At 40.5% G+C, this 72,089-nt stretch overlaps 2 protein-coding genes and 1 long non-coding RNA gene across 4 annotated transcripts; 2 read left to right on the forward strand and 1 right to left on the reverse strand.

The window, feature by feature from the left end:
* The first annotated feature begins 8,336 nt into the window (after positions 1-8,336).
* On the forward strand, positions 8,337-14,794 carry LOC133912071 (phytyl ester synthase 1, chloroplastic-like). Of its 2 annotated transcripts, XM_062354640.1 has the most exons (14): positions 8,337-8,475; positions 8,589-8,977; positions 9,235-9,286; positions 10,389-10,444; positions 10,810-10,968; positions 11,068-11,172; positions 11,824-11,930; positions 12,348-12,469; positions 12,557-12,665; positions 12,755-12,888; positions 12,981-13,350; positions 13,673-13,786; positions 14,002-14,087; positions 14,208-14,794. In XM_062354640.1, the coding sequence occupies exons 2-14, from the start codon at positions 8,596-8,598 to the stop codon at positions 14,506-14,508; spliced, it is 2,097 nt and encodes a 698-aa protein (XP_062210624.1). In that variant the 5' UTR covers positions 8,337-8,475; positions 8,589-8,595; the 3' UTR covers positions 14,509-14,794. The 2 variants fall into 2 exon arrangements, with proteins under 2 accessions (XP_062210624.1, XP_062210616.1); XM_062354632.1 differs by having other exon boundaries at positions 8,377-8,977.
* Positions 14,795-38,647: 23,853 nt separating this feature from the next.
* Positions 38,648-42,549, forward strand: LOC133883247 (phytyl ester synthase 1, chloroplastic-like). The gene is made up of 13 exons (XM_062322510.1): positions 38,648-38,957; positions 39,047-39,098; positions 39,389-39,444; positions 39,631-39,789; positions 39,874-39,978; positions 40,291-40,394; positions 40,558-40,679; positions 40,818-40,926; positions 41,038-41,168; positions 41,265-41,634; positions 41,752-41,865; positions 42,103-42,185; positions 42,267-42,549. The coding sequence occupies exons 1-13, from the start codon at positions 38,648-38,650 to the stop codon at positions 42,547-42,549; spliced, it is 1,998 nt and encodes a 665-aa protein (XP_062178494.1).
* A 3,020-nt stretch (positions 42,550-45,569) lies between these two features.
* On the reverse strand, positions 45,570-46,099 carry LOC133888192 (uncharacterized). Its single transcript, XR_009903742.1, has 3 exons — positions 45,970-46,099; positions 45,788-45,869; positions 45,570-45,685 (listed from the first exon to the last, which is right to left on the reverse strand). It is a non-coding gene; the product is annotated as an uncharacterized LOC133888192 (long non-coding RNA).
* Positions 46,100-72,089: the final 25,990 nt, after the last annotated feature.

Below are 72,089 nucleotides of genomic sequence, written 5' to 3' on the forward strand. Positions count from 1 at the left end.
ACAAGTGGGTGTGAGAACCTCACTATATGTGTCACAATTTTACTTTAAAAAAAATGTGATGTAGACCTGAATTGGATAGTTCTGTGGATTTAGTGTATATGATGACTTCACATTTTATGACAGAAATATGTCGATATGTCTGCCCCAATGGCGTTGCTTAGACATACCTATGGGAAAGATGGTCGGCCGCAGATAAGGCATATTCGCAATGATATGGATGAAGCTAAAGTTGGCTGACATGTGAGAAGGTGCAGTAAGTGTGACGAGTTTGGTCACGAGGCTAAGGATTGCCCATAGTCTAACTACGGTGATACTGGAGCAAGGCCATCCACCAGTACTCGACGTGAGAGAGGTGTCCGTGGAGGGCAAACAATGCATGGGACGTGGAGGACAAGCAGTACATGGGATTAGAGCAGACCATGAAGGATATGCTATATAAGAAGTATGTGTTTTTATAGTTATTTGTGTATGATTATGTTCCTGATGTAAGAACTATGTGGTATTATTTGTGTTCCTTCTATCATATTAAGTTTTTTGTGTGTATTATTTATGTTTCTAATGTAAGAACTATGTGGTCATCTATTTATAAGAACTATTTGTTATATGTTGTTCCTATTAATTTTTGTATTACGTGTATACCATCTGTGCTACCTCTTTTGCAGGGATGGAGCCGTTGTACAAGCTTATGGATCGTTCGTTGGATGAGCGTCACTATGGCTTCTTACAGGCCACGCGTGGTCCTACGACCATTCCTATGTTGTAGATTCGTGCGCCACAAACGTCTTGGTGATTTTATTCCTAGTGGTTCAGCAGGTTGTAAACATGGTTCAAATATGCTCACAGTAACATTTAATTTTGTATCTTAACTTGTATGCCAAGGTAGGGGTCAGACGTAGTCTATTTTACTTGTACGCTTAGTTGATGTATTTTGTTTAAGTTCCAGATGCTAGAACACGTGATTCATCACATCCATAGCACTGGCCGCTACATCCGACCTACACCTATAGCTTGTCACTCTACGCAGTAAAATGATAAGGAAACACTCGTATGTGACCTTATCCCTTCTGCTATAGTAACGCACGATGAAAAGGAACCAGTCCGTGTTACAAATCATAGGTGGCCTTGTCAAACCAGATGCTCGAGCGTGCAAATCCTGGCTTTAGTGGCATGTCCTCAGTCCATGCACCAGCCCCTAGTCACCATAAATAATCCACCCTGAACCATAAATAGACCACTCCTTCCTTAGCTCTTTTAAATGCAATGTATTCCTTAGCTCCACCAAGCCCACCCAAGAAACACTAAGGGACTTCCATCCCTCAGGGGGTCAAACCACTTATGTGGTTATGTTACGACCCTTGTAGTCTTCGCAAGTCTTAGGACATCTTCTACTCCTATGGCAGAGCTTTTTCATATGTGCCAACTACCAATACGATTTGCCTCGACATGGATTGTATGAGTACCCACTGGTATAGCGATATAGATCACTCTTATGGAACTTTGCATACGATTGCATGCACTATCTTACTAATCTTCCCTCTTATTTCATTTATCCAGTCTCCTCTACCTCTCTATGACTTCATGGTATGGCTAGATATGGAGCAAAATAAGTACCAAAAGCGTGAGTCGATATGAACATGTAGTGGAGGAGGGAAGCTTACGAATGCCACGAACATGAGCAACAATAGGAGGAACTATGGATCAAGTGACAAGAGGAAGAGTGTATGAGAAAGGCTATGGAGGAGCGTGTCGCGTCTCAAGCACGCGAAACAGAGAGGGGAAAGAGTAGGAGAGGGCTCATCGTGCTAAGGCCAGGGGCCCCAATGCCCTGAGGAAGGGCAAATATCTTAGGTGCGCTCAGTATAGAGTATCTATTATAACCCGAGCTATTTTCATTCCCTAAGAAAAGTTAGGTTTAGCATCGGTACGCTATTGGGCTAGTCTTTAAGCGTACTATACATGCCAACATTTATCGTCATCACTCTATATGGTTAGGGTCCATTTGCACTACAACCCTATATCCCATATAATATTTATCATCGTATGTAACATCTATGCTGAGTTTTATAATAATTATGCTTTACAACTACTATTGTTTAAAAAGTTATATTTTGCACCCTCCCAAGGTTACTTCACTTAAAAATTACTCACACAATTTTACATCAAATAAAAAAGAAAATGTCGGCAATCGAACCAGTACCTACACAAAATTACATCGAACTAAAAATTAAGGAAAAAATGTTCTCGGCAATCACACAAGTACCTGGACAATTTTACATCGAACCAAAATAATAAGGAATTTTTTGCATGCATAAAATAAAATCTAAATTAATTTTTGCATTTAGAAGATATTTTCACTGAATGGAAAAGCGATGCAATATTTTTTGCGGAACTAGATCATAGATACCTATTTGCGCACTACCTTCAGTGAAGATTTGATTTTTCCATTTTCGGGATCGCGAAAATATTTTCGTTGTTCCGTTGCATGAAAACTTCTTTTCACTTAACAATCACATAACTTGTATTATTTTCACTTTACCATTGTGCGAAAATTTATTTTCACTCAATGGTCGCTCGACAGGGTAATATTTTTAAAAATTTGTGATTTTCGATACTATTTCTGAAGTTGCCGTAAAAAAACTAATATTAAAAAAAATACCCGTCGATAAGCATCCGCGGCACAGACGGTTCACATTGTTTTCTAGAACCTAGGACCGACCTCACCGATATCGACACACCTAGGCTCTAGGCTATCTATAGAAGTGAACGCTGAAACCCACCCGAAAGATCAATTGTGCCACGCTACTGGCCCGCACTGCATTAGCCGATCCTAGGTTGGCAATTGGACTTGTGGGTTCTAAGTTCGATGGGTCTGGATCAGATCCTAATTTTTGTCCATAGGTTTGACAGGTCCGTACCTAAAATGAGTCAGATCGGATTCAAGTTTTCAATTTCACCAGCGGGTGCCCACGTGTCAAAAAACAATTCTCATCAAGAGGGCCAACCTAGCCCAAGGTCACACCACCCATGGCCCACAACATCCGCATGAGTCACACATTCATAAGCCTGTTAATGGTTTGGGCCTAAATGGTTTTAAAGGTTTGGGTTTTGTTTTGGGTCAGCTTTGGTTTGGGTGAGAATGGGCTGAGGCTGCAAATGGATTGGTTCAGTTTGAATTTCCAATGAAAATAGATTAGGTGGTTTGGTGTGGGCTCAAACTTTTTGGTTTGAAACGGTTTCAGCCCATGGTTTCAGACTGGTGATCACTGATTAGCGACAGCGACTCATTGAGCTGCTCAGCCCGCTCGACTCCGTGGCTCCGTCACACGCCCACGCCCGCGGCCCGCCATGAGAGTGAGCGTAGATTCCTCCCGAGGCGATGAGTGACTTCCGGTTCCGGAGACCAAACCCTCGACTCCACTACGCCCGTCGCCGCTTGCCGGTCCTGAATCGTCGGCACCTCTGCTCATCATCGTCCTCTCCTTCCCCTCCGGATGAGGGGTGTAGCTGTTGTTGGTAATTTAAACAATAGCATCTTCTTGGTTAAGCCCCTAGTTCGAGAGGGATCACCACTTCACCGGACATCTTTGACATGCATGACTTCATCTTTTTTAATATGTATTCAGCAACAAAAATATTTGTTATCGCACTATTTTTAATATGTATTTGATTCGTATTTATGATCAATACTATTCATAAAGTATTCGTGTCAGATAGTATCTATATCGGACTCCGTGTGAAAAAAAATATAAAATAGTAATGGATAGACTGATCTCCGTATGATTCGGAGCCGATTTTACCCGTATGGACAGCACGCTTGCGGGAAAGGTCTGCAAAACAGCAAGCAAGCTCCTGCACTAATTCTTCTTCGATTTGCTCTGTTTTGGTTTCTTGAAGGAATAAGTGAAACGAGCTTGGGCTGCAGTAACAAGGTTGCCGCCTCCCCTTCTTTCCTTATCCCCGTTCTAACTGGTTCGCACTTTACTATAACCATCACAATCTTTCTGAAATGGGAGGAGGGAATTCACGCTGCAACTAACTTCTGAAAACGCTGATTAGCACTAAGAAGCAACCCTAGTTTAAGATTTGTTTTTTTAGCTTACCGATCGCAGATTATGATTATAATCTATAAGTGAAATAAATATGATAGAGTGTAAAAGTTGAATTGTATAATCAGTAGAAATTGGTAAAAATCATATTGCTAGATTGTTATAATCTAAAGACTAGATATCTATATTTTACACTCTAACTTTCACAATTTAACTTTTTATCATTTATAACCTATAAATTATTGTTCACAATCCATAATCAAAATAAACAGATTATGTATTACCGTCCCACCCCAGTTCGCTCAAGAGGCCCAGTGTTCGACCACTTCGGATTTTTCGTCTTTAGAGAAAAAATCGTGTCCGCCACGTAAGAAAAAGGCTGTGCGTTATTGTACTAACGTGCGGCAAGCATGGAAGATTTATAGATCGACCATCTGAAATGCTTCAATTCTCTTTGGTATAAAACAAATCAATTCTAAGAAAGTTCTTCTAGCTCTATTCATCCACTCACAAAAGAAGCAGCTCTAATGGTTATGGAGAGTGACTACTTTTTATTACTATGATATATAGAGAGAAAAAGTGAGTGGGTAGAAATAAAACAGAAGGAAATTTTGCTGACGTGAAGGTGAATTTTATAGAGCTAGTTTTTAAAAGAGAGAAAATAAAAATTAACTCTAAATATTATAAGATATGAAAATTTTAAAACAGAATTTTTTTAAAAATATACTTAAAAAAATAAGAGATATCAGCTATATGTGATAGATGTCGTGGTTACATGGCACATGGTGCTGCCAGCCCTCTTTTACGTTTCACTTTATTTTAAAAAGGAATTCTGCGTGATCTCGACCTGCAGTAGCTGTCGAATTGATTTGGCACCAGCAACAGCAACTCGCACACGTTTGTCAGCTTGCGCGGGCGCCACATGCACACATGTGCCCTGCACTTGCTGGAAAGAGCACTGCCTGTTTGTTGACGACTGCTCCTCCACAGTAGCACGTTTGCTTGGAACGTCGTGTCTACTGTTTGAATACATGGGCGAGCCATGGTATTTGAGATTTATTCCTAATAAACTGAAATGACTTGTTATGCCAAGGGAAAGAAATGTTCTTTTAAGTTCTATCTTATTAGTGATTCTTATTAGTAGAAGTGACGAAAGACTAATTTAAAAAGAAATATATTCGCTACGTAACACATATGGGCTTGCTCGTCTTGCATCGCCTCTCGGGGCCGGAGCAAAGAGTGGAAAAGTGACACTTGTATGAATGATTAGTTGAAATCAGGTCTAATAGCTTGTGCAGACACGGTGTCTTTGGTAGTTTTTATTAATTTGCTACGTGCAAATGTGGTCAAGACGTTTATAAAATGTGAAGATTATGTCGGTTAAGTAACACCGTAACTACATGTGTTTCTCTATATATATATACCTATTGGCCATCACCATAAAGAATAAGACAGTTATAGTTTTTGTCTCTTCTTCTCTATTACACTATCATAAGTGGATTAGGATTTTTATCTCTTGGTATCTACTGTCCTACCACAGGTAAATTATACTATCTTGATGTTAGCATGCCACCGGCATCGAAATAGTAGATCTTTAAAACCCTTGTCTGTTGAGAAACTACACGAATTGGGGAAAATTAATTTTGGAAAGTGTTATTGTGATTGCTCGCTGATCATCTGCTTCCTTGATATGGACAATGCATCTGCCTTGTTTGACTACATTGTGCTTGATGTCTTCTTTGACGGATCAGGCTCTACAACAACCGCCGAAGGAGCGCTTCCTTGCAAGTCATTGTCGTTCATTAGTAGATGAATAAATCGAGGGTTAGTGTATATTTTGTTCATGACCATGCTACCTACTGTTATTAGTAGTATTATTGATCTAGGATATATCATGATAGAACATGTATATGCGATAGATGTATTTGGTATGTTGATCATGCTTTAGATCCCATTCCTTCCCGTTATCATTAACATGATGAACATGCGGTCTACGTGTGCGATAGATCTACTACTTACATCAATAGTTTACACAATGAATATGTTGTTTATGGTGACACTAATTCTATTATCTAGATATAGTTTATTTGCAGTTATTTTAGAAATTAAAATAATCATGAATGTGCATCTCCAAACATTTGGGTCCATGACTGTCGCCATCAGCAGAACCCACCCTTCCGTGGAACTTTCACGTCCAACCAGCGAGAGCAGCAGGTCCTGTCATTACTAGTACTAACTACGAGTATCTTGCAGCCTTGCAGGAATGTTATTGTTCTTAATTTATCTTCGATTTTTTTTTAAGAGCTACAAGTTTTTGGAGGACGGGATGCACCAGGCGCTTTGCTGTCCTTCTAGTTAAGTTTGGTGGTAGTGTTGCTTTTCATACTAATACTGTTGCGATCCCACCGAGTTATGGTGGCGTTTGATCTCTTTCCGAGAGTAGTAATAACTTCAAGAATACGGATTACTACCATTCATTTATTCCTTTGACACTGTTCATGCAGAGTACAGCCGAGTGAAACGACAAGCAGGTTACTGCCAGACGAAAGAAGAAAATGATGATACAAGAAGGTTGCCTTTGTTGTTGGGTTTGGCTAGGAAGAAGAGAACACTGGACGGGCTAAACGTGGGCATTATCATTCTTACAGACACAGGATAGCTGTTTGTAGCAACGGCGCTGCTGTTTGTGCATGTCGACTCTTGTCATTTCTCATTTGTCGTTCTTGTGAACTTAGTTCTGGTTCTAGTTCTCAGTATGACATATATTGCAATTATTTATATATATATATATTTTTTGTCAAACTAGAGTTAATGCAGTCTGCCAAAATTCAAATCATAAGACTATCCCAACCATATTCCCTTCATTTCGTTCCCTTTCCGATTCCTTTCCCCATTCTCATTCTCTTTATTTTCTCTCATCTCTAACAGCTTCCCTTCGAGGGGAATCGCGAAGGGAACGGAGAGAGAATCCCGTCCTGAAAGGAATGACCCTGGGAATCTCGTCGTGAAGGGAATCGTGAAGGGAAACCGTTGGGAGCGCTGAAAGAAACAGGAATCTCTTCACGACGGAAATCTGCCCGTAAAGAGATTCCCTTGAGCTTGGTCTAACTCGCTCACATGCTCATGAATCTTTTTCACCATCTTGTTTGAACCATGCCAACTGAAATCGCTGGAGCCGTAGCGACGGCCGGCCGTGCTGCCGGTCATGGCACTGTATATGGGCAACCTGCCAGTTACTTCGTAATGCAAGTGCAGGCAATAAGATTAAATACCTAGATCTAGGAGGATTTGATGGCGTCGCGCCGCCCGAGCCACATGCACCGTTCGGGTGGGAGAGGCACGAGGATAAGTTCAAAGAAATAATAAACTAATTTAAAAATGGCTAGATATGAGAGGAGTTAGGGTTATGGTTAGATTCATTTGGGGCCGGGTCCATTTGAGCTGGGTCAAAAAAATTTAACCCAAATAGGTCAATTTCGGTCTAGGTTGAAATTAGCGAATTTGTGAAATTTCGTTGAAATGTTTTTGCCTAAAAATGACTACAAATGCATGAGTTTCAACCTGCACTATATGTATGAGTTTTTTCCTAACTTTTTTTTATTAAAACTGCACAAGTGTGCAAACTCCTAATAACTGCACCCTCCCTCCGCTATACACTACTCACGCCTTCTCCTCCATGCACATTTCTATCGTGTCTATGCCATGCTCCCTCCTCCATGACAAGCTATTAGCCCCCCTCTTTATGGTCTTGACACTCCTGACCACCACTGTCATCTCCTTTTGAACTGGCTCGTTCTCCTTCCAGTAAGAAGAGAGTAGATTCCATCATCGACGGTGAGGAAGGTGCCGTACCTTTCCTTGCAAATCTCAATGCTCAGATGAATTCTTGAAAGTTTCTAAATTTTTCAACAGCATGAAGAAATTGATTTTAAAGTTCATAAATGCAATCAACAATTCAAAAAGGTTGACTTGGAAGCTGTCAAACCCGATTTTGAACTTGGACATATTGTTTCTTAAGTTCTTTGATCAACTTTTGAAAGTTAATTGACATATTTGAGAAGTTGTTAAAATACTTCGAAAGACTGAAAGGTTGAGTTGCGATCTCTCAAATCCGATTTTGAATTTGAAAGTTGAATCAGTTGAGTTTTAAAAGTTGTTAAAGTGAATTTGAAAGTTGAAGGTGAATTTTTTTACCTTCACACAAGAAGGCAAAAGCAGCCCTCGTTTATTATGGGAACCAAAAAGGTCCACGGAATTACGTCTTCCAATCTAGCATGCAAAGTGGCCTCAATTGAAATGAACCTTAAAAAAGCAACCGGTACGAGACACATACACGTCCCCTTCCTCTGTCCGCCCAATCGCTGTGGCCAGCAGTGAGCAGTGCACCTCGCTAGCTTGCCCGGCGGCCTGTCTCTTCCCCGGCTGAATGGTGAGCGTGAATCCCCCACGGCCTCTCCAATCATTCGCGCTGCCCACCCCATCCCTCCCTCTGCTTCTTGAACGCCTCCTCTGCTTCTCACGACGTCATCCATCTTCTTCCAGCCCAGCCATGCCTGTCGCCGCGCTCCATTCCCTCCCGGCGGTCCTCGGCGCGGGCCGCCGCCGGGTCCAGCGGCAGGCGCGGTTCGGCCTCCGGGCGAGCTCCGTGGAGTCGGCAGCGGCGGTGAGTGGGGAGGTCGGGGTGGTGGTGGAGAGGAGGAAGAAGGATAGGGAGGATGACGTGGTGGTGGTGAAAGAGGAGGCGGAGGAGGAGGAGACCCGCGGGCTCGAGGCGCTCTACGACGACGGGTTCGGGGCCGTGACGGTGAAGGACTACTTCGCCGCCGCGAAGGCCGTGTCCAGGGACGACGGCGGGCCGCCGCGGTGGTTCTGCCCCGTCGAGTGCGGCCGCCCGGCGGTGGAGGACGCGCCGCTGCTGCTCTTCTTGCCAGGTTCGTTTCAGCTGGCTGAATTAATCACTGCTTGCACATTTCCTTTTCTTTTAACTGTCAAGTTACTTACTGTGGTACCGTCCTTGTGGAGTCTGAAAAGGATTGTGCTTTGGTAATGAATAATTGCCAAAAGATGTTGTGCTGGTTTTGTCGTTGGGATTACACAGGAAGGCGTTGCCTAAATGGCCAAATGAAACCATTCTAGATTTTCCTCTGTTTGTGTTCTAACGCTGAACTGTGAATTGACAACACCGCAGGAGCGGATGGTGTTGGAATGGGGCTCATTTTACACCACAAGTCGTTGGGCAAGTGAGTCCTCTTCTTTGCTCAACATCTCTTTTATTTTTGCCCCCAGTAGATATTAGCGTGTTTGGAACGAAATTATTCTCAAATCTTTCATCCTTTCTGCTAACTTTATCAGTTTCCTTCCTGCCTGCAAGTGTAATGAAATTACTGTAACCATTATTTTTTTTCCCAGCTCTTTCATATGAAATTATTTCTCTTTCAGTTCCACTCGTATCAGAGAGTGCCCTTTGTGTTCTGGACCTTTTTTGTTGTTTTTTGTTTGGCAAAATTAGGTGGATTTCATTGTAAAAGTGCTCATATTGGAAAATATCATCAACTATGAGGATGACTTATAGACCCAGGACCCACATGTCATCCCCACACCGATGGTATTTTGCAACTTTTGCGATGGTATTTTTGTTTTATGAGCTGTGTGTGTCCTAGTTATGTAGAGGCCGGGAGTGAACTTTTGTCCGGTTATATCATTTTGATATAATGATGAGAGTCAATGAAACTTTCGCTATCGAAAAATATGATCTACAAGTTTATGCAAGTACTACTCGATGTCAATGGTACCGAAGTATCCAAGTTTATTCCTGGCCAAGCAGAAAAGACTGCCTTCGTTTTTTGATTAGTCGAGCTCAAGTGAGCAACTTGGCTGGCTCCATGTAGTCATTGTCTACGAAGTTATGAAAAACAAAAAGACCAGTACCTAGTCCAGTAGTGATTGATCCACTAGATGCTGATGCCTTCTATTTGCACCTTTTCTAACGCTAAACCAGACCATGTGACAAAAGTGGTCTGCCTCTTTTTCATTCTTGTTTTGTCTTGCGTTTATCAAATTAAGTATCTAGGAACAACTACCAAATGAATAACGGATTAAATATTGTGAATCAGAGATTACATGTAAATCTGAAGTAGGGTTTCACTTGTATTACAATTTTACTAACAAAAATTTGTATTACAAAGTCTGTTCTGGCATATAGCAGATGTCATGAAGTCCAAGTAATGCTGGACATGCCAATTATCCTTTCCATCTTGTTTAGATGTCAATATTGCTTCTGGCACTCAGGAAGCGTCTTACCAATCTGTATTTAAACTCCTTTTTCTTTTTTTTAATTTGCAGAGTATTTGAGGTTCGTTGCTTGCATATACCGGTCAATGATCGTACACCATTTGAAGGTATGAAGTTGCACTTGTTCATGAAGACTGCACAGTTATTCTGTAGTTATGTAATTATTTAGGGAACAACTCTAGGCAAAGTTCAGAATATATGCTCTATTTTAGATACTATTATTTGCATTAGTTCGGCATGGCCACACCATCATGAGTACCTGACAATTCTACTAGTTGTTATGAAACCGAAATCCTGGAGGCATTTAGCGATTCTGGAGATAAGTGTATCTTATTAGGATTCCTCTATCGTCCAACTCTGACCGTAGAAGTTTGCAAAATTATGACTAGGAATTGTATTTAATTGTTAAAGAGTTTGAGAGATGAGTAGTAGCTCCTCCTTTTCTAATACATATGAATATGAATTCATACAGGGCTACTACAAACTGTCGAAAAACCTATCAAGATTGAGCATGATTTGTCACCAAACAGACCGATATATCTTGTCGGAGATTCATTTGGCGGATGCCTGGCACTGTCAGTGGCAGCTCGTAATCCACAAATTGATTTCATTCTCATACTAGTTAATCCAGGCAGGTGATTTTTCAGTTTCAGATACAATTCGAAAAGATCCTTTTCCTAAGATTCTTTTTTTAACGATTGTAGCCAAATAACCTGTTTTTCATTTCCAGCAACATCATTTGCAAAGACTCCATTGCAGCTAATACTGCCCCTTTTGGAAGCAATGCCAAGCGAGTTTCATTTTACAGTTCCATATCTTCTCAGTTTTATCATGGGTATACCTCCTCTTAGCTCTTAATTTATTAGTCAATTAACTGTACTCTATAACTGTTCTTCTTTATTTTGTCCAATTAAGTGACATGGAGAATGTCCTTCTACCACCACAAAATGCCTTATCTTGCCACTACTCCGTCAGCATCCATTTTTTTCCACCCTTGCTAGGTCATGATCACCAAGAAAAATGGCAGAGTTTAGAATAATTTAAATATTAGAAAATTATAGAAATTAGAAAATTCAATAAAATAGGGGAGAAAGTTAGGAAAATTATTTATTGCTATTAAAAAAATATTTGTTTTTTGGTGAAAAATCATACCAGGAAAGAATTTTTCGTCTTAGTCATATTTACAGGGAAAAATTATAGTAAATTTTCCTTGGAAATTTAAAGACTTATAAAAATTGATGCTTGTTTTTTGGGGATTATGCTTGTTTTTCTTTCATCCTTAATTTTCAATAATTATATGGTATTTATCTTGGATATGTTTTTATGGTCGGACCATGTTGACCTAATGAAAGTGGCAAAAGAGAGATGGATGCTGTCGGAGTAGTGGCAAAAGAGAGAATAGGCATAATGCGATGGTAGAAAAGAGATTAGAGCTGTAACCAGTGGAAAAAGAAATAATCTCTTTTCTAATGATTTGTTTCAACAGGTGATCCTTTGAAGATGGCTTCGGTTAGCATTGAAAACAACCTATCTCCTCCGGAAACTCTTCAGAAATTGTCAGATAGCCTCACTTCAATGCTGCCTTTACTTTCAGTACGTTATCTATACCTTTGTTCCCACCTTTTCTTTTCCAATTATCCATCTCGCACTATATATTTACATAACAACTATTCAGAAATGTTGAGTGCTGATATTTCTACACTTCTAAAGAAACGACTATAAGTTCCTAAATATTATTAGATCAGATCAATCCTCAATCCTCACTCTTTCTACCAAAATACCTGTGTGACAAGCATTACTTCTAGAAATGCATCTAGATTACAATTGTGTGTTCTTAAACATAAGACCAAGTTTGTATTTCTTTTATCTCACTATCTTGCAGTACTAGTGTGTTCTTTCTCTCCTTGCGTGATAAAACCAGATACAAATCTAATGGTATTACGGAGCTATCTAATCTTTGAAGACACATTTCATATTGTTCTTTTAGAATTCATGATCTTTATATCTCAGGAATTGGCAGATATCATACCAAGGGACACTCTTTTGTGGAAGCTCAAGCTTCTTAAGACTGGAGCAGCCTATGCAAATTCTCGTCTCCATGCTGTACAAGCTGAAGTTCTACTTCTTGCCAGGTTCTTGCTATACTATTTCTGTATATATTCCGTAGTTTTGTAGTCTCTACATGTTTGGTTTCATAGTGTAAATATACCTGTATGCAGTGGTAATGACAATCTTCTGCCAAGCGGAGACGAAGCAGATCGACTCTTCAAGACACTGAAAAACTGCAGAGTTCGATACTTCAAGGACAATGGTCATACACTACTCTTGGTACGTTTCATCACACTTGCGATTCTTCTGATGTTCGCACAGTGAATTATTCAATCTGCAATTCTGAAAGCCATGTTCTTCATGAGCAGGAGGACGGTATCAATCTATTATCTATCATAAAAGGAGCGAACATGTATCGCCGTGGTAGACAACGGGATTTTGTAACTGATTATCTCCCCCCAACAATAAGTGAGTTCAAGAAAACATTTGATGAGGATCACAAGTATGTATTAAAATTCTGAAAGTTCCATTCTACTTTCGTATCATCGTACACTATTTTTGCCATAAAAAAGCGGCAATCTGAATCTTCCGCAGACTGTTTCACCTTGCACTGAGCCCAGTCATGATGTCTACTCTGATGAATGGAAAAATTGTCCGTGGCCTTGCTGGTGTTCCTGACCAAGGTCCTGTCTTGTTTGTGGGTTATCATGCGCTCATGGGAATTGAGTTGAGTCCACTGTATGAAGAGTTCTTGAGGGAGAAGAAAACAATTGTTCGTGGCATGGCTCATCCAATTTTGTTTGGAGCAAAATTTGAGTCTTCACGTCAAGAGTTATCTCGGTTTGATACAGTTTCTATGTATGGTGGATTACCGGTCACTCCAATAAATATGTATAGGTTGTTCGAGAGGAATGAATTTGTTCTGCTTTATCCTGGCGGTGTTCGGGAAGCTCTGCATAGGAAGGTTTGCATAATTTGACAAATTTTCCCCTCTACTATGCCTTGATTCAACTATTACTGTTACAGCATGGTGTGTAGTCTGTAAAATAGTAACTGGATACGGAAATTATTTCAGAAAACGCTTCAGTCATATGAAAATCTATTTTATTATTAGGACTATCCCCACTGGTATATAAAAATATTATCATAAAGATTTCCAATGATACGCAACTCGAAATGAGCTAGCTGGTATCACTATGAAAAATTAATTGCTATTTGAACTCCAATCTTCTTGATCATCCTAGCTCCCTTTTTTCCTTACTGTAATGATGTACTGAATTTTGCAGGGTGAAGAATACAAGTTGTTTTGGCCAGATCAACCAGAATTTGTACGGATGGCCGCGCGGTTTGGTGTTACTATCATACCCTTTGGGTGCGTAGGAGAAGATGATGTTTTAGAGGTAGATATATGTTGATCCATGCCTTTCCTCTATAGGATAAATCTGAACATGCCCCTAGTTAAATGTTATACTGAAAATACCATAAAAATGGCTAACTGTAGATGGCAGTGCCACTGCTGCAACACTTTTCAGGGAAAAATGCACGTTTGTAATTTAGTTTATGTACCGCATGTCGATGAAACTAAAACCACCTACTCTGTGCACTATTTCTGCAGTTGGTTCTGGATTACAATGATCAGAAGAACATTCCGTACCTTCGGGAGTGGATAGAGTCAATCAACAAAGAAACCCAAAGAGTGAGGTCAGAGTTCAAGCTGTTTTTTTCTGAACAAAGACAGAAAATGATAAGATCTTACCTACGCATCATTACTTCCTCAATCGAGCTCTTGTTCACTTATGGCATTCACAATATTCATTTCAGGGATAGTGTCAAAGGGGAGGATGGGAACCAGGACATGTACTTGCCAGCTCTTGTCCCGAAGGTACCTGGCCGATTCTACTACCTATTCGGCAAACCAATCGAAATGAAAGGGATGAACAATGTTGTCAGAGACAGAAAGAGCGCAAACGAAGTGTATTTACGTATCAAGTCAGAAGTGGAGGACATAATGTCATATCTGAAGACGAAGAGGGAAGATGACCCTTACAGGAGTATAGCACAGCGTGCGCTGTACCAGGCAACATGGGGCGTCTCTGCCCAAGTACCAACTTTTGAACCATGAAGATTAGGTGCACATATGTTCGTGTGATAGTGTGGTTGGATATTTGAAATCTGGGATAAACAATTAAAGATAGATAGAAGAAGAAGAATAGCTCTTATGTGTTCTGTGCAAGCAGAGAAGGAGATCTTTAGGTCAACAGCAACTCTTTGATCAGCTGTAATGCGTTCAGGGGAAAATCTACCCCCATTAAACCAGTATACAGTAGATTACATAAACTATACAGAACAAAAATGGATCTGTAAATCTTTTTAACAATTTTTTTAATGATGTATATTACTTATTGGTACTGAGTCGTACCAATAAGTTATTGATGTTAAGAATTTTTGTTCAAACGAAGGAGCTCCTCTAATCTTCTGCCACACGCCAGTGATCATTTCATGCTTAAGCTACAACAGACTTACTCAATTTTTTTAGTAATATTATTTTATTGGAAAATTGTACAAATATAGCCAGAAAAATGAAATTGCAAGAATAGTTACCTCGGTACTCTGCATGTCGATAGGCTACATGGCACTAGGCTTGGGAGCCTGTCGACACGCAAAATGCATAGAAAAGGTCTGTCGGTATTTTGTGTGCTGACAGGTCCCTGAGTAGACACTGATATGGGTGTCGCTCCAGTTGACAGCTGACAAGCCTGTCGAGCAACAGGTTACATCTGTTTTTTTGGGTTTTTAATAAAAATTTGGGAAATATTAATGAGGTACAGTGAGAACTCAGTTTACATCCTATAGAAGAAGTCACACTTGTTCGAAAATAGCAACTACTACTACACGAAGGCTGAGGCAATTAGGCACGGGATGTTTTGTAATGAGGTTGAGCTAACGACATTTCAGAGTGGTTCATTTTTTTTCCTAAGTTTGGTTCCATGTGATTTTGTCAACATTTATTTATTAGTTGATCTAAATTTGTGTAAGTATTTTTTAGTGAAGTAATATTAGGAGGATATAAAATCTAATTTTGCGAACAATAGTAGTTGTGAATCACAATTATCATAAAACCCAGTATGGAGATTACATAAAACCATAAAGAGATGACGATAACAAACGTTGACATGTACAGTACACCTAAAGACTAACCTAATAGCATGCCGTTGCTAATCCTAACATGCCTTAGAGAATAAAAATATACCAGGTAGATGCTCTCTACTGAGTGCACCTAGAATATTTGCCCTTTCTCAAAGCATTAGGCCATTGCGCCTTAGCGTGATAGGTCCTCTCCTGCTTCCTTTCCCTCTCTGCTTCGTGTGCTTCAGCCGCTGTGCACTCCCTTGCGGCCGTCCTAAAATGCGCTCCTTCTCATGCCGCTTCATAACTCGTTCCTCCTGATGTTGTTGTACTCGCGGCGTTCTTAAGCTTCCCTCCTCCATCGCATCTCTATATCGACCCACTGCTTTTGGTGCTCATTTTGCTCCATATCCAACAATTCTATAAAGTCAAAGAGAGGTGGAGATGACTGGACAAATGTAACAAGAGGGGAGAATAGTAAGACAATGCATGAAATCGTATGGAAAAATGTCATATGAGTGATCTATCTCACTATACCGGTGAGTACTCGTACGTTCCATGTCGAGGCGGGTCATACTGGTAGTTAGCACATATAAAAAAGCATAAGCCATAGGTGTAGGATATGTCTTAGGACTCGTGAAGCCTACAAAGGTAGCTACAGAAGCACGTTGGTGATTTGACCCTTGGGGGATGAAATGTTTCTTGGGTGGGCTTGGTGGAGCTGAGGAAGATATTGCAGTTGAGAGAGCTGAGGAAGGAGTGGTGTATCAATGGATAAGAGTGGAGTTATTTATAGTGGCTGGGGCTGGGGCATAGATTGAGTGCATGGGCTTGCATAGGGACTGAAGCATAAGATTCGTTGTGAAACCTGGAAAAGTTGTGGCATTGATGCTTGACAGAGATTACCTGCAAAAGTGGTTGTTTGGTGTGGTCATTTCATTATGCAAAAGTTCAGTAAGGAGTTATTGTTGTCTCTACATGGAAGTTAGGGAATCCTATGAAAGCATTGGACTTAGAAATCCGGCCATTGCATTGAAGAAAGTAAAGTACATCACATATAAGGGTCATCGTAAGCATTCATTGTTTGTCTGTGGATATATTATATAAGGCAATATACACCGAATCGTACACATTCTACGGTAAGTTACAATGGCATGTAGTACTACATCGCTAAACGAAGCATGCCTTATGGAAATATAGATTATTGGATGCAAGAAAATATCTACTAGGTAGGTGAAAAAGATGAGATTTCTCATTTGGATATTCCCAGTGGATCTCTTGAAAGTTGCATCCATGGGGGTAGGGCTTGTTGCACATGTACCCTTGTGCCATTCCATGTGTTACAGGCCCCGGCACAGTCGGTACGTCACACACGTATTATGGAGGAACTTGCATATTACCGCACATACTGAGGTACTTATCCCACCACTCTTCATTGGGCTCCTGTAGGCTCATCTTCAGTTGCTCAACATCCACGCGCCTCATTACCTCTACCTTATCGTAGCCATAGTTGATGCTCGCATACTCTACTTCATCTGCGTACCATTTGTACTTGCACCTAACCTTGTCATACTGTTGAAGGGAAGCAAGTGAATTATATGAAATTTGTAGCACGGTAGGATGCCAAGCACACTTACCCCACAACAAAACTAAGCAACCGTGGTAAGCGAGAACGGTTTCAGACTTGCTATTATACCGCAGTCGTACTGCGGCATGTGTACCTCATGCTCTTCTATCTCCAACTGCAGCTCCCTCTTCTTCTGCTCTTGGTCTTTATTTCTCCTTCGCCCTTTGTCCTCATGCTTGCATCTGTCAAGGATGTCGCACCATAGCTTGTAAGAGCCCATCTTTCCCTTACCCTTGTTGGACTCGGAGCCGGACACGAAAACCATGGAAGGGATTGTGTTGGAGAAGTAGTCATGGATGGGTTACCCTTATATACATAAGGGGGTATACTGCCAGGAACTGTTGAGTGTGTTGGAGAGAGAGTTATTGTGATGGCATGGTAGTTCTCAAGGATTCCTTTCACACGGATGTCGAAAGCGTCCGTGACAGAGAGAGAAAGATGTGTGGTACTATAGAAGAAGGGATAATGTCACATGCGAGTGTTTCCTCATCATTTTACAACGTGTAGTCAGGATGTATCTAAGCTATAGGATAGGATGCTTAAAGCTCTATCGTGTGGTCACTTCATGTGTAAAGCCTGAGTCATGATAGAGGTGTTGTCATTTAATGATTAAAGATGAGTCTTGTGGTCATTCTGTGTCAAAAGTGTGAGGCATGATACAGATGTTGTGCTGTAGCAAGGTGTTGTCATTTTATGCTAAAAGTTGAGGCGTGTTAATGAAAGTAAATTACATCACATATAAGGGTCATCGTAAGCATTCATTGTATGTCTGTGGCTATAGAACATAAGGCAATATGCACTGACTTGTAAGCTATTTGTACACAATCTATATTAAGTTACAATGGTATGTAGTTATTACTATCGCTTATTTCTACTGCTTTTCAGCAAATGGACCCTTGAGTTGTCATTTCATACTTAAAGTTGAGTCATGTGGCCGCTTCGTGTCTAAAGCCTGAGTCAGGATAGAGGTGTTGCCATTTAATTTTTGATTAAAGCTCTTTTGTGTGGTCACTTCATGTATAAAGACCGAGTCAAGACAAAGGTGTAGTGCGGTGCAGTCTAGTGAAAAGACTTTTTAGTGATACCCTTAATAGGCCGGTGCAGTCTTGGCAATAGACTTTTAAGTGCTACCACATCTATCCACTACCACGAAAACTTCTAGTATATAAAAAAACTCAATCGATTCTCTATTCACACATCTCGTGACCTCGAACTGTATTGAGACAATGGCGTATCCTCATCTTCTCAATGGCCCACTCAATGCACCACCTCAACACCCCATTTAGACGTCTATGGTAGAGATTTCTGTGCAAACCATAATGCTCTTCCTTGCTCGTTTTGGCGGCCATGTCGATATGGAGATGATGTTATAGTCCAAGTTTATGAGCATTTCGGTGACACATGCTGTCGATTCTTCCATTGTCCACATTTCAGGTTATGAACAAATAATACTCCCTTTCTTTCATATTTTATCAACACCATTTACTTACCTCATGTATCACCTTTTTCCAGATGGATGATTGTGGGTTCCAGTACTGGATTGACCCACGGATAGAACCACATATTTAAGAATACATCCGCCACCTCCATGTCGTTATCGAGGAACTGCAGGAAAAATTGCACCAAGAGAGATCCAGAAATGTCAGAAGGTGCTATATCCTGCCTCGCATTGTAGGTCGAAGGAACAACTGGGAGTAATATGAATGTGTTCATTTCTTTATCAGTATGACTAGAAGCAATGTATCCCGATGTACTGCCTTAGCCTTATGTACTATTTCAATATACCGTGTTGTTTGTAACGTTGGGTTTTGTACCGTGTCATGTAACGTTGGATTTTATTTGCACACGTAATTCTAGTAGGGTTCGTAATATGCATGCTTTTGATTTTTAAAGTTGCAAGTCAATGATTTATTGCATGATAGGACATCACGCAGATACATTCGAAAGCAGATAAGATTGCACGATGATACACTTTTGATTTTTAAAGTTGCAAGTCAACGATTTATTGCATGATAGGACATCACGCGGATACATTCGAAAGCAGATAAGATTGCACGATGCTACACTTTAGGACGGAAAGAGAACATGGGTAATAAAACCATACTAATAACATAGTATCGAAATAAACATCCTACATGACATGAAAATCACATAATAGAAATAACATAAACATGTACAAGTATTGTATAACAACGTAGTCAAGGGGTGTCGCGGTGGCCATGGGCATGCTTGCTGGGCATGCCTGCCGGCATCAGTCAGCCTGCTACTCTATCACGTACGTGGTAGATGGAGTACGTCATGGGGTCGCACGGAGGGTGCCAAGGGTGTGCAGTGTCTGTAGGGGTGACAGGGTCGGGCTGCATCGCCTGCATCGATAGAGGTGCCCCCTGCGATGGGCCCTCCATGTCGATCGGCAACAACAACCAGTTGTCCGTCACGGAGTGCAACAAGCCGAACGCTGCGTCGAAGGAGGCTGGAACTATTGCATGGTACAACTATATCAAATGCCATGCATCACAATATAGTTGAATTGGAAGATACAATCCCAGGGGATACCATTGATAGTGACGAACCTGGAATTGAAGCACCCTAGCGGAAACTAGGAGTCGACATGTACCACACCGATGGTGGCTGAGATGACGAGGCTAGTTTCGTGTGAAAGCATGGCAGCGCAGCCTGAGCACGTGATAGTGACCTCGTCTATGTGGTAGGCTCAACAACGTCCGATACCCGTTGGCACAAAACATGTCAAAAACCATCGAGGCAACACCGTGCCAGCCGACGCAGATTGGCCATCAGCTTGCCTGGGTCAACCCGCTGTGGGACCGATTCCTAGTAGTCCATGAAGTCTAGTAGCTTAGTGCTGACGTCTTTGCACGTGTCTGCTTGCAATTTCTTAGAGAACAAATTTAATAATAAGAATGAAAGTCACTACAATAAAACATCCTCACGTACCATTGCGTGGTACACCACCATCGGCTCCATAGTAAACGTGTCGGTGACCTCCGGCTCATGTTGTGGTGGCTCCAAAGGCACTAGGATGCACCTAACCCGTGTCACCTTGTGGAACCAGCGCAAGTGGTGTCCTCCGTCCTATGGTCGTAAGGCCCGCTAGGGACATGGATGTGCGTAGCCACATCCACCAACTTGTCCACCCATGCTTGCAACTTACCCTTCCAAGTTGTATCGTACGCGATGCTCATATCCTTCCTCGTCATCCTGCAAGATGAAGTTACGATTACAGAACTGAAATCATGAATAGTAAAGAACCTGTAACAACAAATACTTACAAGTGAGTGCTGTCCGTCGGTCGTCATGCCTAGGGGAAGTGATGGTGATACCCGAACTGCTTGAGCACTCTGTTCAGGTAGTAGGGCTTAACCATGACATTGAACACCAGCCATCGCCGTGTAAGCCAGAGAGCCTGGTCCCTGTGGCACAAGTCATAGAGGCAAAGAGGTGCCCGTGTCGTGACCACCTTGTGGCCGTACGGTGTCCAGTGCACCCTGTCCATCTAGAGCTGGTCGAATGCGGCAATGAACTGAGGGTATGAAGAGCGTGTTGTTGCTGTCACCCACCTCAGCTGCATGAAAAACAAAAGTGTCAAGCATATAAGCGTCATGAAAGAACTGTATTGAAAGAAATATGTTAACTTATATTCCTCACATCGTGATTGCACCAAAGTGAACCCATCACGGGGCCATCCACTACGTCGTGTAGGCTGAACTCATCAAGGAAGTAGAAAGCCTCATCATACGTGTCGTACAAGTTCAGGTGCGGGCGCCCTATGTCGACGCACTCGTATGACCACAGGGTCAGGAGCAAAGGACAACCTATGATCGACCCGAAGTCACTTCTCTTGCTGCAGGCCTTGCGCAATGCCCGGTACGTCTGCGCTAGGACTGTAGAGCCCCAACTGTACTGAGGGACATACTCCTGGGGCCGTCCGCAATCTGTTGCACAAAGAAGACAAACCACTTGTCAATGGTGTTCGCATGTGTGCTGGTGAAGAGGGCCCAGCCGAAAAGCCACAACAGGTACGCCTCCAGGTGTCATTGCACTCTCCAGTCCTCTAACTCTGGCGTCAGGCGGTCTTCCTGGAACTGCTAGATCCAAACCATTGATGGACTGTGGGGCCAGTCGAAGCCAACCTTCTCAGGCTACTGATCCTCAGGGATGACTCCATGGAACGTAGTGAGGAGCTCATTCCTACACCCAGCGTGCAAGTTCAGCCCAAACACAGTAGTCCCTGCCAAGGGCAATCCTAGAACCATGGAGACGTCCTGCAGCGTGACAGACATATCACCTACGGGCAGTTAAAAAGTGTGCATCTCCAGCCTCCATCCATCGACCCGTGCTGTCAACAGTTCCCTGTTAAGGAGAAACCAGGGCACCCGATCCCTAGTCGGATCGAGGTGACGCACCAAAGGAAGGAGACCCGATTCCCTCAACCTACGGAAAATAAAGAATACGAGTAAAAAAAACCGAGTGATTTACAACAGCAAACATATAATGTATAAAGTTATACCTCGGTATCCAACGCTGGTCAAACCTCCAGAAGTGGTCTGGAGTACGTAGGCGTAAGGCCGGGTACAACTCGGTGCCATCCAAGTGTGTCCGATACGTTGCATCGATCACAGGGTCGATGAGATCCATACCTAAAAGCAAAAAAGATTGTACTGCACACCATAATGAATATGACAAGTATATAGTAATGCAACACATAATATGCAAAATAAAAATTAAACTCGAGAGAAATAAAACACAAATAATAATACATAAATGAAATACAATATGAGGAGAAAAATAACAGGTTGTTCGAAAACATCATATAGTACAACACATTATGTGCAATGAATTTTGAGTACGTACAAAAGTTAGCAATATTACAACAAAGAGTAAGGCAGTCCAAATATAACATAACCCAAACAATCCAAATATTACAACGTGGCCCAAATATTACACCAAATACAAAGGTTATCAGGTACTCCAAATAAAATATAATACAACATGGTCCAAATATAACATCAAATACTCAGATTGCTCAATAATTCTAAATAGTACATAATACAACATACTCCACATATTACAACACATACTCACATTGTCTGAATATTACATAATACAACAATATGCCAATATTACAAGGCTTCAACACATAGACAGATTAATATTACAAACATAGAGCACCGTCCAACTAGTAATAGAACATGGAAACAATCATGCCATACTTCAAATAATAGTCTCATTCGAAGGATTTTTCTTCTTCTTCGGGTGGCGTACCGGGACACGCCTGACCTTCTCACTTGACACTAGAGTGTCCACCGGATACTTCTCGCACTACCCCCTCAAATGCGGATCTCCGCATACCAAGCACTCCTTGTGGGCACGTGCTCCCTCAACATCGTCCATATCGTTCCTGATACGTCGAGTCTTGCGTCGCCCATTTATGTAAACCTTGCTGTTTGGATCTGGAATCCAATACGGACCATTTTCAGGTGGCTTCATGAAGTCATGCACCACCCGTCACCCAAGAAACTTGCCAGACTAAATATTTTCTATGGCTTCCTTGCGGTAGTACGGTGATACGAGATACTCTGACTCAATGCTGCCCTTTGCGCAACAAGCTAGCACATGAGAGCAAGACAAATCATCAGTGATGGCTTGTTGCAAGTGCACTTGCACTTGTTGTCCGCTGGCCACAACATACATTCTATTGTAATTTCCTACTTTCTAATACCTAGTCCGATCTTGTCACGCAACATCACCTCGAAGTTACTGCTGACGGTTACCAACAATATGAACTCTGTGTGACTGGCCCTTCCCGTTATTCTCTTTCATGTAAGACATTATCTTCTTCTTGTACACCCTTTGCGGGTTACCCATATGTAGCGCGGCCTTACTGTAACGCTTTTGGAGATACTGCTGTGTTCCACAAGTGACTCACTTCACAATTGCCACTAATGACAGTGATCTATTCCTCTTCATTACCCAATTGTAAACCTCGGCGAGGTTAGTTGTCATAATTTCATAACGTAAACCATCAGTATCTGCAATGAGTGTCCATTTCTCCAGTGGTTCGTGTTTGATCTAGTCGGACTCTGCGGCTCAAGTGGTAAAGGCTCAAGGCCCTCGGGCTCCTCCTCCCTTGGTACAACTGGCTTCTTCAAAACTTTTTCCATGCGCTTACCATTTAGTTTATCCAGCTCTTCCCACAGTGCATCAAACTCTCTCCTTTGATTCTGTTTGCACAGCTTCTTAAATAGATCCATCAACCTCTTGCTCCTGAATTGTTTGTAGAAGTTTGCTCCAATATGCCGCATGCACCAATGACTATGCAAATCTGGCCACGGTAATACTCCACCCGCACCACTCTGCAATGTGTTGATAGCGTTCAACAAGCCTGCATGCCAATCGTGGAGTACACAAACGTTAGGCCTGTTACTAACAACACCTCTCTTAACCCACTGCAAAAACCATAGCCAACTATATGTAGATTCACGTTCGACAAATGGAAAAGCCAAAGGCACAAAATGGTCCTCACCATCAACCTCGATAGATGTGAGTACATGCCACCTGTATTTGCCTGTGAGGAATGTTTCGTCCATGCACATCACGGGCTAGCAATATCAGAATACCTCAATCATACAGCTGAACGACCAGAATGCCCGCTGAATGACTCGATCTTCATCCTGATTGACAAAATCATGAGTGACAATGTAGGTGCCTGGGTTCCTACCCTGAATAACATCTAGCAGTGAATGTAGGTTATGGTATGAGTCCTTATATGTGCCAAACCTCTTCTTTAACACCTTCTATTTCGCTCTCCATGCCATGTCATATGAAATCTCGTACCCAAATCTGGTGTTGATAGTATGCATAACTCCAAATGGAGACACACTAGTCTTCTTCACAATCTCTCTGTACACCAAATTTGCAACATAGTCAGTGCTCATGTTCCTATGCACACGTAGAGGTCGGCTTAAGTTGTAAGTATATGGCCCAACAATAGATGCTAACCATACTATGTTACACCTCAGTAAGAATCCATGAACTCTTCAAGTGCAATCTTTAGCTAAACATTTTATGTTGTATGTCCGAGGATTATATATTACCACTTTGAACTCCCTCGCCTCCGAGAAACACCATCTCTTCACTGTATACTGCAGATGTACCTTGTCATGAAATATCTGGCCTTTGATCATCATGATGGAATCATACTCCGATGCCGACTCATGTCGTTCGTTCATCGTCAACTTCTCCAAAGAAAAATTCGTCCATTATTCCGGGATACCTAAACCTGAGTCTAAAATGTGCGGAACTCGTCATTATCTGACTCCATCTGGTCAACTAGTGCCTCATCCCGTTATCCCTGATCAGCACACATCGTAGCCTGATTTTCTTCCCCGTTATTACGTTCTTCTCTTGTAGTCTATAGCTCAATCAGTGTACTAGTCTATAGGGGTACCTCTAGAAACAAACTCTCCTGGACCTCCTCATGGATATTATTTTTACCAACAACTTCTATGGTGCTAGGTTCAGCTTCTATGGATCCAACATCGCTTGCTTTTACAAGAATACAGTGGGAAAACCCCATCTCAACCCCAGTGACACAAATTGTTACCATTGCTTCAAACATGTAACCTCCAAGAGCTCTCACTGCCAGTCGGTTTCTCGACATCTAGGAATCAGAGCCTTAATTATCAACCGTTGATATGCCAGACTAAGTTATAGTAGATTGTACAGCCAACCTAACACTGGGACCGTTGAATCTCTCCTGGACTATGCAATTATGTATCCACATACTGGAAGTTACTAAGATCCACCTCACTATCACAATGCATGACATATCAAGGGCTGTTAAAAACCCTGAACCCCATTACCGTTGACATACCTGATTCAAGAATCATACTATACTCTGTCAGGTTAAATAATTATAATCAACATACAATAGGTACTACCACAAAATCTATTCAACCTCATCACTTGTATTCTACATAACCATCAAATATCACCGCTAACATACTCTTTCGGTTCACATTATACAACTATACCATTCTAAATGTATTGCTATAAAAAAATTACTTTATTTCTATTCTAAATATCCTACCGCTATAATTTCTAACTAATTCTACTTCCTCACTAGTCCTAAATTTCTAACTAATTCTAACTATTTAAAAAAGAAAAAAACATATTGGTGCCACTCTGCTCATCGCCCGCCTGACGGCCACCACTACCTGCCGCTTGTCGCACGACGCCACCCACCACACGCCGCCCACTCGTTGTCGATGCTCGCCATCACCGCTAGTCACTGCCCGCTGTGTACGGTCGTGCGTGGGAGAGAAATCACCGTCCGTGGAATATATAAAGGCCTGTTGGCACGCGGAATGCCGACAGACCTAACGTGGCACCTGTCGGCATTTCGAGTTTTGACATGCCATATTGCGTTACCTGTCGGCATCCGGAATGCTGACAGGAAATTACGCTCCACGCAAAGCCTACGTGGCACTCCCGTTTAACCGGGCTCATAACCTGTTGGTATTCCACATACCGACAGATCCACATGCACAACATCACGTAAGTTGTCGGCATTCAGAGTACCGACAGATGTCTTGTCGGTATTTTGCGTGCCGACAGGTATTTATTCTTGTAATTTTTTAAATAATTATTATTTTTTAATTTTTTTAATAAAATAATATTATTTTAAAAAACTCGACTTACTCAATACTGACTGAATGAGCTCTCTACTGACAAGGACTGCATGATGTACTGAAAGTTCTTCTGTTCTATTATTCATTTAAGAGCGAAACAGGGAGGACTAAAAACAAAGGTTATGTCAAGCAAATGTGTCCACTTCCGCGAACTTTTTGTTAGGAAAATGGCAATATATTGAGCAATCTAGAATTTTTTCTCGAGGGAAAGATTTCATATGTAGGTGATTTCACACTCATATGTTAAAACAATATTTAAAAAAAAGAAAAAAACGAATTGTATTTACCCAAGATATTGGCAAATTCCTTTGCCACCTCGAATTTGTTCAAACAACCATTGGCCTGTTTAACCTGACATTTAGGACCGACATCTTCTCTGAAAACCTCACAGAAAGCCTTGACAATGCCCTGCAACACGGGCCCAACCGCCCAAATGGGAATGGAGTACGTGAGGGACACTGGAACAGAGGGTTCAACAAGAAACTGCGACACTGGGGCAATGCGTTGTGTCGCACAAGAAACTGCCCGTACTTGACTAAACACCACCAGAACACTGATGAATATCGAGTTGGCCAACACCAGAAAAACTAGGACTTAAACAACTGATACCACTAGGAGATATGTTGATAGTTCATACCATGCCTTGAAGAGCAGAAATCGGTACCAACAAAATTGTTATTTGAACAGGAAATTTGGTAGATTCTCCAAAAGCATAAAATGAATTTGCAGCAGAATAAAGGTCCACGCAGGTAGCAGAAAAGGAGGTCTGAAGGAAAATATAGTTGTAACGATTGCATTATAAATCTCATAATCAATTGCAAACTGAAACGATTCATACGTAACTTCTGCCTAGCTCCCGTTAGAAGTAGAGCTTCATTCAACAAATCCCTTAACTTGGATTTTCTGTACAACCTCATTCCTCATCCGAAATCAGAGCTTCTGCGCTTCTTGTTCAAACTTTTTCGACTGCAATTGCTTCTGCATGTTATCAGAGTCCATGTTGGCATCAGCAAAACCTTTTGGTCCAATCGTGGTGCCAAGAGAAACTCGACTTTATGAACTCGTCAACAGCCTCTTCATCACCTGGATAGGGAAACTTTCTTTGCTCATAAAGATGGGCCATATCTCTTTCTTCCTATCAAATATTTAAAATATCTAATCACATAAACTGAAAAGGAGAGGCAAAATCTGGAAGAATAAGTATGACCAGAGAATGACAAAGGTTCATTAAATTTCAAGAGAGATATTTACCTCTCCCGTTCATTAAGGCCAATGAAAATTTCTTGGAGAGACCATCAATAGGATTATTTTGGTGCTATAAAATATATTGATGGATAGTACTATTTGAAGTCACAAAACACTGTAAGTTTGGAATACATGCAGTTAAACATTCTAATTTGAGCTATCGATGTCCTTTTAAATATTGAGATCGAACATATGAAAGTTGCACCAACATTCTCTCTACCAAAAGGCATCTTTACATAGCAATAAACTCCAAAAAGCATAATGAAGGAGGTTTTCTCCTTATTTTCCTTACGCATGCTAATCTGATGATAACCCGAGCACGCAACTAGGGAACTAATCAACTCACATTAGGAAGTTAAGTTAACCAATTGGTCGATCCTCATAAGTGGAAAAGGATCATTTGGGGCAGGCTTTGTTTAGGTTGGTGAAGTCTACGCACATTCTCTACTTGCCGTTAGTCTTCTTCACCATCACAAGATTGGCCAACTACTCGGGGTGAATGACTTTGCGTATAAAGTCTGCCTTCATGAGCTTGTTGATTTCCTCCTGAATTGCTTCTCGTCAATCACTAGAGAAACGATGGAGTTCCTGTCGAATAGGTTTTGATCTAGGCTGAATAGCTAGCATACGCTCTATCACCTCTCTGGGTATTTCAGGCATGTCAGATGGTTGGCACACAAAAACATCTGCGTTCGCACAAAAAAAAGTAACGAGCTCCTGTTTAGGATTCAATCGGGGCCTATCCGGACATATTTGGATGGCTCTGTTGGGTCCAACAGAATGGTTTTGATGTCATCGTTAGGCTTAGGAGTTATACTAAGCCTAAAGTGTTTGGATTGCGTCTGCACAAGAATTAGCATCATGTAAAGGCAACTGCTCAACCAACTCAAGCCTTTTTCTTATCACACTTCAAAGCCATACGTTTATCTCCACGTAATGTAATGACTCCTTTTAGCCCTGGCAACTTCATGCACTGGTATATGTAGTGGGCACTAGCCATGGACTTTTCTAGAGTTGTCCATCTGAGAATAGCATTGTATACTATTTCAAAATTTGCCATATCAAACATATTTTTTCTGTTCGGAAATTCTCGAGCGTCCTGAAACCGACCGGGAGCAAGACTTGGCCATTAGGTGCTGCTGAACTCGGGATTATGTCATGGAAGGCATGCTTCATAGGATCAATATTTTTTCTAGGTACTTGCATAGCATCCAAAGTACCAAGGAACAAGGTATTCAAAGAACTTCCACCATCAACAATAACTCACTTTACCTTGCAATCATTCATTATGGGCACGACTACAATCAAATATTGACTTGGGTGACTAATCAAGTTAGGACAGTCATTCTTGTCAAATGCAATTAGAATTTTCGACCACTTGAGGACCTTGGGCATTGAAGAAGTTCTAGCATAGACCTCTCAATTGATGCGCTTGTGCTGTTGCTTTGTCTTGTAGGTGGTAGATCTCCAAACAAATGGCTGATGGTATGCTCACCACTCTGGAATGACGTATCATTATCCTCATCATTGTCTTTGAGCTGTCGAGGTTTAGAGTTGGAAGGCCTACTTGAGGACTTCGTTCCCATATTCTTTTCCACCTGTTTGAGCATGACATGATAAGTAGTCAAGTCATGTGTATCTGATTTGTGAATAAGGCACCACCTTCTATTCGTGCCCTCCTCCGATGAGGGTTTCTTACCTTTGTCGAGAAAATGACAAAATATGAAGTTCTTGTTATGGGTTATGGCCATGAAATTTGGTGCCTCAACCTTATTCTTTTTCATAACCATATCGGCCTTCTTCTTCGGCCTGTGCTTGTCGGCCAACTTGAAGACCTCACCTTCCAGGTTAGGCTGAGGCAACTTATCCCCCTTATTGAGGGAATGACTCCACTCAACTACTATTGCTACAACACGACTGCCAGTCATCTTGAATAGATCCTTAACACTTTGAGGCAGATGCATGGCCATATCTTTAGTTAGCCTTATGTTCTACACTCCTTGTCGAAAAACTCGAATCACATCTTGTATTCATGATGTTATTGAGTCTTTTGATGAACTGTCGTAGAGTCTCATCATTCTAATGGTAAAGGCAATGCATGTCATCTTCTTTTCTGGAACACTCATAGATTCCTTGGAAGTTAGCCAAGAAAAGGTCACAGAAGTGTTCCCATGAGTAGACTAATTCTATGGGCAAATTAGTAAACCATGATTGGGCGGATCCTTCAAGCACCGTAGGGAGGAAATTAGCCATAACTTTCTCATCTCTATAGTCTACTTGGATAGTTGTAGTATAGATTTGGAGAAATTCTAATGGATTAGAACTTTCAACTTACTTCTCCAACATGCTGGGTCATAATCTATTCGGCTAGTAGACTACTTGGAGATCAGGTGTGCAAGCTTGACACCCAGTAACCGCTATGGTACTTCTCGAGTAGTGGGAGACATAGACCCAACCCTAAGGAATCGTATTATCTTGATTCCTGGAACTTGGTTTGTCCCTTCTGGGAGATCTATTTTGATGTTCCACCCTGTCATGATGTTCATCGATGTTATGGCATAGATCATGCGTAAGGTGATCTTTGGAAGGCGTTGTGCGGCATGCTCGTTGGTTTCAGGCGTGCATCCTTTCATGGGCTAGTCTAGCCTCTCTATGTCGATCTATGGAACCTTGGCTAGGTCTATTTCAGCATGAGCTACTTGTCCGAGTGGTAAATCTTGCCGAGCTGGAGGCTTCTACCCGCTATTGTGCATCGGTGATAGCACCACCAATGTCCTCCAACCAACACACTCCTTCTAGAGTATTCAACACTTCTTATGGAAGATTGGAGAGTAGGATTTTTATGCCTTGCAAATGTTGAGCAGTACTAGAAATAAACCAAGCTTCATTATGTTGTCGGCCCAATGAACCAAAAATCATCCAGCCCAACGTTGCCTGGTGATTCAGGGAACATTCATGCTCATCTCAAACGTATGTTGGTGTGGGATGTCTTGATGGACTCGACTCTTCTTGTCATACACCATCATCACTGTTACTTGTGTTATGGTTCTCATGGCCAGGAATAACCATCGCTAGGTCCTCCGTCTAACTAGCGGACAATGCATTGACATCATAGTGTTGTATGTTTTCTTTGTTTGTAGATGCGTCGAACTCTGAGAAGCGAGGATCATCCTTTAGAATCACCTGCTCTGTATTGGCGACTACTCGGTGGTGAAGACCACTAGAAATTGAGGCTGTAGTCGTAGTTAGGTTTTCTGATCTACTAGCCGTATCATCTTGACCGTCGAGCTCCAAGGCTCAACAGCCAAAATTCAACATTGAAGATCGAGGAACCTCCATCAACTCATCGAGCTTCACGTATATGTTAGGTACAAAGTTGTCATAGAACTCATCATCAGAGTATCCCTTTGTCAGACACTTGATGCGCTTAGCTGATGATGATATGTCTTGTCATATCCCCATAGACGGTGCTAGTAGTCAACGATTGTTAAAGTCAATTACGTAAATACTTATTTAAAGTAGGGATATCTGATCATCAACTAGACAAATACTACAAGAGAACTAGCATGTAGTTGTGACTTTTTTCTTGCCTCTAGACAATCATAGAATCATTTTTTAAAATGACACATAAATGTTTCCCCATGCGTCAACCCTAGGACAGTAGTGGCACTTTGTAAATCACGTCTCACTACTACAGAAACCCCAATCGGTGAATGCCTATCAATGCCGGGTTGGCTAGCACTAGCAGTGATAAGGTATCATTATCGGTTCATAACCACCAATGGCCAAAAAACTAATGAGATAGTTGGAACCGGTAGTGATACAACTTATCACTACCAATTCACACCACCAATCGGTAGTGCAACATCATTACTTGCTTGTGGCATAAATTGGCAGTGATAAGTAGTGTATCACTATTGGTTGGTACCAGTAATCAGCAATGATTTATCAATGCCAGTTCATTGTATTGACTGACAATGATATATCCTTTATCAGTACCAGTTGATTACATGAACCGGCAGTGACATGAGACATGCCTCCAGAGAGGACGTGTTGGCTAAACTTGGAAGTTCAAAATTTTGACTAATTAAGCTTGGAAGTGAAAGATCTTATTTTTATATATAAGGTAGATTACAAAAGAAGTTTAGTATTACAAACAAAAACCAACATTTGGATGGCACTAAAAGACTAATTAATAAACCTATATACCCTACGCCTATGCTATCTTCTGCTTCTTTGATTGTGGGTTGTCATCCTCTAATGACAATGGCTCTTTATCGTCGCATCGCTGTCGATGATGATGAGGTCATCGTGACCTCTTGAGGCGACGAACCTCCTCCTCGGAGCTCATTTTTCTTGAGCTCATCCCAGTCAATGCTTATGCTATCGTCATCATCAGCAACAACGGTGGACTCCTCCTACTTGTCATTATTGGAGCCCTCGGCACTGGTGACCTCCTCATTACCCTCCTCCTTAGAAGAGGACGCATTATACTCAAAATATGTGTCATCCTTATCCTCGAATAAGTCATCCAAGCTCGCTGGTGCGTAGAGTTTCTTCGGTGGAGGACCCTCGCCCAAGAAGTTCACCCAATCATAGTTGTACAGGGAGGAGGACCGGTCATCGTCAGAGGAGGAGAAGGAGAGGTCATCGGAGGAGAACGGCATTGGCTCCTCCTCGTCTGATGAGTATGATGGTGGGAAAGGAGGAGATACGAGAGGTGGTGATGGGGGAGGAGGTATGGCACCCATGACTAGATCGAGAAGACAAATGATCTAATTTGTGTGTGGTGGATGGTAGGAGGAGCTGCGACATCGTGGATGAAATGAGGAGGGCCGGGGAGGACGAGGATTATAATGATCGTTCAAGGAAGACAAAAGGGGCGTTGTGCATGTAGTTTTAATGGCATGAAACAACGAAGGGGTGCCACACATGCAGTTTTAAGGGGACAATTAAGATATCACTATCGGCATAATTACCACTGGCAGTGATGGAATATCATTGTCGGTTGGTATATACAATTTGTAGTGATAGGGGACGAGTGAATATATGTGTTGGTCTATCACTTTTGGTTGGTAACTCCAATTGACACAATTACAAACTCTATTTAATCATGCTCCCTCTATCATTTTCTATACATCACAAGTGAGAATTCACTCTGACAATAGTGAGATTAGAGTTCTTTGTTCTTCCTTACTTTGATTGCTAAAGGTTTGTGAAGAAACATGGTTTTTTTCCTCTATTATTCTTGTCTTATATTTTGCAGATCTTCTTCTTCTGTCATTATGATGGCTCATTTTAATTGTCAAAGGGTTAGGGTCATCCAACTTGTTGCTGATCACTTGGGTCTCGTTCTAGCCCCCTAGGAATGTTTGCTTTTCATTTGGGGACACCATGTTCATCCAACCCTAATCATGTGGATGATCATTGTTTCTGTTCTCCAATGCGCCCTGGGACTGACCAATGATATGTTATCTTGGATTGACTTTGATTCCCATAACATCTATTGCTATGTTCTCTGTCTGTTACCTAAAAATGTTTTGTTTTTGCATGGTCATCAGTGACAATGTCATCTTCACCAGAGTGAGCCACATCAACCTGGTGGAGCAGGCACATGATCCAACAACCAGCTTAAACATCAAGAAGGTTTTTTAAACTGGTGTCATAAACTTTTATGTAATGAACTAATAGTTTCTATGAACTTATCACAATTGAGCAGACTCGCCTGTCTTATGTTGCCTAGCCTCATTTGGGCCAACTGAATGGTATCATTGTGGGCCAATATTTAGACCCCTTTTCATGGCCTGCTAGTCGCAACTTGCTATACCTTTACTATTCTTTAGTACCACACTGCCTATTGAGGAACATCATGCACCCTCTTAGCTCTGACTTGTACAACCAAAGGGTTGTGTGGGGCTTGTAGTGGTTTGGAACATACTAGTGGCTTTCTTGGCCCTATAGATCAAGCACCATTTATTCAATTTATTTTAATAGTATCACTACCAGTTCTAATTATGAACTGGCAATGATGGTCTATCATTGACACCTCAGTTCCCATGCCCAATGCATTCATACTATCACTGTCGATGCTAGTTGTGAACCAACCATGATAGACTATCACCAATGCCTCTATTCTCGTGCCCCATGCATTCAAACTAGATACATTGTCAGATCGTGTTTATTATTGCCGATCAGTTACTTGATCTAGCAATGATAGTATCACTACCCTATATAATTGTTCTTATCCACCCTTCTTCAACACTTAGCTGCTCTAGAGCCACCACACAGATGCCTCGGCCTCCACCGTGCAACCTCCTCCACATCTCAGAGCTGATATCGCGTCCTCATCCATCCTGACGCTGGCCTCCTCCACACCAATGCCTTGGTTCCCTCCATGCTCCATGCCCTCCCAAGCCTCCTCCATCGCATGACCTCTTCCACATCTCAGAGATGATGCCAAGTCCTCATCCACCCCGACACTGGCCTCCTCCACATCGATGCCTCGACTCCCTCTGCATTGCCGTCACCTCAAGGTAATCCCCAACTGTTGCCTAGTCCTTCTCACTAGTCTAAGAACTTGGATGTGTGTTACTGCAAATAGTCAATAGATAGAAGATTAATGAACAAAAATGGATGAGTAAACCCAAGAAAAATAATGCAATATGCCAATTATGATTTCATGTCAAATTCAATATTTTTTATGATGTAAGTATAACTTTCTACTTTTGCACCAACAAGATGTAAATGTCCAACTGGAATCAAACTTAGGTGGTGTAGGTAAACACATCCACACCCTGAACCAACAGAGGCCAAAAGTTGTACTTTCATTATCTAAAAAAGTCACATTCCAATTTTGGACACACAACTGAGGCACAAATAAATAATTTTTGTTGTCATTTCTTGGCGCAATATAGTCGTACAAAAACATGTTTCAAAATATAGTGCTATATTTTAGTGGACTAGTTTTCTTGAAAAGTAACGATATTGATGGCTAGGTAGTTTGCCAATGATGATTTCATATATTATGTAACTTTTATGAGATGCGAGATTTCACTAATGATATTTTGAAGTTGATTTAATGGCCATCATTAATAAATCATATTAGGATAGCATAAATAGGCTTCTGTAACCTACTTAACAGCTATGGGAATACCATCCTCGATGAGGTAGGATTACACCTGGGCAGAGAGAGAGAGGAAGGTGTATTAGGTTTGGTGCTACCTTCCTTCTCCCTCTGTCTTGGTGAATTTTCTTCTGCTAAGATTAGCCACCAAACTTGAAGAGATCATAGCACTTGGTGAAAGGTGCATTAGGTTTTTTAAGTGCTCATCCTAGGACTATTGGAGCCACCCTCGTTGAATTTTCTTAGCCAAACATAGGATTAGATACCAAGGCTCAACCTACATGCACACATTCTGCGATAACAAAGGCGTAGTCCTCCTAAATGATACTAAGGTATATAATTTTACATATTAATACCTAATTTTTAATGTGTACATATATAAATAATGAAATCATATATGAATCATGAACTGTATATCAACCATATATGACATGTGATGATTACCTATGTGTGTGAAGTAAGATTAACTGTATGTGAACCATATATGCTATTTTTTGGGGTGTGAAAATATCACTATCGGTTCATGGTTCAAATTGGTAGTGATAACGGTGTGCCGGTTCATGACTCAAACCGATAGTGATAGTGGTGATATCAGTGCCGATTTGTAGCTCAAATTGGCAGTGATAGTGGTGATATTAGTTCCAGTTCGTGGCTCAAAGCTGTAGTGAAAGTGGTGATATCAATGCTAGTTCGTAGTTTAAACTGACAATGATACTAGGCTATCATTGACAGTTCCATAACTGACATTGATACTCCTAGACTATCATCGTCGATTGCGTAATACTGGTTTAAAACTGACACTGATGATGGTTCTGAACTGACATTGATGTCGGTTTCTTTAGTAGTATCTATAAAATTAGTAGCATTTTTATATAGGCGTTATGCAGTGCTATAGAGACAATTTTTGTTGTGTAAAATATTTTCTCGAAATGCGATAGTTTAAGAGGAACCAATCCTTGAACTCAAGACCTCATGGACAAATAATCTCTAGACATGCCCTACTAACCAACTCACACTAACATCACTACTTGCATATATTCATAGTATTATTATTATGAGTTGTTTATAAGATGCCTCAAACGTAAAAAATAGAGCCTCTAGAAAAAAAAAACCCTCAAACAACGTCTCTATAAGATACCTCTATGCCATTTTTATATTGATAATTTAAAAATGCCTTGAAGTTCGACAATCCATTCTAGGCAATCTTTATCCACAATATCTCAAATAGTGTCTCTATGTTCGAGACGCATTCTAAAATGCCACAAAAATGTCTCTACAATATAATTGTCAATATATAGAGGCAAACTAGGAAAATGCCTTTAGAAAAGTGCCTCCAAAGGAAGTTTTTGTTGTAGCAACTTTGCTTATCGAAAAAGCGGATATGAGATTTTATATAGGTTTAGACCTCTCATAGATAATAACTCTATGTCCAGTATTGTCTGGATTAATCTTATGAGAAGACAATTACAATAGGATTGTGTCTATATTTTCTCCTATAAATCTCGACGAGTTCTAAAAATGTAGTTTGTGTTGCTAAATAATATTATAAAAATACCAGAATGTAGATAATTGATAAAATAAGCTATTGTTAAAGTTAAACGGGGTCATGACCAATCAATTGGAAGACAAAAAAAGAGATGATTAATTTTCTAAGACTGTTAAATGCCCTTCGCATATACTATAATTGATGGTTTACTTGTCCCATGTGGACTTCTACACAATAGTGATTTAACTTGATCTCGTATGAAATGTTCAAACTAAAGAAGAAAAAATTGTCCTTTCCAAGGTGATCAATACTTCGGTCACAGTGCAACATCAATTGAGTAAATCCAAATGAGCTTCTTCTCCCTGAAGTAGCCTTGAAGGTGCCACAATTGCAGAACTGATACCGCAACGCAGACACCGAGAGACAAAATATTGAACCAGGCGATTCATGCGTTTGTTTTCTTGCTCATTGTTCCCATCTCCGCTTCCCTGTACGGACAGATCAAAGCAATTATTAACCATACAGCTAACTGAAAATCCTGCAGGAGTAAGAATTCTCAAAGTTTTCAATGTCAGAGATCATCACATATACTCTTTAGTCACAGGATGCAAGGGCATATTAACAATCAGAGGACAAATTGCATATATTCTTGTTTTAGCCTACTGGTTAGCTTACATCACAGAATTGTCTCCAGAGCTACTTATGACAGATAATGAACGTTAGAACGAAACAAATGAACCACTAAGTCTAATCGAACAAAGCAAGTTAAAGAATATGCTCACATTTTTTGCAATTCTGGATACTCTGCGTTGGCTATGAGGCATACATAACAAATCGCAGAACCATTTATCAACCTACAAAGATTGCTCAATATTTAGATGTTCAATCAAAATGGCAGGAGAGGGTATGTAACGAGTACTTCAGATTTCAGATAGCATTCTTGCCAACAGATTGTTACAACTAAATCTTTTTACACAAAAGTTAGCAAAAGTTGATTCTGCGCTGTTCACATGAGATCCAAAAAGCATCACTATCTTCAATTTAATCAACATAAATGATCATCAGTTAAATAGAAACCGACAAGATGGCCGTAAGCTAGGTATGGAACAGTTATTACGCAGACACAGGCTTGGCCATCAAGGCTGGCGGAGATCAGCAACGGCCAAGCGGTGAGCTTCTCCGCGCACGCAGAGAAGGCGACGAGGAGATGACGCGGTTTTGGCCGCCAGGTGAGGAAAGCAACGGCGGGCAACAGACTACGAGATAGGTTGCGGCTGCGGCGGACACAGGCGAGGACGGGGGCTTGAGAGGATGACGAGCCAATTGACCCAGGGAGGATGCTCCGGTGGTGGAGAAGAGGAGGACTGCAATGGGGAGAGAGGTGGGAGACAACGGTGTGAGGATCCACCACGCTGCAGGCCGGAATCGGGTGGAAGATGGGTTGGTGATTGGGTTGAGCTCATCTCAGCGAATTGGGTTGGGTTGAAATAGGTAGAAAAACTTGGTGGAGTTGGTTTGGATTTGGTTGTCAGAGCTTTTCTTTAGATTGGGTTTCCTGAGATGTATTGTGGTCCTTCGTGAGCGCCCGCAGCTCCGCCCGGAACACCGACGATTGCGCAGCAAGGATGCACGAGTGCATGAGGAAGGTGGTGTCGTCGACGGCGAACGTGATGTCTGAGCTCTCCTCGCTCTTTTTTTTTTTTTTGTCAATGGCTTCAACTACCGAGTGTAAGATATGTAATGCGAAGGTAGACTCTTGGAGACATGCTTTGTTGGATTATACTATGGCACGTTGTGTATGAGCTCTGGCTAATGAGGATTTAATTGATCATGTGAGTACTTGTCAAATGGAGGATCCAAAGCAGTGGCTTTTACTCATGCATGAATCTCTGTCTCGAAAGGGCTTCATCAACCTGGTGGCCTCATGCTGGGCCATATGGGTAGCAAGGAGAAGAAGGGCAATACACGATGAGGAGTTTCAGAACCCGTTGTCTACATTTAATTTTATCACTAATTTTTTGAGTGAACTTGATCTTGTAGGTGGGGATAAAAACAAGCCTCTGCATGTGTAGCCTAAACAATGCTCTCCCAGATGGATTCTTCCAAGGCAAGGTTTTATGAAAATGAATGTGGATGCAGGCATTTCAAAGAGAGGTGACAGAGGTGCCGTAGCTGCAATTTGTCGTGATGGAGAAGGAGTTTTCTAGGGGGCAAGTGTACAAGTCTTTGATGGTTTGACAGAGCCTAGTGCTTTAGAAGGTGTGGTATGTAGTGAGGCTCTGTCTTTGGCAGCAGATCTGCAGATTCAAAGGACAACAGTTGCATCTGATTGCCTTGATGTAGTTAATAATATGTAAGAAAACTGCACTTGTAGTTACACTATGGTGCTTGACGATATCAGGCAGAAAAGTAGAGGTTTTAATGAGGTAGAATTTTGCCATGAAGGAAGGTGTTCGAATATGGAGGCGCATAGGATTGCTAAAGCTGCTGTTTCCCTAGACTTAGGTCAGCATGTATGGTTGCTTAATCCTCCAAATTTTGTGCATGTACCCATGAACATCAGTATGGAATAAAGAACGAACCCCTCAAAAAAAAAAAAAAAAAGAGATGTATTGTGTAGATTGGGTTGGATTTGGGTTGAATTTCAGTCCACTAGCAGGCCTATCTATGCTATGTAGTATCAAATTAGCATGAGACACTAGTCTGACCACCGAAACGTCAACATGGTACGACGTTGCACATGACCAAATCACACAAATTTCGACCACTGGAGTGCAAGTCTACAACACTCCAAGCTCACACCCTTTGCGCCTCATTTCCATGTCAGTTATTTCGGTTGCACACCTTGAGACTTCCCTAACGCATGAGGCATGACTCCACTCCTTCCTGAGCCTCCCCAAAACCATGACAAGAACCCTCAGAAAAGCTTTCTAGCTCACAGCAATGGCGACTCTCTCCCGCCCTACACCCTCGCAGGCCACCGCCCTTTGGCCACCGTGGGGACGACGACTTGGCTCGCTTGAGGGGATCAGCTACCAGTTGAAGTACTCGAAGCATGCTTCAAGATTGCAAGCAAGCTACAAGGGGCTTGAACCACTGTATGATGATGGGTACCAGAAAGCTAAGGACCTAGATTATTACTACCAGGCGCTTGGCGAGCTGGTGGAGCATGACAGTGGGCCGGCGCGCTGGTTCTGCCCCATCGACGCTGGCTCTCCAATCGAGGGTGCTCCATTGATGCTGTATTTACCAGGTAAAAATGCATCAACATATTGCGTGATGAACCAATTGTATGGACTTTTTTCTGGTGCGATCAGACGTTTTGGAGTGAGAAACTTTCAGGAGTAGATGGAATGGGGATGGGGCTCTTCATGCATCACAAGGCTCTTGGAAGGTAAGATACAAATAGAACTTTGTACACACTGTCCGCAGTTTCAGTTGGTTACAGTACTAACCAGGTCATATTTTGGAATATAATGGGAGCACATTATCATATAGAGAATCTTCCAGGCACTTAGTTTTAGTCGTTTGTTTTGTTTGGACTTTGGATGGGATTTCGTTCTTCACTTTTCACTAGATATTTTTCTCCTTCAGGTTAGCATAAAGACAACAACAACAAAACAAATCCAGTTGTAATTATTGGTAGTTTAAACATTATCAGATACTTATTAATTCTATTTTCAGGATTTTTGAACTTAGATGCATGCACATTCCTTTTCATGACCGCATGCCATTCGAAGGTATCCATATATCTGTGAATTAATTTATCTTTGAAGGATTTTCAATATAAATATTATCTTTTTAGAGGACCGGATGTGCTTCCTAATTGTTATGTTTTTTTCTAATCTTACATTATATTCAGAGTGATGAAAAATTAGCCAACTCCTATCACAAGATTGTATGGTTTAGCTGATTTTATTTTTCAGAACTTGTTACAATGGTAGAAGACGCTGTGACAAAAGAGCATGCCACTTCTCCTAATAAGCCCATCTATCTATTGGGAAATTCTTTTGGAGGATGCTTAGCACTGTCTGTGGCTGCTCGTAATCCTCACATTGATTTGATTTTGGTACTCGTTAATCCAGGTATGTGATAAAATATTTTGTCATATGAACCTCCTAATTAGTTTTTTTTTGACCTAAATTTTCGTTCCATTTTTCATGGGAAAGCAACATCATTTGAGAACTCAGACATACAACAGCTTCTATCAGTTTTCAGCCCGTTTTCAGACCATGCCTGTATGGCAATTACAGCCCTATTGAACTACAACATTGGTAAGCACCTTGTAGATTTCTACTAGAAAATGATAAAAACATGTAGAAGTAAGTAGAAAATCAAACACACGTAATAATGTATTCAGCTGACTGAATGTTACTTGATACCCATGAATTTATCTAGTTTCAGATTTCAAATTCAGCATTTTCTTTTAAGTATCATCACAGGTGAACTAATCTTGATCTTGAGTAATTGTAAACCGAGATGTATTATTTTGCATCACATTATTTCTTTTCTTGTCCTAAGTTGTCACATTTGTTATTTAACTGTGTGTTTGATTATTCTGTTTCTTTTTCTGATTATGAGACCAGACAATGAAGTGGACATGGCAGTGAGTAGCATGATAAATGGGAAGCATCCTTTGGAAGCAATAAACAGATTGACAAATAACATGTCATCTTTCCTGAAGCATTCGGTACTTAGCATCGTCTTTATATCTTGTCACTACGAGTCTCTCCGTATCAAGAGGATAGGGAGGGAGAAACTCAAAATGAAACACTTTCCTCGCTCTTCCTCTGTCACCTTGCTCTTTGGTTGTAATCATAATGTGTGATCAAAACGTGAGCCTTTAATTGCAGAACATTCTGGAAAAAATACCAGAGGACATCCTGAGGTGGAAAATGAAGCTGATCAAACAGGCTGCCTCTTATGCGAACTATCGCCTACAATCAGTTCAGGCTGAAGTACTACTGTTAATCAGGTACTCGCTGCCTTAAGCAATTCAATTATTAGTTCGGCATGTCACCTTTATTACATGATTGGGCAATATATAGAGAGTTCGAATTTTTTTACTATGATGGATTTCTAAGGTTCAAAATGTTGGTATGCTTTCTGTCAGCTGTGCTGACAGGTTACTTCCGAGCAAAGCTGAAGCAAACAGGCTACAGAAGTTGTTACCTAAATGCAAAATCTACTTCTTCGAGAACCATGGGCACAGCTTACTGCTGGTGAGGTTTAGCTGACAAAAGTTCGAATTACAGTAAATCTTTTCAACTCACACGAAGAGAAAATGCTCTTGTTCAACTGACCCGGCAGATATAATTCGGCATGTATTTCAGGAGTACGGCGTTCATGTCTCATCCATAATCAAGTGCGCCGATCTCTACCGCCATTCGAGGTGTTACCACCGGGTTTTCGACTTCATCCCTCCATCCGCAACCGAATTAAAAGAAGTAGACAAAGCTAGCTGGTAACCAGAATTACTACCCGTCACAGTGCATCACATGAATAATGTAGTCTTACTTACAAACCAATGACACGGTGATTCTTTCATGCCAAAATGCAGCGATCTCAGGTTCAGAACCTGCCCGGTGATGTACTCCACGATGGAGGACGGCACGGTGGTTCGGGGCCTGGCCGGAGTCCCGGACCACGGCCCGGTATTGCTCGTCGGCAACCACATGCTGCTGGGCATCGAGCTGATCTCGCTGGCCGCGGAGTTCCTGCGCCGGAAGCAGGTCGTCGTCCGCGGCATCGCGCACCCGCTTCTGTTCCCGAACAAGACGCGGGCGTGGTCGGAGGGCCACGACTTCTTCGACTTCCTCAACCTTTGGGGCGGCGTGCCCTTGAAGTACAGGTACATCTACGAGCTGCTGGCCGCCGGTGAGTTCTTGCTCCTGTACCCCGGCGGCCACCGGGAGGCGCTGCACTGCAAGGTTAGCACACAACTAATTCGTGTTTGCACGATGCGACTCTCCATGCTTAAATAATGCAAGAGCACTTTATCAGCTTATTTTGAGCTATTTCAATTTTCAAATGGGACTGGTTTGCAGGGTGAAGAGCACAGGTTGTTCTGGCCAGCCCAGACCGAATTTGTCAGGATGGCGGCACAGTTTAACGCCACGATTGTGCCTTTTGGAGTCGTTGGAGAGGATGATCTACTAGAAGTAAGCAATGGGTCCTGCTGTTCTGCATCTAAGCATAGTGTCTTCGTTTGTTTCTTCTCCTTTTGATAGACGAGCTTCTGTAACTTCTTCTGCAGCTGGTTTGAACATAAGTTAGGCACGGAAAAAGAGAAGAGAATGCGCATTCTTGAATATTACCTGCAACGAAAAAAATCGTACCATCGAGATCCATAAACTGTGGCTAATAAATACTCGTACATCTTTTCTCCCATCGATCAGATCCTTTGCACGTTCGACGATATCAGGAATGCACCCTTTGGCAAAGAACTGATGCAGGCGTATAGCAACCATCTAAAGCTAAGGTTCATAGATACTAGCAAGTTGCTCCTCCCATAAGTTTTGAGATCAGACAAACCCTCACACTGATGACTCCTCTCTTTCAGGGAAGTTGATCATGAGGTGTTCTTCCCTGGTCTATATCTGAAAATGCCGGGCCGGTTCTACTACCGATTCGGGAAGCCGATACCGACGAGGGGAAGGCAGGACGTCCTGACTGATAGGCAGGCTGCGAGTGATCTCTACTTGCATGTTAAATCGGAGGTCGAGGGTATAATCTCGTACTTGCTGGAGAAGAGGGTGGAGGACAAGTACAGGAGTCTCATCTCGAGGATGCTGTACCAGGCCGCTCGAGGACCAAACTGTGAAGTTCCGGCCTTTGATCCCTGATTTTTTTTAAAGAAAAATACCTGAACATAGGATCACCTCAATTGTTGTCATTAAATTGCTATGTGAGACATACTTCAGGATCCAACAATCCACATCTCCATAATTCCATATTATTATTATTATTATTTGCAACTACTCCATCTAAAGCTCTTCTCCGAATTGGCCACGTCATCCCAATTAACTTTGGTCGTTTGAATGTAAGTGGGAACCCAGACATTCTTAGCTTGACTCTTTTCAAGCACGTCAAATCGAATCTACGAGCTAAGGGCACTTTCAATACCTTATTTTTAGGTGATGCCTAAGAGTAAAGAAAAAGTAAGAAATTATTATTATTAAGAAATAAGCTTCTAATGTATATATGTGTGCTGGTAGTTTTTTAAGTCTTCCAAAGTGACTAATTGTTGTCATCTAGGATTGTTTAAAGAGCTAATTTCTTTCATAAGAAATAAACTCTTCCCTCCTCTTTAAATTGCATATCACGTCAGCTTTTTATCTAGCTGAATACCCAATTATTGTCTAATCAGCACTAACAGAGACCTAGTGAGCCCAACCAGAGAGTGTCCATAGGGCACGCGAGAGTTCCCCCGAAATTGCAGACCAGCTACAAGAGAGCGCAACGTGTGAGCGCGGGGGCTGAGGATAGCATATCGGTATTTTTTATTTTTTATTCTTGTTTCCTTTTTATGTCTTTTAATTTATTCCATGTGATCTAGATTCTTTTCTTTTTGCCCTTCATATGCATGGAACAATTTTAAACAACTTACTGTAAAAATTCGTGAAACCTAATAAACAATTGGACAGATCAGCTCAAGTTCATGATTTCTGGTCGATATGCTAATATTTGTATATATCTTGTCCAACAATTGGCCTCTAGTTTGTTGCATTTCAGATCTTAAACTATGTCATGTCAAGTATAATATGACCTCATGTTCTTGTACTTGTACTGTTTTTTCAAGAAACTTCGCCATGTCAAGTACAATGTGAGGCATGAAAGAGAGTCTCACGTACCATTCCAGATGGAACTCGAATGACATGTTTCGCAGTAGGAGATTGCCATGTGTGTTGTACATACTAGACAGAGTTGCGCGCTTTGCTGCGCTTGTTTTGAATATATGTCTTACAGTTACTACATTGATGAATAGATGTAAAATGGTTATTAGATGATAGTTACAAAGATAATATAGAGGTATTGATGAAGGAACATATGAGGAGTATTATTTAGTGATTACAATTGTATAGATGGATACATTAGCAATCAAGTCAAAAGCATTTCATCGAAGTGCACCACGGAGTTTAGAAGGGAAATCACACATTAATTGTATACAGTAATATGTTACATAGTAGTTAAGGAAAAGTACACAGTAACTGTATATAGAAATATATTACATAGTATCTAAGGGAAAGTATATAATAACTGTACATAATAATATGTTACATAGTAGTTGATTTTATGGTAGTATAATTTATTTAGCAAGGGCTATGTTTACATATTTGCTAGTTAGAAGGTACATGAAAAGTAGGATCTGGATAAACAGCCGGCGTTGGCAATTGATGATGATACTTGATATCTGGGGAAAAAGATGCAAGAAGGCAATAGTTAGGATTTGTACCTTATTTTTTGTTTTTTATATTTGGATGAGTCTGAAAATAAATGTATGTGTATATTCATAAATAAAGGGCTTACTGCATCGAATATTAATTTGGGAAAAGATTAGTCTTTAAACAGTTGTCTCCTCGAAGCAGATCTTTTACTGTAAAGTAAATTTAGTTCAAGTGCATTAGTTGTTTCAGCTGTTTTTATAAGGTTTAGAATTAGGGAATGAGATACTATGATGATGGAAGGATTTGTAACTTGATTATGTTTTTGGGATCAGATGGCTCTGGATCTTCTTCAGTGAAGTGGTGTTTGCCTATTTCTGTGGCTTTTGTAGCTGAAGCCTATACAATGGGAGGGGGGAGTTAGCTTATGAATTTTTTTGGTTTTCATAATGTTGTTGGAATAAATATATAATAATACTTACAGCATGTTCTCTACGTGGTGTCTCTTCTAAAGACAACGGGTTGTCTATGTCCTTTTTGTGCTCTTCCTACAATTATTTGTGGTCTTTGTGATATTTGTTCTATACACATATAATATGGAAATAGGAAATATGTGGTACCTGTGAAATTGTTGCTGGTGCTGAGTTATGCGCTTGACCTGAAGTAGTTTCTGTGAAATTGTAAGTATTGTTAGTAAGTATTGATGTAAATATATATTTGTTCTATTTTCTAATTTAGCAACGTATATATTTGTGAAGTAAGGAGGGAGTGAGAGAAGAGCAATGGCTTATCTATCTTTTTGTCGATTGTTTATAGTTAGCAAGTACCTGATATTTGGCTTGTTGTAGGTAGTGTAGGAGTATTTGGGCCACTTGTATTTATTATAGACTTTACTTGAAATGATATATCTGCTCGCTGTATGGAGGAAAAAGGGACACTGATCTTTAAAGTGTATTTGTTACCATATAAGCGTGTAATTTCTGAAGGTATTGTCTCTGGATTTATTGTCGAAGATGCTGCAAGTGTTAAAGCTGGAACACCCGTCAGTTGCTCTCCAGTGGCACCAAAGAAAATAATCTCAATACTTTTTGGGTCATCTTCATTGAAATTAGCTGGGTCAATTGCTACCATAGTGATACGGTACCTAAATAAATAAACACTTAAGTTATTTGTCAACTTGATAAAATTGTTAAACGTAATTTTTTATAAGTTAACTTAGCGGTGGTTACATTGGTTTAGCTGTAGCTGCGCCGTATTTTGGACACTTATAGCCACCACCATCCTCCAGGACTCTTTTGTGGCATGAAGTACAACCAAGGTACCACCACGGTTGATTTGATTTGAGGGCTTTTATAACAATTTCAACCTGATATGTATTACCCTGAGTAGTGCACACATGTAAATAGCACCAGTTGTTAATGTACAATAAGAAAATAGATATAGTACTGATGAGAAGTTAGGAAAAATGGTAGAATAACGTACATATATTTTGTGTGGGTTAGTGACATCTGCAAGATCATTGATGGATGTTGTTATGGTTTCAGCGCTTGTAGTAGGTGCATTTAACCACGATACTTCATGTGGATATGCTTTGAATCTGTGCATAGATAATATTTTGAATGTAGGATTTGAGGATTGATGAAGCAAATATAGAATTGTAGATTGTACTGTGTAAAAGTAAGGAAATAGTAGTAGTTACCTGTTTTGAAGTGCAATTGCTTCAGGTATAATGGGATTAATATGCCACTGGCATGTGGTGCTTCCTTGGAGTTTCAACTGACCTATATAATATAAAAATATGTGATTTTAAGTTGAGTTCAATGCTTTATGTAGTGTTATGTATAGATACAGGAAGTTGGATGTGAACTTGGATGTTCTTACCTTCACGTGATTTGCAAGTTATTCCGAGGAGTAGAATAATTATTGGAGTTCTTTTTCTTTCTTCAATAACTTGTTCAGCTGGAAAATCTGTAGCTTGTCGACCCCAAAGGACAGCTTCAATACTTTCTCTACATAGCATATGAACAATATGTGATTTGAGATATTATAAAGTTAGTTGATGGCTTTTTTTTTATATCACAAAGAAATTTTGGGATACATACCTGCCATATGTCAAGTAAAGCCTTCGGATATGTTTTTGGACTCCTTGGACATAGGATGTTGTAGTATGTGCCACTGTTGTCAGCTTACCTATCACATTTTATGATTGAAACATATTGTTAATTTTTTGTATTTATGTACTATAAAAATAGGTAATATCTGTAATTTTATACAATGGATGATTTGTAGTATACCTGACATGTCATTGATGTTATCTATTCTTGTTTTTAACATGTCAAATGAAACCAATGAATAAGCAATCTTTGGAAATGTTGGAGGGACTGTTGGCATTTTATGGATCTCAGTGTAATTTGTAAATTTAATCAAGTACATGTGATTAACTGCTTGATAAGTTGTTTTTGCTGGAAATATTTGGAAGTATTGAATGAAATATACTTCATCTTCTTTGAGCAATGGTTTATATCGGTCTACTTGGCGTTCAGGCACTTGAGCTTCGATAGCTTCTCCCTATACATAGAATAGAGTTAACTATTTGGTTAGTTTTAGATGTAAATGAAAAAGACAGCAAGAAAAGCATTACCTCTTCATCCAGTAGAACGAAATCAAGTCTTTAGATTTTATGCGGGCTATTATCAAGTCTAAACTCAGATAGTCTTGTAACCCTTGCACATATTTTTGCTTGTAACGATGATGCATTGATATTTTTCAATGGAGTTATTGTCATCTGAAAGGGGAAAATGAGGAGTTAAGAGTTATTGAATGAAAGGTATATAGAAGTGTTGTTTCCAAATGGTTTAAGTGGAAAAGGAAATATATATGTTATGTAAAATATGTATACTGTAAGAGAGGGCAACAATAGAAACAAACAACATAATGAGAAATTAGTTTGACAATAATTAATTTGTTGAACTGGGAATTTCCACCGGGACATAATTGCAAATAGTATTATATATATACATGTTTGTGTGTGTGATATGTATACATGTAATGATATATATTTGTATTTGTAAAGATGTCTTTATGAGATTAGAAGGCAAGCAGTTCGTCACTATTATTCTCCAAAGAACAGTTTGGGTGCTTTACAATTGTTGGAAGGGTATAACTATATGGTCTTTTTTGAAAATATTTATTGCAGATCATGACCCATGATAGCAAGGTATGTAAAATATGTATGTTGTAGTAAAGGTGAAGGATGAAAATAGATAGTGCAGTAAGAAATCATCTTTGACAGTAACTAATATATTGCAGGGGTGAAATGGATATGTTGATTTATATATTTTTGGCATATATATGTAGTGATATATATTTGTATGCACAAAAGTATTATCATGAGATTAGAACAGAACTAGGTCCTTGTTGCTATGCTATGTTGTAATGATCAGTTTGTACCTTGAAATCCTTGAGTTATAAGATAAAAGAACCTAAAATATATATCTTTGTTTTGTTTGCTGTATTATTGATCAGAAATCGCGAAACATTGTGGTAGCTTATGTAAAACATGTATACTGTAAGAAAGACAAATAATAGATACATATAGTATGCTAAGAAATTATTTTGACAATAATTAATGTGTTAGAGAAGAAAAAGGATATGTTGATTCCCGTCAGTACACAGATACATGTCTTCATGAGATCAAGAAGCAGCTAATTCATTGCTGCAATGCAATGTTGCAAAGAAAATCTTTGGGTTATAAGACAAAATAACCCAAAATTTCTGACTTGATTTATTTGCTTCACAATTGTTAGAAGGACATAGCTGTATGGGCTTGTGGAAAAAAGAGAGTAGAAATCTTCAAGTATTATGATAGGTTGTATAAAATATCTACACTATAAGAAAGTTAAGCATAGATACATGTAACACAATAAGTTCTTTTTTATTGGCAATGAGTAGTATGTTGCACAGGAAAAAAAAAGGATATATTGATTTATTTATATTCAACATATATATGTAATGATGTATGCTTGCATCTACAAAAATGTTGCCATGAGGTTAGCAGAGAAACATTTCTTTTGTAGTAAGCTAAAAGAATTCAAGATATATAAGCTGAAAAGAATTTAGACGCAAATGAAAAGAGCTATCATGATAGGCTAAATTCTTTCAGATCTGTTCGGTTCATAATTGTTAGAAAAATATAGTTGCATTGTCTATTTTAAAATATTGATCAGAAATCATGAAACATTGTGGTATCTTATGTAAAACATGTATGATGTGACAAAGTGAAAACATAAAATCAGATAGTTTGGTAACAAATTATTTTGGCAATAACTACTAAGTTGCAGGAGAAAAAGGATGTATTGATTTCTAGGAGGACACATGTACATGTCTTCATGAGAATAGAAGGCATTTAATTCCTTGCTTCATAATTGTTAGAAGAACATAGCTAGATGGTCTTTTAAAAAATAGTGGTAAGTTATGAAAAACATGTATGATGTAATAAAGGCAAAGAACAAAAATAGATAGCATACTGAGAAGCTATTTTGATAGTAATTGATATGTTGCAGGGAAAACCATATATTGATTTCTAGCAGGACATGGCTACAAAATAATATTAAAGAAGTCTTGTTAAGCAATTCGGATAGATTTGTACCTCGTCGTATATTACAGGTGCTTGACTCGTTGATATCTATCGGAATTTGGAATCTTGAATGAGCCGTTCTTCCCCCTGATAGTAACAAAGCAGCAACTGCACTTGAAGCCACCAGTAAAAATTATCTTTGCTTGTGATCGTAGCTTGGAGATTATATTGTTCCATAAGAATGTTTTGCCAGTGCCTCCAAAACCTGTCACAAAAGCATAAATACATTAGCATCTATTTATTTAATTGGATATTTGCAAGGGTATAGGTCTTTATGTATCAAATATAAGGATGATATATACCTGACACAAAGTAAAGAAATTGTGTATTATTTTGAATATTTGTCATAACTGAATCGAATATTTTTTGTTGTTCGCTGTTAAGGGCTTCATACATCTTGTTTGCTTGTTCTTGTAATGTATTTCTATCGTAAGACAATTCCTCTATGATTAATTTGTTTGCAGTAATGCTGGAAGAGGTGACTGATGGACGAAGGTTATAAGCAGCTAAAGATAATCTATTCTTTGCGAACATCGAATCTAGTTCTTGTATGAGCAATGCCATGAGCTGTTCAACAGGAATATTGTATGAGCTATTGTGCAGTGTCCTTCGGAGTTTATATAAAATATCATCAACCATATATTTCCAGTATTTATCAAATAGTTGTTGTATATCAGTAATATCACAATAGCTTATAACTATCATGAATAGATGCCTCAACTGAGATGCTATTGCCCAAACAATTGCTTCTTCAAATAAAAGAAACCACTCAATATCATCTCCAAGTAATCCTCGAGCTTTACATGCTTCACGGAATGTGGGATATGTGATATTTTCATAGGTTCGAATATCTTCATAACATGTGGCACCTCGAACTACCATAAGCAATACTCGTAAGTAAAATGCCTCTCCGCTTCTAGGATGTATGAATCGTAGCCGTCCTATCTTAGGTGTTTTTACACTTCTTTTGGTCCATATTTTCTTATCAGCGTGCCATGTCCATTTTGTAGGGAATTCGTAATATGTTAGTTCTCTTGCTTCCTTCCTTTGTTGATTAGCAAGAAACCATTGTGTAAGCATGGTCATTTGAGAATCAGGGTTATTTATTATGCCTTCTAGTTTTTGTTCTTCATGACATGTAATGATATTCATGCCAGGTAAATGAACATGGAGCTGCTCAACTGCAGGTGTTCTACCATGTATTTCAAATCCAAAAAGCCTCCAAAATGATTCGCAAGTAGATAAATATCGAAATTTTATATATTCAGCTATCTCATCTACTCCATCATTATTATCTGGGTGATCTGTATCTCCATGTGAAGAATCATTGGATAATGAATTGATTAAAGAGACCCGTGCATAATCAGGACCCTTCATTACATACTTGAATAAGTATTTAATTAAATTAGTTCTGTTGCAGACTTCTACATTGATATGGGCTTGGTATTTTTTTAAAAGAACCATGTTATATGGTACAACCCAACGGTTGTCCAACTGAATTCCGTTCTTTGTTACTATTGTAGATGTATCACGACGTTTGTAGATTGGAAAGCCATCTTGATCAATGAATGTTTCTTGACGAAAAGGTTTTGGGAACCTTTTACTGCATACACCATTTTTCATGCATGGGGCATTTGGATTGTGCCTTCCACATGGACCATGAATCATAAATTCTTCTACTAAATGGTAACCCAAAGGATCTGTTTCTTTATTAGGAATTTCAGCACAAACATAAGAATCAATAGAGGACAGTGAATATTCGAATTTTTCATGACTTAGCCATGTTAGAGTATGAGAATGTGGTAGACCGTGCTTTTGAAATTCATTTGTATGAACAACTGTAAGGGAAGAACAAAACTATTGTTATTTGTTAGAGGAAGTATAACCAAAGTAAAGTATATAAATATGAGGGCTGCTATATATCAAAAATATTGTAGTATAATAGCTGCATTTGGAAGAAATAGCAGAGTGTAATTAAAGAGGGAAAAAATAATTGGAGATAAGTATTACCAGCTAGAGACGGTCCAAATATAGCACCATCTTTGAGATCGTCTAATAGCTCATGTAATTTGAGGTGGAAAACCCGGACAATAATATCATTTCGGTCATGTGATTTTTGGCCTGATTCATACTTAATTGCCTCTATTATTTCAGGCCAATTGCTATTGCAAGTATGTGTTATGAAGAGTTGTGGTGCTCCGTAGACACGACAGATGGCCATACAATCATGATAATTTTGCACCAAGTATCTTTTGGAGCCAATAAAAATGGAAGGTAATGTGCGTTTTATCCCAACATCTCTACCTGTTGATGCTCCTCTATTAATAGCTTCAGCAATTGCTTGATAGGTTTCAGACCTTAATTCAGCTTGGTGAAAATAATAAAATGTCAAGCGTTCGCTTTCAACGCAAGAATATGCATTAACAGAAGCTTGATCAGATAACCGCCCACAGCAAGTATAGCAATTCGGGTCATTTTTCCGGTAATGAGCATAATAGGTAAAATATTCTAGCATTGTGACATCTTGTCTACCGGTTAAAGGTTGATCATTGATTTGTTTGTACTTGATACCCAAATGAAAACTTGGTTCACCATATGGAAACAAAAGAGGATATTGTAGTGCCATGAGTGCTGGATGTATAGGATGTATTTTCTTGAATTCACCACTATGACATTCAACAATGATATCAAATTTAGTTGCACCAATAGAGGCATCGCCAATCATCAATGCAGCTAATTCAGAAGCAGTAGGTAAACTGTATTTATCCCCATGAGATGTATAACTTCCGATTAGTCTAATTGATATATCTGGTACTGTTGGCGATAATAAACAATCTCTTGCCATTCTGAATTCTTTTACTAAAGGATTATATGTATCCAGCATCTTTATAATATCTGCTACATGGATCTAAATCCTTTGATGTTGCATCATTAGCAAATATATTCAATCTGTTGGTTACTTCATTGTCAGTGTCATAGATATAAAGCTGAGCATATTGAGGTGGTTCACCATCTTTAGGTAATAAAGATCCTATACGATGATGTACTACACCATTGATACGAAATACGTATGGACCGTCACCAGTATTAATGCTTTGATCAACATGAACTCCCATAGAGGTAAAAGCAAATATAGAGTTGTATTGCCTTATATGGCGCATGAACTTATTGCTTCTTGGGCCTCCGTCAAACCGAATAAGGTCATTAAGTGGTTCTGGTCTAGGTCTGAAGCTTGGTAATGAGACTTTCCCACCATGACAACAAAAATTATATACAATTCTTTTCTGGGCATATGAACTGTTTTTTTCTATACGTTCTTGATACCAAAAGATAGCACCACATTTATCACAGACATAATCTGGACCCCTATAATAAGATCGATCTTTATATGTCTCTAAATATATAAAGTAAAAACAATAAGGAAGTTATTTTAGTTTAAATCTAGTATAATATCGTGTGTTAAAGATTAGATGTTGTGGTTGTATTTATTCAATATATAGGTATAGGATTACATACCTTTGAGGAAATTTGTGTACTCTTTTGATGATCCAAATGTATCTTGTAATGAATAAAGTGATATACCAGCTGATGAAGCTGTAAAAATTAATGTCAGTTTAATTAATATATAAAACATTGATGCAGCTAGTAATTTTTTGGTGGGAAAAAACTGTATTATTAAAAGGGAAGGAAATTACTATACCTTGTTGTGTTAGAGCTTTGAAATGGTTTAAACATTTTCTCTTTCTTCGATTCTGTGCAGCAATATGTAGTGGCACAATTGGGCAGAAATAATCCCCTGCATTGGTCATAATGATTTCTCAATGGGTATTATAACATATATTTTTTGAGTGAGTTTCTTATATATATATATATATACATATATATATATATATATGTGTGTATATATATATATATATATATTTGTGTGTGTGTGAATTTTATTTTCTATGTGTAGCACTTACTTGTTACTGTATTTCGTGCATCTTCGTGGTCTGATCGCGCATATGAAATAGAAAGTGGTGTTATAGGGGGTTCTGTTCCAAAAAAGCATGTTAGTGTACCATTTTTTTTCTATGCTACGTGCAAGAATGAAGCATGAAAATAATTACTAACTAATGGCCAAACTTACTAATTTCTGTGTTAGTGTTTCTTTCAGCTGGGATACTATTTTGATCTTTGCATGTACACATGTACGAATGTACCATTATGATTAGTAATTTTTTGGCAGAATAGAGCAATCATGAGTAATCTTGTAAGATAGTTGCTAGAGTTTAGAAGCTGAACAGAGCTATTAAGGGTGATGTTCCAAGGCAGATGCTAGAGTTCAGAAACAGAGGCCATATATATTGTTGATCTATGTTAGAGGCTACAAATCATATAAAGAATTCAGTAGTATGTAAAATGCGATCAGGTCATACCTGAGCTCTTAATAGCTGGTACATTCTTTGAAGACGAAACGGAGTAGCTTCGTACATGACTTCGTGTGTGAGGTTTACGTCTTGATGACATGTATATAACTAAGTTGCATAGAAGAGAATCATACATAAACAATTACTTGGAGCTTAAGTTTGGAATATAAAGAAGAAATTTGTTATGTTTTGTAATGTTTAAGTTGTGATTCTTGGTATTGATACGCACATAATATCTATTAATTATTTAATTAATTATAAATTCTGTAATGTAAACTTCTGCATATGCATAATATTCATCGAGATTAGTTCGAAGTAATAGAATGTGTATTTGGATATTCTTAGTATAGCGGTTAACAATATTTTTTCTGTAAGCGAAAGTTAGAAGGAAGCACAACATACCTTAGCTATGGTCAACAGCTTGTATATTTATCATTTTAAAAGATACAACAATCTTTAAACATGTGCATTGTTTATGTAGTGTAATTGTTTCGATCGGTATTAAGCGGAAGTTAGAAGGAAGCACAACATACCTTAGCTATGGTCAATAGCTTGTACATTTATCATTTTAAAAGAGGCAGCAACCTTTAAACATGCATCGTTTATGTAGTGTAATTGTTCCGATCGGTATTAAGCGAAAGTTAGAAGGAAGCACAACATACCTTAGCTATGGTCAATAGCTTGTACATTTATCATTTTAAAAGAGGCAGCAATCTTTAAACATGTGCATCATTTATGTAGTGTAATTGTTCCGATCGGTATAGGTTTTCATATATATATATATATATATATATATATGACATATGTTAAGGAATTCAAACGAAACAAAATAATAAATTACAGTATCTATTATGAACATTTTTTTTGAAAATGAATTTGCAACTCGTGATGTCCCGTGGAAAATAGTGGTTACTTTAAGGTAGGCAATTCACATACATTAATTAGGTACAAAAATTGTATTAATCTGCAACACATAAATATTTATCTATGATATGTTAAATAGCCATTACCTTGATCGTTCTTTTTTCCTCTTCTCTGTTCAACCTTTCTTTTTATTTTTTCTTGCTTTTGATGTAGCTAAGTTGAAAAGCACCTGCAAAGATATAACGGTATGTTATTATTTACTGATAATCTGTATATTGATATGATGCAGGAATCTTGAAGCAATTTGACACACATAGTTATCAGATGAAACATATATTTAAGAGATGAAATTCAGATGGATTAATTAGTTACAGAAATTGTATTAATTTGTTAAATAGCTACTACTTTGTACCTTCTTTTTTTTCGTTCTTTACTCTGCAAAGATATAATGATATGTTATTATTCTCTATATTTAGTATCTAAAGACCTAACACCTTTTTTTTCCAGTCAGAGATAAATGATATATGCATGTGTTTCTTTAGCAAATAAAAGATACATACATTCCAAATGTATTTTATTATTAAGTTATATGCCTGCTCATTTGCATTTTCCTGATTTTCACATTTTCTACACTTCAAATCAGCTTATCCATCTTTCATGTTTCAGAACAACATCTCAAACGTGCTTCGGCCATTAACTGGTCATCTTCTAAATATCTCAGCCATATAGTACAAACACCATTCCTAAGCTCTGCAGGAAATTTCAGATTTGGTTGGAACAACATTGCCCCTTAAGTGCCTTCAATATTTGTCTAGGCTTACTGACATCTTCATCCATTGTTTTTTCAGAAAGTAGTCGCAGTCTAGCTTACTTCAATGGGGGAGATAAATGATATATGGATGTGTTTCTCTAGGAAATAAAGGATACATACATTCCAAATGTATTTTATTATTAAGTTATATGCCTGCTCATTTGTATTTTCATGATTTTCACATTTTCTATACGTCAAATCAGCTCATCCATCTTTCATGTTTCAGAACATTATCTCAAACGTGCTTCGGTCATTAACTGGTCATCTTCTAAATATCTCAGCCATAAAGTACAAACACCATTCCTATGCTCTACAAGAAATTTCAGATTTGGTTGGAACGACATTGCCCCTTAAGTGCTTTCAATATTTGTCTAGGCTTACTGACATCTTCATCCATTGTTTTGCAGAAAGTAGTCGCAGTCTAGCTTACTTCGATGGGGCGTCTCGGAGCTCACCGTGGCCAGGAGGTCGACACCGGGACGCCTGATGCTTGGTGCCGGGATCGACGAAGATTCCGCCGCCGATGCCTATCGGTCTCGAGCAGGCTTTGGTGGGGAATGGAGTACCTGGGAACCGCGGAAACTGCGTGGAGCAAGCTTTTGAGAGAACACTGTCTCAGTGTTTGCGGACAAATGCACTGGAGGTGTACTACTTCGATGGGGGCGTGTCGGAGCTCACCGTGGCCGGGAGGTCGACGACGGGGCTCCTGATGCTCGATGCCGGGATCGACGAAGATTCTGCGACCGACGACTTCTTGGATCGAGTAAGCTCTGGTGGGGAATGGACTCGCTGGGAACCGCGGGAACCGCGTGGAGCAACCAGCGAAGGAGCCCCGGCCGCGGAGCCTATCCGATTGATGAGCTTCGGTTGGGGGGGGGGGGGGATGGAGTCGCGGGGAAACTGCAGCGAGCAGCGAAGGATAAGCTTCCGAGCGGTCTGAGCGAGTGGAGTGATCGGACTGAAGTGTGTGCGAACAGAAGCTGCGAGCGTGCAGTTTTTTCCACTGGTGTTTGGTGTGGGTTGACGGGATTCATCGAGCTTTTTGGACACTCGACGGACCGAGCTCTCGCTGGCGGAGAACACAGGCTCTGGGGCCCTCAGCGTGTGGAGCTGGCTTCCCGTTTCGCTGACGCACGTTGCTTTGTGGCCTTCCGCGAGATTTCTGGATACGCGTCGATCCGAGCAGCTCTCCACGCTTGCGTTGCTCTCGGGCCCCGCCTGGCAGCAGATGAATATGGCAGCACAGAACCAGCACAGAACCAGACGTGCTGAGAGTGCTCCATTTCTTCCACACTTAGTATATGAATATTGATTCCTTCTATTTCTCCAAGGCCCGGTACTTCAAACTTGGAACATGCATGAATAGATTAACCAGACTTCTTTCTCTTTTGAGTTTTTCTAGTATACCAGTCACATCAGACCCTTGGTATTCCCCCCAGAATCGCATGAGTTCAAGAGGTTAGGTCCTAGACCTATAAAAAGCGGGTCTCAATTCGGTAGGAAGAACCGGTAAAATATTTTAGTCTTCTTGTAAGCATCAAAGATGAGCGCTCACAAGCGGTCTTGTGTCCGAACCGATTTGTCAAACGATGACTACTGCACATATTATATTAGCCATCGTTCAAGAAGTAGATACTTGACTATATATCTAGGAACCAGATAATACATGTATATATAATTGTGATTCAAATGTCCAGAAGACAATATCTTGGGTAAATACAATGGATGAGCCTATATATAAAAAACTAGACATGATACTTATAAGTACAGAATGAAAACATAAATTCCCTCTTGTTACAGTAAGAGCTAGTCGAATCATACACCGCTGGTCCTTCACACTAGGGCTGCCACCTATAGTACTAATCAACCTTTATTCAAATTTAAGAGGTTGGTTAATTTGGGATAGTTGCATGAGAGGTTAGTTCACATTCTTAAAGAAGAAGAGATTACATGGTATGAAGGTGCCAAATTATAAAACCTTCTGGAGGAAGATGATAATGCCCAATACTTCCACTTGGTGGCTAATGGGAAATACCAAAAACAACACATCTTCAAATTATAACTAAGAAGATGATGTCGTAGTTGGAGCACAATTAAAAAGATACATCACTAAATACTACATAGGCATTTTTGTCCATAGAAGAACAATTTCTTTATGGTGGAAACTCGTAGAGAGGATATTTCACAATTGAGATGACTCCCTCACTCCCCTCTTTACCGAAAGGGAAGCAAGGAAGGCAATTTTTAAAATGGAACACAATAAGTCTCCTGGCTCAAATGGCTTCACAGCTGAATTTAAGTATGGATCTCATGGCTCTTTTTATGGAATTCTAGTAAGACCGCCTTACCTCTTTCAGTCTTAATTTTAGTGTGATTACTCTTTTACCCAAGATTAAGGACACAAAACAAACCTAGTAGTATAGTCTCATCTACTTGATTAATGTCAACTTAAAGATATTCACTAAAGTTGGCCTTAACAGGATCAGTGGGGTTGCTAGAAAAGTTGTAAATCCATCCCAAACGGTTTTTATGCTAGGCGGAAACATCATGGAAGTTGTGGTCATCTCCATGAAACAATCCATGAGTTACATACCAAACAATTGAATGGGCTGATTCTAAAAATATTTGAGAAGGCTTATGATAAAGTTAAATGGTGTTTTCTTCAACAAACACTATAAATTAAAGGGTTCTCACCCAAGTAGTGTAAATGGATTAAAAGTTTTGTCTAGGGGGAGTGTTGGCATCAAGGTCAATAAAACATTGGCCATTACATTCAAACGAAAAACAGGATCACGTCAAGGTGACCTTATGTCTCGTATCCTATTTAATATAGTGGCTGATATGCCTGCTATATTAATCAAGAGAGCTAAGAATGATGGACAAATTAGTCTTCTTCTGGCTCCAAAAGATCAATAGAAGATAAAATGTGCAAAATTTCAGAAATAAGAGTGACAAAAGACAAATCATCTCAGTTATAACATGCATCACATAATTGCAGTTTGCTACTAATAAACAAATTCATGGTAGCTCAAAAATGTTGTGTCAATGCGGAATGACATAGTTTGCATCATGTTTATTTATGGTTCTAGTTAAAGCCACACATTGCTCACCTGCACTTGCATTCTACGTGGTTCGTCATTCATGGAGTCCATGTGTTCATAGTCAAAGAGAAATACAAAATTAATCAATATGGTGCCTTAAACACGTATTATTTTTGTCCCCACGGTCATTCCAACAATCCTCACATGCACACAAAATTCATAGAATTTGTTTCAAATCAACATATCAATTTTTTGGTATCTATTTAAAACATAAGCATATGCTACCGCAAGGCACCATGTGGGTGCTTCCCCAATCCCCCCATAGTCTTCATTCTTGAAACAAATATAAACAAGAAGAGCAAATGAAATTTGCATGAGCTTTCAAATAATTTGCAAACTGACAATGCATACATGTGGTCCTTATGCACATATACTCATATTGCCAGACTTCAAAGTTTAACTCTCCCAATAAAAATTACCACAGATGGACATGTCATCAAAGCTCCGATGCTCCATGTTGCCAACTACATCCTGAGATCTATCAAAGTTCAGGAGGCTATCAATATGTTCATGCGCTGCCATCTAAATGAAATATCATGTAAGGTTATATATCAATCATCTTCATAGCAAGATCCAACAATATTATTGGTGCTACTTGCCACTGATGTAGCATGGAGGTATGGAAATTGCATTTGACAAATATAGAGTTGTCACCTCTACGTGCAGCTGGTCGGCATGTGATTCGTTCTACAATGACTTGAAGTCCAGCATATATTTGTGTAACACATGGCCTATATCAGCTGGGTCATGCAATGGGCCATTGTGTCAAAAGACTAAGCCCATGATCCAGCATATATTTGTGTAACACACTGCCTATATCATCTGGGTCGTGCAATGGGCCATTGTGTCAAAAGACTAAGCCCACAACTCAAGCTAGAGCATCAACAACTCTACAAAGGAGAGGCCATGAGCATCAAGGAGGGGATTGATCAAATCAATTGAATCAGTATGGAGAGCAAGCCAACTGATGAGCTGGTCATTGACAACGTGCCCACTCATGAGAGCGACGCACCCTATCTCTTGTAGTTTGGCATGGATTCTGTGGAGGAGATGCTCAATGAAATACCATCATGGATGTTCAATGTCTTTAGTCTTGGGATGTTGTGTGTGAGTGAAGTTTATTGTGTTTTCATTGAGATTTAATAATATTGGCGCAGTGGGTTCAACCCAAGAATTGAGGTTGTGGTGCGAAACACCAAGGAGCTTTCCACTGTGCTCAAGAAGTGGAATGCTAAGGAGCTATTGGTTTGTATGGAGATTAGGATTGGAAATACACTGCCAGTGCCTCAGCTAGATGTTGATCAATTGTTGTTTCCATGGATGATATCTTATTGGCAAAAACTGCTACTTCAAGTGGGAATTCTTAAGACAAGGAAGGATGTGCTTGGACAAGCTGGTAGAACAAACCACTGCATGGCAATAAATCTGTGGGTCTCACTACTTTTGCAGCTGGGGACATTACCCATTGGCAGGTTAATGACACATGAGGTGCATGCCAATCAGGCTGAACACCTTGTTCATGGGTCCTTATAGCTTGATGATGAACAAATGTCTCGGTCTTTCACTTGCTTAGTCCCAGATTCAGTCACAGAGTTATATGTGCAATGGGATCCAAAAATTCTTTATTCTTTTTGAGAATACAACATCAACATGGATACAACTTCAAGTTCAATCCAGATTGTCCAGAGTTAAAAAAAAGTTGGTAGTGCCTGTTTTGCAAAAGTTATCTCCTACAACTGTGAATAAGATCTTGGCTCATTTGAGGTTGAGCTTCAGCGCTAGCTCTAATGTTGTCATCAATGGGTAGTGAGAGATGGTTATGGCATTTAGCTTGAAGCTCTAATGTTGTCATCAATGGGTAGTGAGAGATGGTTACGGCACATAGCTTTCGTTTGGAACTGGAGTGCAAATGCTTCAAATATGTTTTGTTTCTGCATATTTACCAATGTATGGCTTCGATTGAGATCATTTCTTGTGGTGATTGGGTTGAAGTAGTTTTGTACATGCCTAGGGATACTCAACATCACCAATTTTTTTCTTTGATCATCTTATCGATTATCAAGCCATGGGATCTAGCTATTCATAAGTTCAAACTAAATGAGGGAAGTCATGACTATCTACCTACACAAATTCTTAAGAAAAGATGCAAGAAGAGATTGAGCAAATAGGAGTAGTCTCTGCAGGAAATGCTGTTGCTTGGGGACAAGCAACGTTTCATCGAGGTGGAAGTGTAACATATGGCCCATATCATTTGGGTCGTGCAATGGGCCGTTGTGCTGAAAGACTAAGCCCATGACCCAAGCTAGAGCATCAACAACTCTACAAAGGAGGGGCCAAGAGCATCGAGGAAGGGATTGATCAAATGAATTGAATCAGAGTTCATCTTCTTCTTCCTCTCGAGGTTTCCTTGGTGATTCGATCTCACATCATGGTAATCTCACCAGTGGCTACGAGAATTGTATCCGGTGAGAGTTCATCGACTTCCTCACGTCCCGGTCCTCACCGATGGTGGCTACGAGGTGTGACAATTTGACAACCTCCTCGTTGGCGTGGGTATGGACATCTCAGCTCACCTGCCATGCCAATGTATCATTTAGTTGAGTGTCAGTTAATCGATGTCCTAAATAATTGCATAGGAGACATATTTGATCCAAAGGGAGGGTACCTCAACTAATGCACGATTTAGTGTCTTAGCCATTTCGTTGAGCTCCTCCTGAGCACAACAATACTTATGCTCGAACTATCAAACATACAAATCTGAACCAACAACCATCGGCAGCAAGGGGGTAGAAGGAATGCTATGGTTGGCATGGACACATCAAGTTCAAGCATTGCATCACACAATTAGATGTTATGAGAGTTGTGTAGATCGATGTGATTGGGTTGTTACAGAGGCAATGGGCTTGATGCTGGTTCTGGAATTGCTCTCACGATGGTAGTGAGATGCAGACAATAGCGAACGGACTACCCATGAACGCAGCGGACAATCCTAGACCAAGATAAGGGAGGATAACAATGGCGATCAGGTCTTGAATCTCCATATACTCCTCCACATCCGACTGTTGGTGCTCCTCCCCATCGTCTCTCGCCTATGGTGGTCCTAGTCACCGACCAATTCATGCTTTTCGAGCTTGTGTAGTGACGTGCTGTCATCTTTCCGCCTAGGGATATTGTGTTGTGGTCCTTCTTCCTTGTAGATCCCATCTAGTCGTTGTTAGGGGAAAATAAACCAGCCTGAGGATAATGGTTAAAAATTACTATCCAGGTCCCTCTGGAGCCTTGATCTCCGGACCCTCAGCTAAAGGCTCAACCTCCAAAGCCATCAGGTCCCTCCGCGGTGCCACTTCATACCTGCTAAGCCTTCCCTTGGCTTAGCCAGTTCGGCCTCCCGAAGGCTCAGCCTCCCAAAACCCAGCCTCCCAAAGCCTCGGCCTCCTGAAGCCCCGGCCTTCCAGAGTCCTACTTCCCGAAGCCTTCACCCCCCGGAGCCATGTCTCCCGAGGCCCCTGCCTCGGGCTGCTCGAGTCACCTTCCCGAAGGCTACAGGGTGAGTCAGCAAGCCTTAGGAAAGATCTGTCAGAAGGGGAGCACCGGTCGTGCTTTGCCTGCAAGAAAGTGACCGACACTAAAAGCCTAGGCTGATAAACGCCGCTCTGACACTTCGGCGTAATGGAGGCTATCCTAACACCCCTGATAGTGCGGCACTAGGCCGCAATTGGCGACTGGCTCGCCGCCTTCAGGGAGCAGGCACCACGATAGTTACTACGTAGATATTTGTCTCCCAGATAGGGTAGAAAGTAGTTATCTGAGATAAGACCTAGTAATTCGGTCAGGTCCCAGATATTTGTACATTACAATAACTTGTACGCCAAGCTACTCATGGCCCTATAAATAGGGGGCCATGGTCGCCTGGGATGGAGGGACAGGTGAGACAGTAAAAAAGACACAAAGGTGAAAACACACCAAGTCATACTGTGATACTCTTCCCAGATCGATCCATTTTTTCTACCATCAATACATTCGTGGTACTCCTTTCTCTTAAACTTCATCTCCAAGCTTGAGTCTTCTCCTTATAAGAACTCTCGCCATACTTGCTGGGGTAAGATGAACTCTTGCTCCAACAACGCGCCGTCTGTGGGGATCTCGAACACAAAATTGCTAAAAGAGGTAGGAATCCGCCAGAAAAACCACCAAGGTGCTAGCAAAAACCGCCATATCCACCATTGCAAGCATGCAACCATATGCATGGCTGTCTCAGCTATACGCACTGTATGCATGCTCCAGCCCCACTGCCATGTGGGACGGCGTTCCTCAGCTTGGCCAACTCAGAACCCTAGGTTGGTACAGGAACTCCAGACGGCATGAAGGCCTTCTAGCCTCTACACGACGAAGACCTCACCGCCCCAGGAGAGGACACGGTCGAAGCCACAGCCAAGCAGGCCACCTTTCAATGGTTCTGAGCGGTCCAACCCAGGAGTGTTCCCACCTGAGCTTGGTCCCCAAGTATCCCCTTCGACCACACCTGGGATACCCCGAGCGAGCCAACATCTTTGGAAAGTCTGTCCACCCAGCGCCCTCCTTGGGCCCCTCATGCGAAAGAGGGTTCCAAGGAGACGGAGGGATCTGGGGTGCGCGGACCCCTCCAGCGCCTCCAACGCTGCCCTCGCAACGTCAACCGCGCATAGGGAACCCCAATCCCACCTCGTCCGGGGAGGCATAGTTAGAACCACTTCGGCTCCAAAAGTCGGTTCACCAGGTAGCCTCGATGGTCTTCCAAAGGGGAACAAGACCCTGGGGAAACCACAAGCTCCAGGACACACCACCTTCGGCAGAGACCCCAACGACAACTCCGAGCTCTGGTGCCCCCGGAGGCACACAGGTGCATCCTGCACAGACCAGGGTGCGACCACAACACCAACGACTGTCACACCATCATGACCTTCCTCCTTTGGTGAACTTACCCCTTGGTTCTAAAAGAAACTCTATAAATTGGTTTTCAAGTGATATTAGCATATAACTACCATCTCTGAATTATATTTTATTTCACAGTCTTAGGTTCACATCTCCTTGTGTTCTGTTTCAATGATTCAGTCAATGACTTGTGAAGAAGCTTTTAGCCTCTTACATATTTGTTGTGTACATCAAAAGACTGTGTTCTCCCAGTGCAAAGCCTCTTTCAGCATGAGAGATAGCTAACAAAAAGGGAATATGTATATAGTCAGAAGAGAGGGTAAGCAACAACAATTTAGAATTTTCAAGTTGCAGGTGATGATGTCGACCATATCTATTTCGATCTTCTCAGAGACAAAATTATCACAGCTTAAAGTACCAACAACTTATACTTGTACATATATTACTAATGCCCAAGATAACACAGATTAACTAAAACAAACTTGTCTCCAATGCAAAACACCCGCACAATACACCATGTTGCGAGCTCCCCCTGATTTGATTCCCACATCACTCTTCCTTCCAAGAAATGCCTCTCTATTGCTATTTTCTACTTCTTTGAAAATATTATGATAAACTTTCCATTTAGGATTGTTCAGCTTAGGATACACAATTATCTCTGGGACAAAAAGGTGACACATAAGTATCAGATGAGAAGCCACAATTATCAACAAAACAACCAAATTGATATGGAGGTAATGGATATTAAAGGTAATGGCAGACTCATCCCCACCAAGAAAGCTCTCAAAAAATAAGGAATTAACTTTAGATACCAGCTGACAACGATGCGGAATTCATACAACCCATAGTTCAATTTTTTAGGTTGGTAACAAAAGCACAAGTCCGCACAAATTCAAGTCCTATAACCCATAGTTCAATATTTCAGGTTGGCAATAAAAGAACAAGTCCACACAACTCCACACAATCATTCATCCTGGGAAGTGGGTGCTAATGTACCTAGAAACCCAAACCAACTTGTTGCTAAAGTCCAATGTGTGGAACGCCCTCAGAATACGAACATTCTGAACCAAATAGGCATAGTAATGAGAAAGATGTGCCTCATTAAAACTTGAGACGTCTTTCATGTTGTCCCAAAGACCCCCAAGCAAATCATTGTTGGTTTTGCTAGCATTTTCAATAGCGGTGGCAAGCCTTTCACTGACAACTTGAAGTGTTGCTTGTAAGCCATCATATTCACTTGCAACTGTCTTGGCTCTCTTTGTTTTAGATGCAGATGACTCACCATCATCTTTCGTTGCTCCAACACTATCATTCCCAGCTTTATCATCCTCAATTTCAATCACTTTTGTAGCTAAAGGGTCACTTGATCCTTTTGCATATTTCCTCGTAGCCAAGCTGTTGCCAAAAATTGTAGCCATCTCACGGTAGTGCTCAGTAGGTTTGTCGAGATATTCAACATCTCCTTTGTGGTCCTAGCGTCGACACATTCATGTTAGACACAATATAGACATGCACCCAAAGTGCAGCACACAACATATTTAAGGTACTTTTTCTGCATTGTGTCTAACATGTTTTGATCTGAGCTGTCCTTGTGATTGTAACACAATGCAAAAAGAAAGAAAAATGCAGAAATGGTTCCGCAGTCCAGTTATTAAATAATAACAAATATTACATACTGTTGATCACTAAATTCACTAACCTAATGCACAATTTGAATCTCACTTGTGAAGTACAGTAAACAACTACAAATTTACTATGAAAATGTGACAATATAGGAAGCTATGGTAATCAAACAGCAGGAATGTAGTTGACATAAAAAAATAAAAAAAAATGTGCTAACTAGCAGAAAAAACCTTAATATGATCCACATAATGCCCATGATCAAGGCTAATAACACAATTGTCTTCATCCCAAAGTGCGGCACTCAAATTCTTAAGTCCGGTAGTTCCATATCAAATCAGGCAATTGAGTACTCTTACAAGTGCTCTGATAAAAAAACTGGCATCGGGCCTTATATACACAATTATGATATATCAAGGGTACGATATAAATAGATACATATTTTACACGGTTGAACAAGATGAGAAGAACATATACCAGAATCGTGGTGTCTGTATAAATGCTTATGACAACGACTTGCAAAAGGGCACATACTGATGAGGACATCACTCCCTCGGATACATACAATGATCCTCCATTGAACTTTCAAGGTCCAATCACAAGAGCTCGCGCACGACAATTAAATTTAGAGGTGAGCTCGTTCCTAAGCAACTCTTTATATAATTTTGAGAATAGATTACTACCTAATGATTATGTGTTGGTTAGGAATCATGGAGAGGACAAGGAGACACATAGAGGAAGGCTTGGAGGCGTGGAGGAGCAGCTAGGACGTCCAACAACAGCAGGAGGTCCAGTCCAACTCGAGTCCGAATCAGCCTCGACCTCCAGGACCAGCGAGCAGTAAAACGGACGTCCAGGACGCATCCGGACTCCGTTTTCGACGATTCACATATGGTTGGAAAGATAATTTCATAAGGAAACCAATGGCGTTGGTTTGAGGTCCAAATTCCTTCTGAATCAACGGGAAACGTCGAAACAAGTCAGCGTCCAGAATCTGTCCCGGTGCTGCGTCACCGTTTTTGGTCAGTTGGGCCATGTATCGTGTTGGAGTCCATTAGGGACACGTCCAGGGTCCTTGACCGACCCTAATCCTTTATATACAGTAGCCGCCGCCCTAATTAGGGTTGGGTTTTGCTTAGATTATTCTGTCAAGAACAGTTTCGCCGTTTCGTCGGTTTGTGAGACCCCAACTCGTGAGATTAATCATTCATCTGCAATTTGGTTGCATTCTTCCTTGTTCTTGCTTGTGTTCTTCGATTCGCAGGCAAGGATTTTAGCCTTCTTGGCGAGGTCAACCGTGCAACGCCGGTTGATAACCAGAGGAGACGTGGTGCTGCGATTGCGGGGTTTCGGATCGAGCAGTTCAGAAGCCGGATCGACTTGTGTCTCGTTTCCACCAAATCGAGAGTTACCAGAACCTTTCGGAAGATCGGGAACCCTTGTTCATATTAAGTGGTATTCAGAGCTTCAGGTATACCGTCAGGTTCATATCTACCCTTAGTTTCGAGTGTTTTCGCCTTCGTTCCATAGTCCACTGCCATATCATTTTTTTTCCTGTCCTACAACCCTTCCGCGCCTTTAGCTTTTGCATATTTCAGTTTCAGAGTTCGTCGTGTTGAGTTTGTGTCCTGGTCAAGGTCTTGTTGCTGGTTAGGTCGTGTTAGAGTCCAGTTCGTGTGTTTTCCCCCATCGTTTCCATCAAACCCTAGCATCCGTCGCATATTTTCCCCACTTTCTTCCCGTTTTGTCCTCTAATTCGGAGTCGTTTCTCAAATCGGGCATAACTTTCGCATACGAACTCCGTTTTCAGAAAAGTCATAGAGTTTTTCGCATCGAAACAGCGTTTCAGATCCGTTCGTCCCCGCTTCTTCGGGTTCGGCGAAATCAGAATTCCCAAATTCGCCTCCGAAGTTTGAGTTTTCAATTTCCAAATATTTTTCTCATTTTACGGCTGAACTTCAGAAAATTCTACAGGTCACGTCTTTCACTTGTTTAAGCTCAAATTTTCTGTGGTTCCCTCTTGTGTGCTCCTAAGTGAAAAACAAATATCAAAAAAATAAAAAGAAAAAGTCGAATTTTCCCAAAAAAACAACGACAGCCCAAAAAAATAGAAAAAAGAGAGGGGCAAAAGAGGAACAATATCTAGAGGAGCACATAGAGAAGGGCAAAGTGAGCTGTGTTAGCGTGTGCTGTTTAGTTCTTTATTTCTGTTGCTCTTGCTATCCATCATACTTGTTTCTCCACCTTGTTTAACACACATACTTGGTACTTGCAACACTTTAGGCCAGCAACGAGAACAAGTACTTGGGACTATAATTCAGCATTACTATCTGTTTCTGATTTGTGTTCCACATATACATATTTGTTCTCTTTGTGTGCCTTCCAAGCCCCACAGATTCTTCTGAACAGCACTGGTTTGCATCCCTGCAATCGCTCGCACGCCTTCCAGGTATCCTTTGCTTTGCTGGTAAGAACCCTGGTAAGAGCTTGGTAAGGTGTCTACCTTTGCTGATCTTGATTGAGAGGCACCACTCCATCTTTGTAGTACGATTATTAGGGATAACCTTCACTGTTTGTTGTTGTGTTTGTTTCCACAATGTCAGATGAAGGAGATAAAACGCCAAAGGACTTCAAGGAGTGTGTCAGCCAAGAGCAGCTACAAGCTGTTGTAGACAATGCTCAGAAGGAGATGAGGGAGACAGTCATCAAGGCTGTAACTGAAGGGATAATTGAGATGAAACTCGTAAACGCGGTTGAGCGGGTGGACAAACGGTTATCCGAACTCACCGACAGGGTAAATGCTTTGGAAAACCGTCCTGTGCACAACGAATATGTGAATGGAAGCAACACTGGTGATGAGTTGTATGATGACGATGTTAATGTTGATCCAGCGGCGACATTGCAAAACAGATTACGGCGTCGTCTTCGCACTAACACCACAGGTATGGGTGGCGTTCCACATCACCACCACCATCGAGGTATGTATAATCGAGCTCCTGAAGATCCTTATGCTAAGGTTAAATTTACTATACCTTCTTTTTCGGGACATTATGATGCTGAGGGATATCTTGATTGGGAGATGACAGTAGAGCAAAAATTTAGTGCCCATCAAGTACCTGAACAACATAGAGTTAGACAAGCCACTAGTGAGTTTAAAGATTTTGCTATTATTTGGTGGACTGATTTAGCTGCAGATGGTGCCACACCTCGTACTTGGGAAGAGCTTAAGGTTGCTATGCGTGATAGATTTGTTCCCCCATCTTATCATAGAGACTTGCGTAAGAAATTGATGCGCTTAGAACAGGGAGATAAATCTGTGCAGGATTATTATGGTGAGCTTCAAAAGGGCTTGATGCGTTGTGGCATAGTAGAGGAAAACGAAGATTCTATTTGTCGATTTTATTCGGGTTTGAGACGTGAAATCCAGGATATTATTGATTATAAAGAATTTAACAATGTCAACCAGCTGTTTCAGTTTGCTATGCTTGCAGAGAAGGAGTTGCAGGGGCGTGAGCAGCAGGGCAAGTACAAGGCCAGCACCACATACACGCCGCGCACAGGACCATCATTTGGGCTGTCCAAACCATCCACTTACAGGGCTCCCTCACCAGCGAGCAAGCAACAAGCAGCTACGGCACCAAATCCTGTCACTACACGACCTTCGGGCTCAGGTAAAAATTCTGTTTTGCAGGGACCTTCCAAGAGTGCTTCCTCTGTTGCATCAACGGGACGCACCTCTGGCATTCAATGCCGTCGCTGCCATGGATTCGGTCATGTGCAGAAGGATTGCCCAAGTCAGCGGGCATACATTGCAACGGAAGATGGGTACATCAGCGCCTCTGACATTGAAGAAGAAGAAGAAACAGTTGTTGAGGAGAGCAACAAAATCTTGGGCAGTGATGACACAGCGACCTATAGGAGCATCATTGTGCAGCGGGCGCTCAGCACAAAGGTACAACAACCAGAGAAGCTGCAACGCCATAACTTGTTCCAGATTTTCTTCGTCATCCAAAATCGGCGAGCACGTGTCATCATCGATGGAGGTAGTTGTAATAATTTGGTGAGTTCAGATTTGGTCAAGAAGCTTGGCTTGACCACACGCCAACACCCCCATCCATATAATCTTCAGTGGTTTAATGATGCTGGAAAAGCTAAGGTAACACAAACTTGCAGAGTTTCTTTTTCCATTGGTTCCTATGCTGATTATATTGACTGTGATGTGGTACCTATGGAAGCTTGCTCACTTTTATTGGGTCGACCTTGGGAATTTGATAATGATGCTATACACCATGGTAGAAGTAATACATATACTTTTATGCATAAAGGAAAGAAAATTACTTTGGTTCCTATGACCCCTGCTGAAATTGTACAAGCTGATAAAGAACGAGCTGCTAATTTGCGTGATACTAAATCTGAAAATCAGCAAGTTGCTAATTCTCTTTACCCACCTAAAAAGGATAAGTCTGCACCTAGTTCTAAGGTAGAGGGCATAAAATTGAAGGGTGGTGTTATGCTTGCACTAAAAAGTGACCTTGCTGAAATTTCTAATAATGATATTTGCTACACCTTGGTTTGCAAACGAGTTTTGTATTCGCTTGATGATGTTATTAGTTCGATACCTCCTGCTGTCACTAACCTTTTGCAGGAGTATGAGGATGTTTTCCCAGCTGAGATACCCCCGGGACTGCCACCTATGAGAGGGATAGAGCATCAAATCGATTTGATCCCGGGAGCAACATTGCCAAATCGTGCTGCGTATCGAGCCAATCCCGAGGAGACTAAGGAAATTCAGCGGCAAGTCCAAGAGCTTTTGGACCGCGGGTATGTACGTGAGAGCCTTAGTCCTTGTGCTGTTCCTGTGATTTTGGTTCCTAAGAAAGATGGTACTTGGCGTATGTGTGTTGATTGTAGAGCCATCAATAACATTACTATTCGATATCGCCATCCTATTCCTAGACTTGATGATATGCTTGATGAGTTGTGTGGCTCTGTAATTTTTACAAAGATCGACTTGCGTAGTGGTTACCACCAAATTAGAATGAAACTTGGAGATGAATGGAAAACAGCTTTCAAAACTAAATTCGGATTATATGAGTGGTTAATAATGCCTTTTGGTTTAACTAATGCACCTAGCACTTTCATGCGTTTGATGAATGAGGTTTTAAGAACTTTTATTGGACGATTTGTGGTGGTTTACTTTGATGACATATTGATTTATAGCAAGTCTTTGGATGAACATATGGATCACTTACGTGCTGTTTTTAATGCTTTACGTGATGCACGTTTATTTGGTAACCTTGAGAAGTGCATCTTTTGCACGGATCGAGTCTCTTTTCTTGGCTATGTTATTACTCCACAGGGAATTGAGGTGGATGAGATGAAAATTGAAGCCATAAAGAGTTGGCCGGTGCCCCAAAACATCAAACAGGTGAGAAGTTTTCTTGGACTTGCAGGTTTTTATCGTCGTTTCGTGAAGGATTTCAGTGCCATTGCTGCCCCCTTACACGAGTTGACAAAGAAAGGTGTGGTGTTCCATTGGGGTAAGGCACAAGAGGAATCCTTTGACACTTTGAAGGACAAGCTTACGCACGCGCCATTGCTGCAACTTCCAAATTTTGGTAAGACCTTTGAGCTAGAATGTGATGCTAGTGGAGTTGGCATTGGAGGTGTTTTGATGCAAGAAGGTAAGCCCGTTGCATACTTTAGCGAAAAATTGCATGGCCCTGTTCTTAATTACTCTACGTATGATAAGGAATTGTATGCACTTGTACGTTCTTTAGAGACGTGGCGTCATTATTTGTGGCCTAAAGAATTTGTTATACATTCAGATCATGAATCGCTTAAGTATCTTCGTTCTCAAAATAATCTGAATCGTAGACATGCTAAGTGGGTTGAATTTATTGAATCTTTTCCTTATGTTATCAAACACAAGAAAGGGAAGGATAATATAATTGCTGATGCTTTGTCTAGACGATATGCTTTGTTGTCCCAACTTGATTATAGAATTTTTGGACTTGACTCAATAAAAGAACAATATGTGCTTGATCCTGATTTTAAAGATGTATTGCTGAACTGTAAAGAGGGACGTACATGGAACAAGTTTGTGATCAATGATGGATTTGTGTTTAGAGCTAACCGTCTATGCATTTCAGTTGGTTCCGTTCGTCTTTTGTTGTTGCAGGAAGCACATGGAGGAGGATTGATGGGACATTTTGGTGCTAAGAAGACGGAGGCTATGTTGGCCACACATTTCTTTTGGCCAAAGATGAGGAGAGATGTTGAGCGGTTCGTGGCACGCTGTACCACATGTCAAAAGGCTAAGTCTCGCTTGAATCCACATGGTTTGTATATGCCTATTCCTGTTCCTTCTATTCCTTGGGCAGATATTTCGATGGACTTTGTTTTGGGATTGCCTAGGACTAAGAGAGGGAGGGATAGCATTTTTGTTGTTGTGGATCGTTTTTCTAAGATGGCACATTTTATACCTTGTCATAAAAGTGATGATGCCGTTTATATTGCTGACCTCTTTTTCAAAGAGATTGTTCGCTTGCATGGTATGCCTTCTACTATTGTTTCAGATCGCGACGCTAAATTTTTGAGTCACTTTTGGCGCACTCTATGGAATAAGTTGAGTACAAAACTATTGTTTTCTACTACTTGCCACCCACAAACTGATGGTCAAACGGAGGTAGTGAACCGCACTTTGGGTACCATGTTGAGAGCTATTTTGAAGAAAAATTTGAAGATGTGGGAAGAATGTTTGCCCCACGTGGAGTTTGCTTATAATCGGGCAACACATTCTACCACCAAGGTAAGTCCTTTTCAGGTAGTGTATGATTTTACCCCTCGCGCTCCTATTGATCTTTTGCCTTTACCTACCACTGAAAGAACACATAGTGATGCTAGTGCACGTGCTGATTTTATTCGTAAGTTGCATGAAACAACTAAAATAAATATCGAAAAGATGAATGAAAAGTATAGAATTGCTGGTAGTGAAGGTAGGAAAGAAGTCAAACTTGAACCAGGTGATTTAGTGTGGTTACATTTAAGAAAAGATAGGTTTCCAGAGCTGCGTAAGTCTAAATTAATGCCAAGAGCTGCTGGTCCTTATAAGATAATTGAGAAAATAAATGATAATGCATATAAACTTGAGTTGCCACCCGAGTTCGGGGTTAGTCCTTCTTTTAACATTGCAGATTTGAAACCTTACTTGGGAGCCGATGATGAGCTTGAGTCGAGGACGACTCCAATTCAAGAGGGGGAGGATGATGAGGACATCACTCCCTCAGATACATACAATGATCCTCCATTGAACTTTCAAGGTCCAATCACAAGAGCTCGCGCACGACAATTAAATTTAGAGGTGAGCTCGTTCCTAAGCAACTCTTTATATAATTTTGAGAATAGATTACTACCTAATGATTATGTGTTGGTTAGGAATCATGGAGAGGACAAGGAGACACATAGAGGAAGGCTTAGAGGCGTGGAGGAGCAGCTAGGACGTCCAACAACAGCAGGAGGTCCAGTCCAACTCGAGTCCGAATCAGCCTCGACCTCCAGGACCAGCGAGCAGTAAAACGGACGTCCAGGACGCATCCGGACTCCGTTTTCGACGATTCACATATGGTTGGAAAGATAATTTCATAAGG

This window comes from Phragmites australis, chromosome 1 (genome assembly GCF_958298935.1).
Source record: "Phragmites australis chromosome 1, lpPhrAust1.1, whole genome shotgun sequence".
Lineage (NCBI taxonomy): Eukaryota > Viridiplantae > Streptophyta > Magnoliopsida > Poales > Poaceae > Phragmites > Phragmites australis.

What these genes read in the sequence shown, in the direction of transcription:
- LOC133912071 (XM_062354632.1), top strand. Translation starts at nt 8,473, where the DNA reads ATGGTGAGCGTGAATCCCCCACGGCCTCTCCAATCATTCGCGCTGCCC. An exon ending in CACCACAAGTCGTTGGGCAA is followed by an intron (nt 9,287 to 10,388) that starts GTGAGTCCTCTT and finishes TTTAATTTGCAG; the next exon opens with AGTATTTGAGGTTCGTTGCT. An exon ending in CAATGCTGCCTTTACTTTCA is followed by an intron (nt 11,931 to 12,347) that starts GTACGTTATCTA and finishes TTTATATCTCAG; the next exon opens with GAATTGGCAGATATCATACC.
- LOC133883247 (XM_062322510.1), top strand. Translation starts at nt 38,648, where the DNA reads ATGGCGACTCTCTCCCGCCCTACACCCTCGCAGGCCACCGCCCTTTGG. An exon ending in TGACCGCATGCCATTCGAAG is followed by an intron (nt 39,445 to 39,630) that starts GTATCCATATAT and finishes TTTATTTTTCAG; the next exon opens with AACTTGTTACAATGGTAGAA. An exon ending in ATGGGCACAGCTTACTGCTG is followed by an intron (nt 40,927 to 41,037) that starts GTGAGGTTTAGC and finishes CATGTATTTCAG; the next exon opens with GAGTACGGCGTTCATGTCTC.